The sequence below is a fragment of the Lactuca serriola genome, chromosome 1 (genome assembly GCF_051521515.1).
Source record: "Lactuca serriola cultivar US96UC23 chromosome 1, Lser_US96UC23_V15, whole genome shotgun sequence".
In the NCBI taxonomy this organism is placed as follows: domain Eukaryota; kingdom Viridiplantae; phylum Streptophyta; class Magnoliopsida; order Asterales; family Asteraceae; genus Lactuca; species Lactuca serriola.
Window position 1 is genome coordinate 248,149,590 of NC_136408.1, and position 64,135 is coordinate 248,213,724.

Here is a 64,135-nt window from a genome sequence, read left to right on the forward strand (position 1 = left end):
GTATAGATATATAAGTAATGTTTAAAGGGCTTAGGAAGGCCATCCGCCCTATTTCCTTTTTCTCGATTTGGATGTGGTCTGGTGGGATTTCGGGTAACCATCTGAAGGTCGTTTCAATATTAATTATATATCAATTATACATATATAGACATAAAAGTAATTCCATATTCATGCGTACTATACACATCATTAGTAAGTTACCATCGGGGTAACACAGGATCATACTACTACAACTTCTAGATCAATGAGTCAGTTCATTCATGAGTCTATACATTACATTACTATGAGAACATATACATTACATTACTATGAGAACATATACATTGCATTACTACGAGAACATATACAACTACACTAGGAGGAGAACATATACAACTATACTAGACGAGAAACATTACACTACATATACAAGAATACGTTAACAATTGTGATCCACTGTATCGGAGCATGCCTTAAATGTCATGGCCCGAGTTGTAGCCAGAATTCTCTTGGAGGGAGAGCGTGAGTTTGCGTATAGATCTATACTGGATTGACTATCCTACACCTTGCTGCTAGCTACAGCCGGACCTGCAGGTCTGCGGGTGCCAAACGTCATTCCGTTATTGCGACCATTTGTATGTCGTTGTTACCAGTCGATAGTATGGTGCAATTTATCACATTATACCTTAATATAAATCCGGTTTAAGGTAGTTAGTACAGTAGTAGTTTCTATAATACAAAACTACAGTACTACAATGATTTACCCATTACATATTTTTAGTGATTATTTCACTTAAACATTAATGTACAAACTATATTTGTTAAATGATAGTTACACTTGGGAAATTACACACTTTTATAACAAAAGAGCATACAAAACAGTTAAGCCTGGGTAGAAGGCTACTTTAATAGAAAATATAGGTTTTTCTTAGAGATTCAAACTTTTACAAACACTTACATACATTTTACAAACTTATACTTGAGACACGTTCAAACGTTTTGATAACAAACATCGACACTAAAATACTTATGAACTCACCAGCTTAATGCTGATAAACTCTTTCAAAATAAATTGTATTCTCAGGTCATCAGTAGACAGGTACCGATGCCAGCTTTTGAGAAGATGGAGCGCATTCAAGACTCATCATATTATTTTGATTTACATTATATTTTTGGTGTCTAAAACTGTACAGAACACGCTTGTATTAAAATTATATATTTAATGTAATGGATGATGTTGTTTGCTTATTTACATTTACTGTGTTGTGATACTGTACATGACGTCCTCCGCCCCAGAACGTTTCCGCCGTTCTTGGTTTTGGGGTGTGACACATTCCTCATCAAGTCCCCCCAGTCTGGTGTTATTGGTACGCGGCCAATGACATCAGACTGGAACTAGTCATATAAACCAACAGGAGAGTCCCCAGCAAGGCTGGCAAGGGAGTCCATAGCGAGGCTGGCATGAGAACGCCAGGCAAGGATGGCGGGAGCGCGCCAGGCTAGGCTGGCATGTTCGAGCAGTCTGGGACATGCTAATGGACCATTCCTCATCAAGTCCCCCCAGTCTGGTGTTATTGGTATGCGACCAGTGACATCGGACTGGACTTAGTCATATAAATTGTGCGTCGTCAAGTCCCCCTAGTCTGATGCGATTGAGTTGCTGACAATCGGATCGGACTAGTTAAAGCACCAAAGCATTTAAATAATAAAGAGAATGACAAAACCTCTCCCATGAACGCCGTGGGGTTATGCGATGAGCCAAACGCTGCTTGAGTTGACTTGATACTCCTTCATTGAGGAGTGCGAGCCGGTCAGTGAGATGCAATGTAACTGTTGCTGCGATCATGCGGACCGAGGCTGCTACAGAGTGTTACGCGACACTGATGTCGGTGGAATGTCGAACCGAGGTAAGTAAGAAGCGTAAGCTTGCCATTAAGCCCCTGAGACTGTTATCCGACGTGATTGTTGTGGTAGCCTTGTGAGATGGGATGTCACCAGTAACCATCTACGTAGTCTGCATTGCGGTGTACCAACCCTATTCCCCCCCCCCCCCCCCCCTTCTTAAAGGAGGCAAGGAATAGATTCCTAGAGCTGGGCAACTAGGTTGCTAGCGAGGGTCACGTAGTAAGACTATTGTCGATAGCCAGACAACAAAATTCTTAAGGAACAGGTAGTGAGGCTATAGGTAGGAAACATGCAGTGTGACTGTTGCCGAGAGCCAGGCAGCAGAGGTGATGTTGTGGGGTATGCGACGAGGCTACAAGTGAGGTTACAGAGCGGGACTGTTTCCGAGAGCCAGGAGACAGAGGTGACGTAGGGTCGTAGGTAGTAGGGTCGCTGTAGGGATGACCTTCTTGCTGGAGAGTATCCTCACTATAGCAGGTTGTAATGTGGGTAACACTTTAACGATCGTCCGAGCGCAGGATAATCATGACAGCTATGAGAGAGGAAGCACCAAGATCATGATGTGGGAGAAGCTTGTGATGCGTGACTTAGGAGAATAGCTTGGGCATAGCAGCCAATGATCATGGAGGTGTCGTGCGGGAAAGCCTCGCGTGGAATGGATCGGGATTGGCTGCTGATGATCGTAGATAAATCACACGGAAGAGCATCGTGTGGAATGGTCCGGGCGTGTTGCTATACTGGAGTCGGGCTGAGAAGCCAGGCAACTCGAGGCAAGGGTACTGAACCTCGCATGCGGAGCGTGCCGCTATAATGGAGTCGGGCTGAGAAGCCAGGCGACTCGAGGCGAGGGTACTGAACCTCGCATGCGGAGCTTGCCGCTATAATGGAGTCGGGCCGAGAAGCCAGGCGACTCGAGGCGAGGGTACTAAACCTCGCATGCGGAGCATGCCGCTATAATGGAGTCGGGCTGAGAAGCCAGGCGACTCGAAGCGGGGTACTGAACCTCGCATGCGGAGCGTGCCGCTATAATGGAGTCGGGCTGAGAAGCCAAGCGACTCGAGGCGAGGGTACTGAACCTCGCATGCGGAGCTTGCCGCTATAATGGAGTCGGGCTGAGAAGCCAAGCGACTCGAGGCAAGGGTACTGAACCTCGCATGCGGAGCTTGCCGCTATAATGGAGTCGGGCTGAGACGCCAAGCATCTCGATGCGAAGGTACTGAACCTCGCACGACTGGGTGTAGCACCCTACAATCTATGTGTCTAGCTCGTGTGACCAGTCTGGTTTAAAGCGGAATGGTACCTGATGCTTTGCTGCATCGCTAGTCGTACTAATAAATGAGGCCTCGCTGTCTTGGCTGTTTGCTGAGAGCTATGTGGCAGTGCTACTTTAATAGTGTAGCTACCGTCAAGTGGTGCGTAGCGAGGCCGCCTTCGAGAGCTGGATAGCTAGCTGCTAGTGATGGGTGAGCAACACGACCGCTGAAAGCTGGGCAGCGAGACTACCGGGGGTTGAGCTACGGGGCTGAGCTTCCGACTCGGAATATTAATCTCACCTCAGGAGTGCACTGTCATGCATAACATCAGCCCTTCATGTACTTTAACTCTGACCCTTCGGAGTCAAGAACACTTCTGCATAGTATTGTACTAACCCTACTCCCCCCCCCCCTTTTTCTTTCTTAGAGGAGGCGAGTAATGAAAGCGATGAATAAATAGTTGCAGGAAATTGGGCGACGTAGCTAATGAGAAAAGATAAGCGACCCAAGTACTAACAAAACTGGACAGCGTGACTAGCACGACTGATGCGAATCAAAAATCGTAACTGCTGATAACTAGGTTTTACAGCTGCTGAGCTGGGTCACATGGCCGGTGAGGGTCAGGCTACGCGACTGCTGAGAGCCAGGCAGTGCAACTGCTGAGGGCTAAGCAGCGAGACTAGCGAGGGCCGGTCAACATGAGTGTCACACCCCCGAACCAGACGGCAGAAACGTCTGAGGGCTATTGTGACTCAATTGAATACCATCACAATGAATATACATGAAACATAACATCATACATTACCAAGCATTGAAATGTTACAACTGGTAGCGTTTTCATTCAGTACAATGATCCATAATATTACATGCCCAAAAGTAAATTGTTCGATACTAATTAAAACAACAGCAAGACGTTATTGAGTACATTTTTCCTTTTCGATTTACCTATTACCTGAGAATACAAGTATTTTGAAAAACGTCAACATATGAAATGTTGGTGAGTTCATAAGTAATGTTTGAAATATAGTGGTTTGTATTGTTTTGAAAATCACCAGAAAATCCGATATTTTTTGAAAAGAGCATAGTATAAAAAGTGTAAAGATCCGTAAGTATGCTTGTTTGTTTCTATAAATGTAAAAGTACAATTTGTAAAACTCGTTATGTAACTCGTAGGTGTATTAATTGAAAACCCTAGGAAAACCCGATGTTTTCCTAATACTTTGCATCAAATGATTTATATTTTGTTATTTCGTTGCGACGGGTGTATTCGTTGAGTCCCGGTGACGTTGGATTAATTATGGATTGTGAATTGTTATAAACACACATTAATGAAAATGACTAGTTTACAACTATACAAACGATCCCTTAGGCGTCGCTCGCACTATTCACTTAATCCAATCACCCGGACTTCTCATAGCCCCACAACCGAGGAGGAAAAGAGGGTGCGAAGCCCCCGATATTTTCCATAAGTCGTTCAAGGCTATCGTGAATGCGAAGGGCCCTTAGCCCGACTCGCATTTGGTGAATTCTCGACTTTACTAGCAGCACCAGAGGGCCCTTGGGGTCCAACAGCACAAAGCCTGTAAAAGTCCTTTTATACGGAATTAGGTCATAGAAGACCCAACTACATGTAAGCGAGTTTCCTCCGGGCCTAAAGATCATGTCATTGGGCTAGCTAGGCCCAACAAACACGATTTGAAACTTTCGGGCCCAAAGACGGTGTATCGACGTCTGGTGTATTCCCACGTGTGTATTGACTTCCCGAAATTTCCGCGTGTGTATTGAATTCCCGAGATTTCCGCGTGTGTATTGAAGTATCGTCGTGTTAGTAATTTCGGATTCATTATTGATTCGAGACCGAATCAATTCGTTTGATAACGATTTTTGGTGTTGAAGGTGTATTATATTTCACCAATAGTCGAAGTACTAGTATTTCATCATGTCGGATTTATTGTTTAAACATTAGAATTTTACATTCTTGCAGCTCCTTTCTTTTGGATAAATTTACACTTTTGACCCTTTGTATACAAGAATTTCAATTTTAGTCCTTAAACCATTTTTCTTGACGCTTTTGTATCAAAACTTGTAGAAAAGGTATTTTTCAGCTCAAAGTTATTTGAAAAACAGTTTTAGTCCCTCAAATGAAATTTTTCTCGGCTGAAACCCTTATTTTCGCAATTTTTACACTTTTGGCCCAAAGTAGAAAATTTTTGCATCTTTGGTCCCTTTTAAATATGAAAAGCATTTTTAACCCTTGAAATGGACTTGGAGCACTAGTAGTCCCCTGTTTTACAGAAAAATACAGTTTCAGCCCCTCTAATTTGAAAATCTCGCAAATTGGGCTTTATTGGGCCGAAAAATTCATTTTTGGCCCATTATGCTTAAAAATTTCACATTTAATCCTTCAAAGAGAATATTTCCAGAAAAATACAATGTTGAAACTGTTTTGACTCATTTCATCCATCAGAATTTGTATTTTGTCATTTTGGGCCCTTTAACCTTATATTTTTAACATTTTGAGTCCAAAAATGGGATTTTTAGCCCAAGGAGTTCATATTAACCAACTTGGTTATTTTTCTAGAAATGATTTGTGTGTAATAATATGTTTAATACTTGTTTCATACATCCTAATGCAAATCTCGATTTTAAGGACTTTTTGACTAGTTCCAACACCATAATCACATAAGAACATGTAAATAAACATAGAAATCATACAAAGCATACATTTACTCATAGATCTACAAATTTGCTTGTATCCCCCCCCCCCACAAAACTTATAAAAACCGAAGAATAGGGGGTATGAAGCTCACCTTTGGGTGTGGTTTCGGTTTTGGAGAAGAGATGGATAGAAATGAGGTGATTTTCGGCCTTAGCAACCTTTCCTTGGAAGATCTCAAGTTTAGGAGCTTCTAAGGTGCAAGATTATAATTTCTTATGAGTTAAGAAGAGATGTTTGATAAATCAAGGAACCTAGATCATAGATTTAAGTATAAACTTACCTTAGGTGATGATTCTTGTGGAAAATCTCTTTGAAATGCCCTTAAGTCTCGAAAAATTTGGTGAAGAGGGGTAAGAGTGTTCCTTGAGAGTGTTTGATAAACAAAAAGTGGGTGAAGTTTGTGTGTGTGGGAGCTCTCGGCCGAGAACCAAGAAGAAGAAGAGAGAGAGAGAGTTGAGGTGACAATCCTAGATGTATGTTGGTCCATGCATGGAGGCATGTGATGTATAAGTGAGGTGGCAAGGCCTAAGTCAACTCTTCACTTCCTTGGGTTTGGGCTTGGGCCGAGATTTGGAAAAGGAGAAGAGATTTTTGGGCTTTATTGCCCCTAAGCCCATATAAGAGTTAAGTTGAATGATTGTTGGTCCTATAAAATATAAGTGTGATTTTTATGCTTTATTAGGCTAGATTAGGTTAATTATAGTCCATAATAGTTCATATAATTGATTTATTTCATTCTAGGCCCAATATGGCCCAAAAGATTGAAATAAATGAGAGTGAGTTCAATTAAAGCCTATTTAAAGGTTCTAAGCCCAAGATAGTCAAATTGGAAGCTTATTGGCCCATTGGGCCCAATAAGGAAGTCCTAGTCCAAATTGGACCTACACAAGAACTTCTAGGGTTTCCAATTACTTGTTGACTATTTGAAGTGCCTGTATGGTGTATTGGATTGAAATTTTTGTTGTCATAGAGTAAGCATCATACATGCTCTTAAGTTTTTGATTCTACATTTTACTTGAGTGTAGTGATTACAAGACACAAAATTTCTAGTTGTGACATCATCCCCCCGTTAGAGGGAATTTGGTCCCGAAATTCTGTTTGAAAGCTAGATTTGAGAATGCTAGAATAGGTGAGGGTACTTTTGCTTCATTTGGTCTTCGCGTTCCCACGCGAATTCTGGCTCACACTTCGCGTTCCACTGTACTTTCACGATCGGGATGCGACTTTGCTTAGTACGCTTCACCTCCCTGTCCATGATTTCAACCGGTTCTTCAACGAACAGGATATTCTCGTTGATTTCGATCTCGTCAAGGGGAATGACGAGTGTTTCATCCGATAGACACTTCTTTAGATTAGAGACATGGAACACTGGGTGTACACTGTTTAGCTCTGCGGGTAGTTGCTGTTTATACGCCAATGGACCTATTCGGGCGACTTTCAACAGTACTCGATCCCCGACCTGAAATTCTAAGGGCTTTCGCCGTTTATCGGCGTAGCTCTTTTGTTGGTCGCGCGATGCTTGTAATCGAGCCCTGATTTGAACGATCTTTTCTGTGGTTTCACGAATGATCTCCGGTCCCGTTAGCGCCTTGTCCGACGTATGTGCTTTTGCTAGTTGGGTATCACCCACCTCAGCCCAACATAACGGTGATCTACACTTACGCCCGTATAGTGCTTCGAAAGGAGCGACCTTGATGCTCGAATGGTAACTGTTGTTATACGAGAATTCGACTAAGGGTAAGTGGGTATCCCAAGACTTCCCAAAGTCTATCAAACATGCGCGGAGCATGTCTTCGAGCATTTGAATGGTTCGTTCACTTTGACCATCCGTTTGTGGATGATAAGCGGTACTCATGTCGAGATGAGTTCCCAGTGCTTTCTGGAGTGATTGCCAAAAACATGAAGTGAACCTACTGTCCCTATCCGAGATAATAGACACTGGCACTCCGTGGAGTCTCACGATTTCTCGAATGTATAAACGTGTCAATCTCTCCATCTTGTAGGATTCCTTTATTGGCAGGAAATGGGAAGATTTCGTCAGTCGGTCGACTATTACCCATATGGTGTCTAGTCCATCCGACGTCTTGGGTAGCTTGGTCACGAAATCCATAGAAATCCCCTCCTATTTCCACTCAGGGATTACCGGTTGCTGTAATAACCCTGAGGGCTTCTGGTACTCCACCTTTACCTTGGCACACGTAAGGCACTTACTAACATAGGTGGCAATTTCTGCCTTCATGTTAGGCCACCAATAGTGTTGTTTAATATCCAAATACATCTTGTCTGAGCCGGGATGAATGGAATATCGCGTCTTGTGGGCTTCCTTCATGACTGCCTCCCTAAATCCTCTGAGTTTAGGGATCCAAATACGGTTCATGAAATAGTATACTCCATTCTCCTTTGCCTCTAGGTTCTTCTCCATTCTGCGCAATGCTTCGCTTGCTCTATTTTCCATCTTCACGGCCTCTGACTGGGCTACTGCAATTCGAGTGGCTAGGTGAGATTGAATGGTTATTGAGAGAGTTTTCGTACGACGATTGGAGTACTCCTTCCGACTTAATGCGTCGGCTACCACGTTGGCCTTGCCTGGGTGGTACTTGATCTCACACTCGTAATCGTTCAATAATTCAACCCATCTTCGTTGCCTCATGTTCAACTCTTTCTAGTTCAAGATGTGCTGGAGACTCTTGTGGTCCGTGAAGATGGTGCACTTCGTACCGTAAAGGTAATGCCTCCAAATTTTTAAGGCAAAGACCACGGCTCCCAATTCTAGGTCATGGGTCGTATAATTCACTTCGTGCGTCTTTAGTTGGCGGGATGCGTAAGCTATCACCCTTCCACGCTGCATGAGAACGCAACCTAAGCCCTGATTTGACGCGTCACAGTAGACCACGAAATCTTCCGTTCCCTCCGGTAGTGATAGTACCAGGGCACTACAGAGAGCTTGTTTCAGGGTTCGGAATGCGACTTCTTGTTTGTCCGTCTATTTGAATGGTACGCCCTTTTGTGTAAGCGAGGTAAGTGGCTTGGCGATCTTAGAGAAGTTTTGAATGAATCTCCTATAGTAGCCTGCTAGACCCAAGAATTGACGGATTTCCGTGGGTGTTGTCGGGATTGCCCATCCTTCAACAGCTTTGACCTTAGAGGGATCCACATGAATTCCATCTTGGCTAACTACATGACCTAGGAAGTTCACACTCCGGAGCCAGAACTCACACTTGGAGAGTTTTGTGTATAGCTTTTCCGATCGCAGAGTTTCTAGGATTTGTCGGAGATGTTGGCCATGCTCTTATTTGCTTCGGGAGTAGACGAGAATGTCGTCGATGAAGACAATGACAAAGTTGTCGAGGAATGGTCGACAGATCCGGTTCATCAGATCCATAAATGCGGCAGGGGCATTTGTTAGACCGAAGGGCATTACGACAAATTCATAATGTCCGTAACGAGTTCGGAAAGCGGTTTTTGGAATATCCTCTTCCCGGACTTTGAGTTGGTGGTATCCGGACCGTAGATCTATCTTAGAAAAATAACTAGCTCCTTGGAGCTAGTCAAATAGATCGTCTATTCGTGGGAGTGGGTAGCGATTTTTAACAGTGAGTTTATTTAACTCTCTGTAATCGATGCACATTCTAAAAGATTCGTCCTTCTTTTTGACAAAGAGGACTGGAGCTCCCCATGGCGAGTAACTAGGGCGGATGAATCCTTTGCCCAAGAGTTCACTGAGTTGGCTGGACAATTCCTGCATTTCAGCAGGAGCTAGCCGATAGGGTGATTTAGCGAGAGGAATTGCTCCTGGAACGAGGTCAATTCGGAACTCCACTTGTCTCTCTGGGGGTACTCCTGGAAGATCTTCCGGAAACACGTCTGGGAACTCACATGCTATGGGAATGTCTTGAACGTTAACCTCTTCCTTGATTTTATCCACTATGTGAGCCAGGAACGCCAAATTGTTCTTTCGTAGATGTTTCCGTGCCTGGATGCACGAGATGAGGCGAAGGTTCATGCTAGGTTTGTCTCCGTAAATTATTAGGGTTTCGTGATTGGGAAGGTAAAGGCGAACGGCCTTCTCATGACACATAATTTCAGCATGGTGGAGGCTTAACCAGTCCATGCCAATAATCACGTCGAAACTCCTAATGGGCACAGGCATTAAGTCTATTCGAAAGACGTGTTGGTTTAGGGTTAGGGTACATCCTATGTAGATTTCCCCGGTGGATTCGGTTTTCCCATTGGCCATTTCTACCGTAAAGGTTTCATTGAGATTTTGGGGTTGTTGTTTTAATAAATGCTTAAACTTATTGCTTACGAAACTTCGCTCCGCTCCGGTGTCAAATAGGATGCATGCATAAGTGTGGTTTAGGGGAAACGTACCGGTAACAACAGCGGGGTCCTGAATCGCCTCTCCCTGACCCATGGTCAGCATCCTTCCTGTTCCTCCATTTCCGGGATTGTTGTTGTTAGGGCAATCTCAGTGGAAATGCCCAGTCCTCCCACACCCATAGCAGGTGTGGCTAGGCCCTGCATTGTTGCTGCTGGTGGTGACGTTGTTGTTGTTGCGATTGTTGTTGTTGTTGCTGTTTCCCTGTTGTTGGTTCTGGGGAGGGTAGGTCATGCAGTACCTCGCCGTGTGTCCCCTTCGATTACAACTGGTGCACTGCAACTCCTTTCATTCTCCATTGTGATGGAAACCGCACTTGTTGCACTTGGGGAGATTACCGGAATAAGGTCTGGGAGCATTTGAAGCAGCTGAGGCTGGAGCATGTGGTGTGGCTGGAACCGGTGCGGTGACATCATTAACTGCCACTGTCTGCTGCTTTTTAGAGGTCTCGGGACCCTGAAGCCCCTTCCTCTTGTTGTTCTTCCCTTTCTTGCCATCACTTTCCTTCTTGCCTTCAGTCTCCGCTGGCTTCTCACCCTTTTTGTTGTTATGGTCATACAGCTTCTTCGCCAATCTTTTTGCACTGTCAAATGTTTCGGGGTTTGCAGCTATCACATTTCCTTGGATTGGTGATGTTAATCCCCAGATGAATCACTCAATCTTCTTTCCTTCCGAGGTGATCGTACCCGGGCATAATAGAGATAGTTCACTAAATCTCGATATGTAGGCATCGATATTCGCATTCTGCACATTGAGGTTCCACAACTCTTGTTCCATTTTCTGAATCTCACCTTGTGGGCAGTATTCAGCCATCAACATTTCTTTCATTTCCGACCACGGCATGGAGTTGGCTACCGGGAGTGTCATGGCTTCCATGTGTCCATTCCACCAAGTGAGTGCTTGATCGACAAAAGTGCAGGCTGCGAACTTCACTTTCATCTCCTCAGGACAATCGCATATCTCGAATACCGATTCCACCTTCTCGATCCATCGCTTCAGAGTGATCACCCCTCCAGTGCCGTTAAAAGTTCGTGGTTTGGCGTTTGTGAAGTCCTTGTAGGTACATGTTTTGGTGGGTCCTTGATTCATCCCGTTGTTCGAACTCCCAGCCCCTTTCCCGTTGCCTCCTCCGTTGTTCCCTTGGTGAATTTGTGCCATAGATGCGGTGACCGCAGCAGACACGGCCGCCTGGAATGCAGTGGAGTCAACTTCGGGTGGGGTTGGTCCAGGGTTTCCGCGAGTAGGTCTGCGAGGCATCTTTCTGTCATGAAACGGAAAAATGTTGAGTGTTTGGGGTTTTTGGGAGGTTGTGACCCTACTGACTAGGTGCAAGGTACGAACATAAACACTCCTACCATTTAACATACAATCATAGATTCTCAACATATAGCAATTTGTAATATCATAACAAAGCACGTAAAAGTTTACTAATATTATCCGCATTTGTTACATCAAAAATTTGCTCGTAAGAGCATACATGAGTGACACTAGTTCGACAGCATAACGGCTCTATGAGTTGTGTAGTCACTTAAACATAGAGTCGGGGTACATAGCATAGTTCCTAATGACCTACTAAGATAAGTCTATCCCTAATCGCGATGAGCTGCGTCTGGAGGTGGTGCCGAGGATGTGGATGCTCCCTGAAGACGAGCCACCAGTCGTTCTGCGTCCTGGAGTCGAGACTCCCACCTTACCTGCCTCATGTGAAACTCCCGAAGGACGTCACGTGTCTCCTGTTCCGCATGCTCGACCCTAGTCCACAGCTGGCGTACCTGATCAGCAGTGCCCTGAGCAAGATCGCCAGTGTTCCGTAATCGTCTCACCATGACCGGTAGGGCTCAGTCGGCCGGTCCTCCGTCCCTCAGGTCAAAGAACTCGCGTGACATGCCGAACGAGGGTCGTTGTCCCTGCTGTCTGCTCCATCTCCAAAGATCAATACCCCAAAGAGGGGTAGGACCAATGGGGCCCACACGGTAAGCAGGCACCCTGATCGGGTAAGGGGGTTGATGACTTCGGACTCCACGTCCGAATCACCCCCTTCCCCGTCATCGGGTTCCTCCTCGAAGCCCCCTTCATCTTCTTCTGGTTCGGCAGGCTCACCCTCGACTCCTGCTTCCGGTTCTCCGTCAGATTCCTCTTCGGGGTCCTCCTCAGGCTCTTCCTCTAACCATCCGTTATTTCCCTGATTAGGGAAATAAGGATCTCCGGGGTGATGAAAACCAGCCATGTTGTCTGCGTGAGTATGTAAATACGCTAACATTATTCCTAGGATGCTACAACTATTGTACAGACTAAGCAGGCGTTCTCTTTTTGGTGATAAAGGGGTATAATTTTTAGGTTCCCTAGCTATCACGATCTCATCAGAACGTGTGTTAGTTATACTTTGGAGAGAATGTAGTTGATCTGGCTACATCCACTCCTTGGTACCGCTAAGAACAGTCCTGAATTAACCGAGATACTAGCATTATCTTGTTAGGTTCGGCGTTATGTTCCTTATTCCTAATGAAAGCAAAGGTGTTTTATTGTTGTATTTTACTTGTTTTGTTCAGAGTTATGTTAGTCCCTCTTTTGGTTTATAGTTGCATATCAATGTATGGTTAGATATGCTAGTTCACTATAAACAGAGCTCTGATACCAACCTGTCACACCCCCGAACCAGACGGCGGAAACGTCCGAGGGCTATTGTGACTCAATTGAATACCATCACAATGAATATACATGAAACATAACATCATACATTACCAAGCATTGAAATGTTACAACTGGTAGCGTTTTCATTCAGTACAATGATCCATAATATTACATGCCCAAAAGTAAATTGTTCGATACTAATTAAAACAACAGCAAGACGTTATTGAGTACATTTTTCCTTTTCGATTTACCTATTACCTGAGAATACAAGTATTTTGAAAAACGTCAACATATGAAATGTTGGTGAGTTCATAAGTAATGTTTGAAATATAGTGGTTTGTATTGTTTTGAAAATCACCAGAAAATCCGATATTTTTTGAAAAGAGCATAGTATAAAAAGTGTAAAGATCCGTAAGTATGCTTGTTTGTTTCTATAAATGTAAAAGTACAATTTGTAAAACTCGTTATGTAACTCGTAGGTGTATTAATTGAAAACCCTAGGAAAAACCCGATGTTTTCCTAATACTTTGCATCAAATGATTTATATTTTGTTATTTCGTTGCGACGGGTGTATTCGTTGAGTCCCGGTGACGTTGGATTAATTATGGATTGTGAATTGTTATAAACACACATTAATGAAAATGACTAGTTTACAACTATACAAACGATCCCTTAGGCGTCGCTCGCACTATTCACTTAATCCAATCACCCGGACTTCTCATAGCCCCACAACCGAGGAGGAAAAGAGGGTGCGAAGCCCCCGATATTTTCCATAAGTCGTTCAAGGCTATCGTGAATGCGAAGGGCCCTTAGCCCGACTCGCATTTGGTGAATTCTCGACTTTACTAGCAGCACCAGAGGGCCCTTGGGGTCCAACAGCACAAAGCCTGTAAAAGTCCTTTTACACGGAATTAGGTCATAGAAGACCCAACTACATGTAAGCGAGTTTCCTCCGGGCCTAAAGATCATGTCATTGGGCTAGCTAGGCCCAACAAACACGATTTGAAACTTTCGGGCCCAAAGACGGTGTATCGACGTCTGGTGTATTCCCACGTGTGTATTGACTTCCCGAAATTTCCGCGTGTGTATTGAATTCCCGAGATTTCCGCGTGTGTATTGAAGTATCGTCGTGTTAGTAATTTCGGATTCATTATTGATTCGAGACCGAATCAATTCGTTTGATAACGATTTTTGGTGTTGAAGGTGTATTATATTTCGCCGATAGTCGAAGTACTAGTATTTCATCATGTCGGATTTATTGTTTAAACATTAGAATTTTACATTCTTGCAACTCCTTTCTTTTGGATAAATTTACACTTTTGACCCTTTGTATACAAGAATTTCTATTTTAGTCCTTAAACCATTTTTCTTGACGCTTTTGTATCAAAACTTGTAGAAAAGGTATTTTTCAGCTCAAAGTTATTTGAAAAACAGTTTTAGTCCCTCAAATGAAATTTTTCTCGGCTGAAACCCTTATTTTCGCAATTTTTACACTTTTGGCCCAAAGTAGAAAATTTTTGCATCTTTGGTCCCTTTTAAATATGAAAAGCATTTTTAACCCTTGAAATGGACTTGGAGCACTAGTAGTCCCTTGTTTTACAGAAAAATACAGTTTCAGCCCCTCTAATTTGAAAATCTCGCAAATTGGGCTTTATTGGGCCGAAAAATTTAATTTTGGCCCATTATGCTTAAAATTTTCACATTTAATCCTTCAAAGAGAATATTTCCAGAAAAATACAATGTTGAAACTGTTTTGACTCATTTCATCCATCAGAATTTGTATTTTGTCATTTTGGGCCCTTTAACCTTATATTTTTAACATTTTGAGTCCAAAAATGGGATTTTTAGCCCAAGGAGTTCATATTAACCAACTTGGTTATTTTTCTAGAAATGATTTGTGTGTAATAATATGTTTAATACTTGTTTCATACTTCCTAATGCAAATCTCGATTTTAAGGACTTTTTGACTAGTTCCAACACCATAATCACATAAGAACATGTAAATAAACATAGAAATCATACAAAGCATACATTTACTCATAGATCTACAAATTTGCTTATATTCCCCCCCCCCCAAAACTTATAAAAACCGAAGAATAGGGGGTATGAAGCTCACCTTTGGGTGTGGTTTCGGTTTTGGAGAAGAGATGGATAGAAATGAGGTGATTTTCGGCCTTAGCAACCTTTCCTTGGAAGATCTCGAGTTTAGGAGCTTCTAAGGTGCAAGATTATAATTTATTATGAGTTAAGAAGAGATGTTTGATAAATCAAGGAACCTAGATCATAGATTTAAGTATAAACTTACCTTAGGTGATGATTCTTGTGGAAAATCTCTTTGAAATGCCCTTAAGTCTCGAAAAATTTGGTGAAGAGGGGTAAGAGTGTTCCTTGAGAGTGTTTGATAAACAAAAAGTGGGTGAAGTTTGTGTGTGTGGGAGCTCTCGGTCGAGAACCAAGAAGAAGAAGAGAGAGAGAGAGAGTTGAGGTGACAATCCTAGATGTATGTTGGTCCATGCATGGAGGCATGTGATGTATAAGTGAGGTGGCAAGGCCTAAGTCAACTCTTCACTTCCTTGGGTTTGGGCTTGGGCCGAGATTTGGAAAAGGAGAAGAGATTTTTGGGCTTTATTGCCCCTAAGCCCATATAAGAGTTAAGTTGAATGATTGTTGGTCCTATAAAATATAAGTGTGATTTTTATGCTTTATTAGGCTAGATTAGGTTAATTATAGTCCATAATAGTTCATATAATTGATTTATTTCATTCTAGGCCCAATATGGCCCAAAAGATTGAAATAAATGAGAGTGAGTTCAATTAAAGCCTATTTAAAGGTTCTAAGCCCAAGATAGTCAAATTGGAAGCTTATTGGCCCATTGGGCCCAATAAGGAAGTCCTAGTCCAAATTGGACCTATACAAGAACTTCTAGGGTTTCCAATTACTTGTTGACTATTTGAAGTGCTTGTATGGTGTATTGGATTGAAATTTTTGTTGTCATAGAGTAAGCATCATACATGCTCTTAAGTTTTTGATTCTACATTTTACTTGAGTGTAGTGATTACAAGACACAAAATTTCTAGTTGTGACAATGAGTGGTGAGAGCTAAGTAACAGGACTGCCTGAAGTTGGTCAACACAGCTGCTGATAGCCGAGCAACACAATTATTGATGGTTATTTCGAAGTGTTTTACGAGTAGTAGCGTACTACTCTTCTCCCACCCTCTTTTTTCATATGAAATTATCTAGTGATCTGGGCCACGACGCGTATTCTGGTTGAGTAGGGCTTGCGACGCGCAGTCTTTAAACAACTTATTTTGTCTCGCAAAGGTAGCCCGTTTTATTTATTGATGGAGTAGCCCAATAAAACGCAAATACTGATCTCGTGAAGCCCAAAATGGAATTGGAAGAAACCAACTTGAAGAATTAGGTCCATATGCGTTGTTAAGATTGTTTATAAAAAAGCCAAAGAGAAGCCAAAGCTAAGAAATACAACCCATATGACCGTCCCAAATTTATTCTCTCCAATTTTGTGTTGGGTTGTATTGGACTAGATAACTTGTAACATGTAGCCCATTTATAGGAATGATAGCCCAAAGAACTTACAACCCATATATAACTTCCTTTTTTTTTTCTTTTTCGTGTGTGAGTTTGTGAGAAATGAACCAGGACTAAGTCATTTTCTTTAATTCTTTTTTGCCTGTACACGTGTTTGTATACACGGTTTTGTACTAGCAAGGCAACATTTTTAATATGCGGGCCCACCTTTCTTTTATCAATTTGGACTAATGAGAAAGAAAAAAGCTATCTAGCCCATATTGTTCCATATCTCGATCAACATAAACAAAAGACGTTGGCAATTAGGGATGTTATCCCCTTCTCCCCCTGATAATGACGGCCATTGATGGAGCTAAAAATGATTGGTGATGGCGACTGTGAAGTGACGGTTGCTATCTAAACCGCCTCGTCGGAGTAGTGGCGCCGACTGACTGCAGGTGATGGTGAGATCGACGACGACTGTCGTTGGAGCTACTGCTGCAAATCGACGACTGGTCTGCAACTATGGCAGATCTACGGTTGTCGATTGGAGGTCGCCCGATGGGCGGTGTTGGGGCTGTGGAACGAAGACTGTTGGGAGCGAAAACTGTTGCTGGCTGTGGAGTAGAATCAAGACGCCGATTCTTCAATTCCGGAGGGTTGTTGGGTCGCTGTTGAGAACAATTGACGATTACAGGTGGCTTGGCAGGTGGTAGTTCTTGATGATCACTTCTCTAGGGTTCCATGGATGAAAATGGCGATTAGCTATGATCGACTGGGGGTTGCAGGTTCGGCGGCGTTGTGGCTGTAGGAGGATCTTGGAGCAGCAAGCTTAGTCGGCGATGTAGATTAGTTGTGTCAGGTGGCCCCGATTAGTGGCTGGAGGCGATTTGGTGGTGCCCTAACTCTGGCGAGCGGCGATTGATTGAACACATGGATGCGGCGGTGACGGGACAAACAGGTGGAGACCAGTGGCCGGATTGGAGCCGAAGTTGGAGTGACTATTGAAGGTTTTGCTGACGCCGCGTCGGTTGTCCAATGATACCACAGGTGCTCACTGTTTAAGCCAAAGTTGTACAGTTGCAGGAGGTCGGCGAGATGCTGGGGTATCCGGAGATCTTTGACTGCGATGTGTTGACCTTATGGGTCCTAGCTCTTTTTTTTCTGTACAAAAGGGATTGGACCAGGTGGGTCCATGTCTATACTGTGAACCATTAATATATTGTGAACCATTAATGGTTTTGTTCTAATGTATACTTTATACACTGTATATACTATCCATCCCCCTTTTTTTGTTTGTCAGCTTAAGATGACAGCAAATACGATTTGTTGTATGCATCGTCTTTTTCTTTTGTATCACTTTTCTTACAGAACTTCTTATAGAAGTCACTTCCATTTCCCCCTCTTTTTTTTGTGTTTAATAACCATTAATTAAAATGGTAAAACTATGGGGGTAAAGGTAATTTTACCAATGTTTTGAAATGCATAAGGATCCCAGCACAACATAAGTAAATTTATACAAAAACTTATGATTAAAATGAAAAATTTTCATGATATGTGAGCTGGAAGATTGTAAGATTTATAAAAGCTCAATTTCTCCTCAACTTTCTTAATAGGTCATCAAAAAGAATGACAAAACTGACTTGGGATAAAAATGATTTTACTGGAAGTTTGAGAAGGTAAAAAATTATAGAAACTTATTTCTTCTTTAAAGCTTCTAAATATCTTGAAAATCATACACCAAATGGGATTTTCAAAAAACCCATGAGAAGCTCGTCTGTTCTTCTTCTTTTTTCTTCAAACTTCTAAGGAGAAAACACCAAATGAATAACAAAATATTCTTTTCTTTTCAAACTTTGCTGAAAAACCTTAAGATATAAACAAAAACGGGTTTTGATGAGGATTTTTCCTCATAAACTTTTTTTTCTTTCAGCTTGCTCAACAAGCCTTTAAGGTATGAGCAGCAACAGATCTGAGAAATTTTCGTTTCATTTTCTAAGCATCTAAAGAAAATAGACAGCCTTAAAGAAAACCATAAATTGAATGTGATTTCTCCACAACATAAATGAATAATAAAGTAAATATTTACCAAAAAGTTCTTCAACTCTCAAGTTGGTTCCATAAACACCAAAATATGAACAAACATGGAGGAAAGCTTGTAAAAACCTCCTTTATCCCCGAAAATTCAGGTAAACACGCGTTTGAGCTGGTGTTTCCAAACTTGAGAGGTGATTAAGTGAACAAAAAATGTGTAGATCTGGAGATCTAAGCTAAAAACAAGAGCAAATCCAAAGTGTCTATGCAAACTTCGTGAATGCTCATATGAGCTAAAAGTTGAACAGATCATGAGATCTGAACATAAAAACAAAAGCAAATCTAAAGATCTTAACTGAAAATGAAGTAGTTCTTGAGATCTAAACGATGTTTAAACAGATATGAGAAGATCTTGTCAAGATCCAAACGGATCTGGACAGATCTTGGCCAAAGCCAAAAGGATCTGAACCAAGGTTCTAGAAATGAACAGATCTGAGAAGAACCTGAGGTGAAGAACAACAGATCTGATCAGATCTACACAAGAACGAGCTTCAGGACAACTGAGGCTTTTGCTACTTGCTCGAATCCGGGATGGCGCTAAATGATGGAACATGGACCTCCGGCGGCGCTTCTGGTCTTCTGCTGCGGCGGAGATCTGCGAGTCACCATCAGAGAGACGCGTTAGAGCCGTCCTAGGGACTGTGCCCCGGGAGCGGACTCCGACGGTCAAGTTAGATCAACTGATAGATCTGAGATGGTCCTCCATAGCTGGAGAGAACCATCTTTGTGCTAGTGGTGGTGTATGGCGGCGGCGGAGTATAATGGCGGCTGAGCCATGGGGGAAGAGTCTAGGGGAAGGTCCCGGGCCAGGGTCCTTCTCCATGGAGGAGGTACTATTCATTATATAGGGGACAATTAGGTCAGGCTTTGGGCCAGCCCAATTCAGGCCCAACTAACAAGGAGTTGGGCAAGGCCGCCCGGAGGCGCCGGGCGGGGCTGGCGGGCGCGCACTAGGAGAGGATGGCAAGGGAGTGCCAGGCAGGGGAGCGCTTGGCTGAGCCGGCAGGAGAGTCCCCAGCAAGGCTGGCAATGGAGTCCCCAGCAAGGGCTGGCAAGGGAGTCCCCAGCAAGGGCTGGCAAGGGAACGCCAGGCAAGGCTGGCAGGGGCACGCCAGACCAAGCTGGCGCGCTAGATCAGTCTAGGCCACGCTAGTGGACCATTCCTCATCAAGTCCCCCCAGTTTGGTGTTATTGGTACGCGGCCAATGACATCGGACTGGAACTAGTCATATAAACCAACAGGAGAGTCCCCAGTGAGGCTAGCAAGGGAGTCCCCAGCGAGGCTGGCAGGAGAACGCCAGGCAAGGATGGCGGGAGCGCGCCAGGCTAGGCTGGCACGTTAGAGTAGTCTGGGACGTGCTAATGGACCATTCCTCATCATTTACATACAACATATTAGACCTAATAAATTAAGTATAATATGTTAAAAGTTAAAAACAAACTTTATAAGTAGAAGAAAATATATTATTTTTAATATTGAAATTTAGTTTATATATAATTACACTTTAGGTTTGATATTTATTAACCTTATTAACCAACTTATAATAATTATTTGAAAGAAATTGAAAAGTCATGGGAGTTTCAAATGAATGTGGTGAAAGGAAAAAATACATGAGAGTTTCAAATGAATGTGGTTCAAGAAAAAATGTAAGCTTTATAAGTATATAATGATAATGATATATATATATATATATATATATATATATATATATATATAAGTTCAAATGAAAAAAAAGGTTAAGATTTATCAGTCAATCATTTATTTTGCTACAAAAAGTTCTATTGTACCAACATATAGGGGGATATGTAATATTTATATGTGAACATAAATGTAAGCGATCCATTATGGAAAAAGTCAATTGCAACTATATCTATTCATAGTGACAACGTTGTCACTTTGATTAAGACTTATAGTCAAGTGTATAATGGAAAGTGTAGACACTTTATTGTTAGACGCAACATGACTAGGAATTTAATCATGAATGGCGTGATTTTTGTGGATTTTATGAGGTCACAACAAAATTTAGCGTACCATCTGATTGCAAGATTATGAATTCAATACACAACATTGTTATACTTTTGTATGTCATTTTCACTTTAGCTATAAATATGATTATGTACTTGTGTTGTAATATCATGAACCACATTTAAATTTTAAGATGCTTTGCGTTAATTATCATAATCAATAAAATGTTTAAAAACGTATCTTTATATTTGCTAAGATTGGTGAAGACTTCTTCTTCCAACGAGTGATCCATGTATATTTCATGTTACTCTATGTATAATTAATTTATCCAATCATTTGGTTCATTTAACCCATAAAATATGTCATTGAATTTGTCATTGGATGAGACATAACTTAAACATGCAAAATTAGCAAAACATATTACATCTCTTCCAAAATTGAAGAAATCTAAACTTCATTACACCAAAATTCCATGAAATACACTTACTATATAAATCATTTTTCTTACAATGCTCTTTCTCTCTTCAAATAACCATTAATTTCAAATTCAAGATGATTAATTATGAAATGTTGAATGCCTCCCTTTCCTTGTTAAACTTTTTTTTTTCAATGAGCAAACTCCAATACCTAAGAGATTATGTGTGACCCATATAACAAAAGTTTGACGTTTCTTAATGGGTTTACCTACTCAAGGTGAAATAGTAAAGAAAACATTTAGATAACAGGGTTTTGGAGCGTTAAGGGCTACATTGGCATACATGTTGATATAAGGTTATATGTTGAGTGAGAGATAATAAACGCTTTTTCAAAACCCTTCAACTTTAGAGTTCTAACACTAAAAATTGATGCTAAGGTAAACTGACTAAAAGTATATAACTTTATATAACTTTATAGGCTTTTATGCCATTTTCCTTTTTTTTTTAATTACTTTTACATTCCATACACCCTAAGCCAAAATCTAGAGGGTGTAGGTGCTGTTTTCTCAAGTTAAACATAACATATATGAAAAATAAGCAAACTTTGAGGGTGATTTCTAAAACTTAGGCTAAGTAGTAGGGATCTCAGGATAAGTCGTGATTCCAACGTGGACCATCAACCATAGCATATACACTCCCCCAATGACACGTGATGCTTAGGTGGAATGGTTGTCGAAGGAGCCCTTAACGCCCAACCGGTTGGACCGTGACCCGGGGTAGAAGGCGGGTCAATTGAAACCGGTTTTTTGTAAAAATGCGAACCGGATCGAACCGGCCGGGTTTCCCAAAACCGCGGTTCGACCGCTTATGTTGAACCGGTTAAATCGAGTTGACCCGTTTCAATAGAGTTTGAATAGTGGATACAAGTAGCGAATGCCAAAACAACGAGCCGTTTGCGGTTTCTTCAATGTTTTTCAATGTTTAAACTTTGTGGACATCAAATTATTAGTTTTATATGTTTATGCATTGTGCATGAAAGTAAAAATATATATAAATAGAAAAAGACCATAAACCAGGTTGACCCGTGAACCGGTTATCACACCGGGTCAACTAAAAACCCGGGTTTTAAAACATTGCCAAAAACACATCTTATCCCTTTTTGTTAAAATAAACTTTATAATTACCACCTTTATACCACTTCAATTTTACAAAAAACCCATCTTTCCTCTCTTTAATCTCCCTTAAACCCTACTATTTTCTCACAAATGAAACCAAATTACAGCAGAGCACCCCACCATCAAAAATAAATCTTCTAACAAGTTCAATAAATCCAAGATTTTATATTACCAGTATGATTTAAATCTCACTCGTTTACCTAACATTAGTTTTAATAACTTATACAATTCACCAAAACAATTTCATCCCTAAATAACAACCTTTACAAACTCCACCAATTATGCATTATTTCTAACCTGAATCGGTCCCTGAAACACAACATGAACCATCACGACGAGGTAAGAGCTCTAAAAATACCAACAAATAATACCGGAGTCCAAAGGAGGAATATGAATTGTTTCGTGCTTGGGTCATCATTTCTTAGGATAGTGAAGCTAAGAACACAAAAAGTGGGTGCTTTTTGAGATGCATCACGACCCAATTCCACAACGTATTGGGTTAAGAATACCAAACTATTGATCAAGTATCTTCAAAGTCCCATGATTTGAAATAGAAGATCGACTAGTTCAACAATATTTACTTCAACTTAGTAGCACACAAAAGTAGTGCCAATAACATAGATGTTTTAGAAATAACTCTCGGGAAGTATCAGTTTGAAAATTGAAAGTGTCTGGAAGTCCTTTAAAAACAACAAAGGTTGGTATATACTATGTAATTGCGCAAAGTAGACACAAATGTCGGCCGAAATAGGAGGCGCTAAAAGGCCAAAGACATCTGAGTCCAACGATCACACACAAATATGGAACACACGTTACATTATCGAACTTAACAACAAAGACAATGACCTTAATTCGAACAACCTCAACGAATCATACATAACAATGTTATATCCCCTAGATCCATGGATGTAGTCTTCAAAATAATTGGTTTTACCATACAAAATGGCTTAGCAGCACAACTTGTTGCCCGCTTGCATTTTCTTTCGTTGTATGATAATAACTAATATCAATTATTTTGATAGATTTAAGACAAAATAAATTGTGAAATAAAAATAAAAACAAAAATAGCCGTATCGTCTTTTTTTTTTTTTCAATAACTCTTAGGGCATTCACAATCCATTAAACTCTCATATCATCCATTAAACATCACCCATAACCTTTTAAACACCTATTCGATCCTAATCACCATTTTATTTCTTCTATTGAACCATTCAACTCTATTCAATGTCATCATCTATACTCCATTCAACTCTTATTCAATCCTAGTCATCATCCTATTCAACTCTTATACTACTTGCATTATGGATGCGCTTAGGACAATAACTTTTAGCAACTACTTAAAAATTGGATGCACACTTACCATTACAAAAATAAAAGAATGTAGTGCAAAACAAAATACATATTTAAAAATCTTTGCAAGGAAGACAAATGACTTAGAAATTTTTTTGTTAGGATAAAGATAAACCACTAAAAATATATGAATTTAAGGAATTTTACGACATTTCCCTGTTTACATTCATTTTTCATACACCTAAGCCAAAACGGAGGGTGTAGGTGCTATTTTCTCAACTTAAACATAAAATATCCGAAAGATGAGTAAACTTTGAGGGTGGTTTCTGGAACTTGGCCAAAACAGGTGTATAATTGGCGTCCATATCTCTCGCCTTCTGTCGACAAATCACAAGATTCATCAATGGAGGAAGAGCAAGAGACGCTAGTGACGATCAGCAATCACAAGCCAAAGTCAAAGTCAAACTACCGGATCATTGATGCTCTTGAATCTAAAAGTTTTTCATGGATTTTCATCGATCAATCTAACCCTTGGAAAGCTGCTCTTTCATGGTTGATCTTCTTCATCTTCACCGTGGGTCTTCCGATGCTCTCACATATCGTGTATCAATGCTCCACATGTGACGACAGCCACCAAAGACCGTTCGATATGATCGTCCAGCTGTCGCTATCCATCTGCTCCACTCTTTCGTTCATTAACTTGTCGTCGTTTGCTCGGAAATACGGTCTCCGGCGATTCCTGTTCCTTGATAAGTTGTCTGATGTTAGTGCTAAAGTCCGTGATGGATACTCCGAGCAACTTCATGTGCGTTCCCTAATCCCTCTTTTTATAAACTCTAAACTAGATCGTTTTAGTTAATCATTACAATCATTATGCTAAATTCGATTATTTTGGAAGTAATCGAAAACGCCTTGTTGTTCATTGCAATCGTTCCAATGATAAAATTAGGTTGTAATTTGTGAGATTTGAATTTTGGTTCACAATTTCAATGGATTTTTTTTAATAGCTCGACGAACTTGAATTTATTTGGGAACAAATTTAGGTGTCCTTTACGCGATCGTGTTTTGATATTTAAATTACATGGAATTTGATCTACAATTAACTTATCTATTTCACTTAGGCTTTCTTCACATTTAAATTCGTAGGAAGTATTTTAATTTCTGGGCATAGGGAGAAAACACTATCATCAAATTAAATGTCTGGAATCGTATTCTCTAATGAAATTGGCAGGTTGATGAGATCTTTGGAACACAATTAGATAAAATTTCATTACCTTATAAACTTTTTGTCTTGTTTTAAATTGTTTCATGTCGTATCATATTTTGTGAAAATTTACTCCAAGATAGATTTGAAGTTCTAGAAAATATCATATTATCATACACAAAAGTTGCTTATATTGTGGATAGATTTGATTCTTTGTTACAAAAAGTCAAACGGGTAGGTAAAAATACTATTTTTTTTGGTGCAATTTGTCTTGGACACATCACACATCCTGTCCAAAAAATTTAAGTTTTATATGAAATATGTTAAAACGAAAATCTATTTTTTTTTTTTTAAATCAAAACTATGTGTCCGACGCGATAATTCATATCCCCAATTGATCAATTCATGAATAAATGAGTTAATATAGATAATTTTAGTATCAATAATTATAAAAGACAAAATTGCAAAAATGGTCCCTGTGGTATGCATTATTTTGGGGTTTTAGTCCAAACCCCGACTTTTTTGGCTTCGTGGTCCTTTTAGGCTAGTTTCATTGTAGAATTGGTCCCCGATAAACTTGAAAAGACTATTTTGCCCTTTTAATTTGTTTTTTCCATTTACTTAAATATTTTTTTCATTTATTTAATTATAAATGTTAAATCAAAGAGAAATTAAATATCCTTCTAAAAGGGCAAAATAGTCTTTTCAAGTTTATCGGGAACCAATTCTACAATGAAATTAGCCCAAAAGGACCACGAAGCCAAAAAAGTCGGAGTTTGGACTAAAACCCCAAAAAAATGCATACCATAGGGACCATTTTTGCAATTTTGTCATTATAAAATAATAATAAAAACCAAGCAGTCAGTTGATATCCATGTGATGTATAGAAATACAAAAAACCAACATAAAAAACAACAATTATTTGGCTTGTGTACTTATGACTTATGTGAATAGGACAAAAACTGTCATAAAAAAAGGTGGGACCAGGACTTGCTCTCAATCTTTTGTCTAATGCCTTCTCATTGTAGTTGTCGACACCCCTTTTGGTGTTGTACTTTGAACTTTGAAGAAGTCACCAAATTATAGTAATGTCATTAAAATACACAATAATTGGATAGAAAAGTTGAAATAATAAAATCATTGAAAGTACAATGCTATATAGTCTGGTAGATCTTTTTAAAGTACAATGCCTTTATAATAATAATAATAATAATAATAATAATAATAATAATAATAATAGAAAGAAACGAAAGTAGGATGACATAATAAACAAACATTTTTCCAATGAAAGTAACATGCGTTGATGTTTATACATGCAGAGATCAATAAAGCTCCTATGCACATTCATCATCCCATGTTTCCTAGCAGATAGTGCATACAAAATCTGGTGGTTTATTTCGGGTAGAAACCAAATCCCCTACATTTACAACATCTACTTAAGCCACACAATCGCTTGCATTCTTCTTTTATGTTCTTGGTTATACCGCACCTCCCTTTTCTTTCTTGTATGCGTTCTTTTCAAACTCACGTGCTCTTTACAAATCCTTCGGTTGGAAGATTTTGCAAAAGTGTTTGAGAAACAAGCGGATGTTGGATCGATTTTATTGGAGCATCTTGCTATTAGAAGAACTCTTAAGATCATAAGTCATAGATTTCGCGCTTTCATTTTGTCCACTTTGATTTTGGTGACTGTCAGTCAATTTGCTTCCTTGCTTGTTACTCTCGAGACCGGCTCACTTGTCAATCTTTCCACTGCTGGTGAACTTGCGGTAAATAATAATATTTTTTTTTCAGATTTTCTTCGAATTTATTATATCAATTAACTTGAAATTTACAAAATTGTTTTTTTTTTCAGCTGTGTTCTTTGACACTTGTGAGTGGTTTATTCATATGCCTACGCAGTGCTGCGAAGATCACACATAAAGCTCAATCTGTGACAAGTTTAGCAGCCAAATGGCACACGTGTGCCACCATTGACTCGTTTGATGATGTGGGTCTCACTGAAGAGACTCCCATGGCTAACAGTTCCAATAGGGCGAATTACCATTTTGCCCCTGTGGATTCAGATTTGGATGAAGGAGATGAAGATGAATTGGACAATACAAAATTGATTCCGGTTTATAAGGACACAATCACATACCAAAAGAGACAGGCCTTAGGTCAGACTTCTATTTCTATTGTGTGTTTTGGAACTTGTTTTTGCCATCACTTGAATAATCAGATAGGGGTATGTATGTAATTTTATACTAATCTCATTAATCGGTTTCTTATGGCAATAACTTATATGATTTTTCAAATCGTAATTGTATAATCACTTTATGCCAGAACACTCAAAACTGAATATTGTGCAAATAAATATTAGTTGCCAAATTGTAGGAATAGCAACATTCTTTTACCTGCGATAGTAATATGTAATGTGAAACTTGTAAATTTATTATATATTTTTTTTTACCATAACAGCAGAATAAGTTCATCTCTTTACACATAATAGCAACATATTTACTTTTGAAGATTGATTTTTTTTTTTTTCAGTAACGTATTTTGAGAACAACAGAGCTGGGATCACAGTGTTTGGATTCATGCTGGACAGATCATCACTGCACACAATCTTTGCTATCGAAATGTCACTAACACTTTGGTTGGTCAACAAAACAATCAGTTTCTCATGAATGTCTATGCTCTTTTCTACACACCATACATCATACATCACATACATCATACATATTGGCAAAGGTGGTTCCATATTGATATCATGTGTGTTTGATAGAGACTGATGTGCTGGCATCCTATCATTGGTTATCAAGATCCCATCCCATGAAATAATGTCATTTGGCATGCTACGTGGTGTTATTGCCAATTGCCCTATCCAGGGATTTGATTCTGCATTGTTTGATCGAGATTTCTTTGTTTGTTTGTGAGGCTTTTTTGTATACTTCTTGTATTTGCTTATTATATACTTGCTTATGTCAATGTAAATTTCATTTCATATACAGGTAATGCTACGGCTGGTTGTATGTAAATTTACGACTCATTTCACTTGTATTTCATCTTATTCGTTGTAAACAAAACATATATTATTCAATTCACTACCAAAAAAATAAAGTAAAACAAGAGTGAACATAAAAAAAAAAAAAATCAAATCCAAATACTTCACAATGTGTCGCAGTTGACAGAAGGATCGATTGGGATACTGAGGTTGAGGTGGCACAAGGAGGTGATTCGGGCGGCATTAGAAAAGTCAACCGGGAACGATTGGACCGCAGTCTTAAGGCACCGACAAGTAGCTCTAAGAACATCTCTTGAAGCATTTGCAGCTCGAACCAAATCTTGTGCACTAGAACAACATTGTGGGCTAGGTTCATAAGAGTATCCAAAAATGAAAGGCTCACAAGTCATCAACTTTGTGATTACATCTTGACAGTTTGTTTGGGCATTGACGCCTTGTTTTGATAACAAAACTGTTGATGCTAAAATCATCAATGATAATGCAAACCAAATCATGTGTTTAGCCATTTGTGTTTAGAAGTGGGAGTTTGTTTTTTTGTGGATGTTTTGAATTTTGATGGATTGTAAGGAATTTATAGGGGGGTTAAGTTTATATATGGTATGGAATCAAAATAAAGGTTGTAATGTTTACAAGATATAGAAAGGATTTGTAACGGTTAACTTTTGAATATCGTATTTATGATTATTAATATTTTTTTACTTATTGCTATCACTGTAATCTTTGAAGTAAATAACAATTTTGAATAGTTGCTTTTTTTTTTTTTTTTAAAAAAAAGGGATTATCTTTGAAGATTTTTTTTTTTTCGCTCATACGAAAATAAAAACGTTTGATCTAAAATAAGATTTAGTAAAAATGTAGTTATAATTTTTAAATGCTTGGCACTCAAATAGAAAAGTTATATAGAATTAGTTGAACTTATATGAGAGTGATTAACCATCCATTTTCGGATAATCCTTCATTTATCCAATTTTTAAAAATTTTCATTTTAAAATATAAATTTAACGCCAAATAATTTGTCATTTCGTTCTTTGATGCCAAAGTTCATTTTCGTTTAGTAGGTTTAACCAACATTTAAATTCACAACAAAAACTAAAATTGAGGTTCCACACCGCAACATTTAAGATGAGATTAAAGCGTCAATACAAGTAAAAGCCAAAGTATCTGAAAAGATTTTAAAATTTTGAGTAAATTACACGAATGGTCCCTATGGTTTGAGGTAATTTGCACGTTTGGTCCATAATTTATTTTTTTAACTAGGAAGGTCCCTATTGTTTGTTTTTACTATGCGCTTGGTCCCAATTGTTTGTTTTAGTTACACGTTTGGTCCCTATCTTACATAAAAGGACTATTATTTAAATAGGAAAAAATGGTGGGGTAGGTAAGGTAAGGTGAGGGGTTGGAGTTGGGGGTGTGTTTATTTATATAAATTAAAAAATCAAGAGAAAAATAGTCTTTTTAGGTAATACAGGGACCAAGCGCATAACAAAAATAAACAGTAGAGACCTTCCGAGTTAAAAAAATAAGTTAAGGACCAAATACGCAAATTACCCTAAACCATAGGGACCATTCGTATAATTTACTCTAAATTTTTAGTTTCATAACCGCAAAAACATCAAAGCACCTAGTATTATTTGACATCTCCTATTTAGATTTTTGGCATTAAAAAATTTTTGATTTAAAACTAAGAAACTTGTTGGATAGTACCATGCACACGATAGTAATTTAGTTGCTTCTTTAATAACTTGTAAGAAATTGTATAATTTTTGGACTAAATCTCAATTTGAATCGAGAACCGCAATGACTCCTTTAAAATACATCATATCTTTTAAATACTTGATATTCTTTTTCCACTCCCAAATTATGATTTGTTTTTGTTTAAACTTTAATTTTATTAACGAAAAAGTGATTATTTATTTTTTGCAATTTAACCCTTAAAACCGGGTTATAATGGTCGATAGAGCCAAAATATAAAGATTTTTTTTTTAAATTTCCCAGTCAATTAACAATTGATAATATTTTAGAAAATTTCCTTTTAATCAATTATGATCGATTTTTAATACACATATTAGCACATTATTAATACAAACAATAACAACAAATACGTCACCATGCTTAAGAGATCTTGATTTCAAGATAACAAAGTATTAGATTTTATTATTTTTAATGAAAAGAAATCAGACGAACATAAAAACCAAAATACCGAAATCGAAAAAACCAAACAAAATCGATTTTTTTTCAATTCAATTTCAGTTTAGGAAAAAACCTAGCGAAACCAAACCCTACTCACCCTATTAAAAAGAAGCATAAAATCATGCTTCACAAGTCACTAATCCCTATCCCCCAAAATCCAATCCAAATACTCTACAACATGTCACAGCTGACTGATGGATAGAGGGGAACATTGGCTTTGAGATTGCAAAACTTCGAGATTTGTTCCGCATAGGAAAAGTCAACCTGGAACGACTGAAAGGCTGTCTTAAGGCACCAACAAGTAGCTCTAAGAGTATCTCTGGAGGCATAGGCTGCTAGAACCAAATCATGTGCACTAGCACAACATTGTGGGGCAGGTTTGGACAAGTACCCAAGCATGAATGGCTCGCAATTGATCAACTTTGTGTTTACATCTTGACAGTTTGTTTGTGCATTCACACATTGTTTTGATATCAGAAGTGTCAATACTACAATCACTACCAACGCCAATGAAATAATGTTTCTAACCATTTTTCTTAAAATGTGAGTTCTTCTTATTGTATGTTTTGATGGATTCTAACTTTCTAAGGAATTTATAGAGGGGGAGAGGTGGTGATGTTTCTATATGGTAAGGATTTTAATTGAACGTTATAATAGTTACAAGATTAAAAAAAACATGTAACGGTTCACTTTTGAATATCATATTTATGGTTATTAAATTTTCGCTTATTGGAATTATACTTGAAGTCATTCATACAAAAATAAATTGTTAGATCTAAAATATAAGTTAATAGAAATATAGTTATAATTCTTAAGTATATTTTTATAAAAAATCGATTTAGACATAGTATTATTTGTTTCTTACAATTAAAACACTAACATTTTTATTACATCTGGACATTTGTGCATTGACGACGTGTTGTGTCGATGCCAAAATTGTTAGTACTTAGATAAATGCCAGTGTAAACCCCATGGAAGTCATGTTTCTAACCATTTTAATGAAATATTATTTCTAACCTTTTTGTTTATATGTGAGATTTCATTTGATGGGAGACACATTCTTGTAAAGTTGGTGCTGGGAAGTCTCTCTTTTTTTTATTTTGTACTTTTATAAATTACCCAAAGAAAATTATTGAGGCATTCGAAGATATCTACTGTTATGTTTAGAGATTTCAACGTTCTTGATTTTATGATGATTATAACTTCAATTTGATTATGGTTTGAAACAAAGGGTTGTTGACTTATTTATGTCACACCCCCGAACCAGACGGCGGAAACGTCCGAGGGCTGTCGTGACTTAATTGAATACCATAACATTGAATATATATGAAACATAACAACATTCGTCATCATGCATTAATATAGTACAACCGATAAAGTTTACATGAAGTACATTGTTTAAACATTACATTCCCAAAAATAAATTGTTCGACTCGTTAATAAGTAAACTGCAAGCCATCACTGAGTACATTTTCCTTTGATTCACTGGTTACCTGAGAATACAAGTATTTTGAAAAACGTCAACATGTGAAATGTTGGTGAGTTCATGAGCGGTATTTGAAAAACAATGTTTTGTATCATTTTGAAAACCACCAGAAAATCCGATATTTTCTGAAAAGAGCTTTTGAAAACATTTGTGAAGATCCATAGGTATGCTTGTTTGTTTCTATAGTTGTAAGAAAAATGTTCATCAAAATTGTGTACATTTTGAAAAACGTGTGTATTGAAAAACCCTAGGAAAACCCGATGTTTTCCTAATTCTTTGAATTCCATGAAGTTAAAAATAAAACCATTGCAGCGCGTGAAGTCATTAATTCCAGGCGACGTCGGATTATTTTTGCGCATGATTAATTGCTATAAACACGCGTTACACAAACGACCCGTTTATAACTATACTGTAACAGCCCAAAATCTCAAGTATTGTTAAATTGCATTTTTGGGGTGTTTTAAAGGGGAGACTCGGCGAGTTGGAGCCAGACTCGCCGAGTAGGGTCGCAGATTTGGTCGCGGGTTCGCGACTGGACTCGACGAGTCCAGGTATGGACTCGGCGAGTCGACGCTGTTCAGCAGAAACCCTAGCCGTTTCGTATTGGGTCGTATTTAAGGGTTGTTATGTCGTCATTTCACGTCTTTTGGCCGATTGTGGAGAACCCTAGACGACTGTGGCATCTGGAGCAAAGCTTGAAGGCCATTATTGACTTTGAAGGAATTGTGGTGCAAGAAGAGGAAGGATTTTGGCCAAAGGAAGAGCAAGGGGGTCGAGTTCTGAGGTTTGGGGACGCAGAGAGTATGTTTTCAGGTAAGGTTTCGGATCATTCCTGTTATTTTGATGTGTACTCGAATTTAGGGTTTATGAAACCCATTTGGAGATTTGATGGATTATTATGTGGTTATACAAAGGTTTCTACCCTAGTAATAGGATGATTAGAGGTCCAGAAGTCCCATGAGTGTGTATCCCGGGAAAAACGTATCTCAGGAAGCAGTTGGATCGACTGCATGGCGTGGACTCGCCGAGTCGGATGATCAGACTCGGCGAGTAGCTTGAAGATTCACTGGGACTCGCCGAGTTGTTCTTCAGACTCGGCGAGTGGAGTCGGGGTGGCCCCGCGATTCTTCCAGGAGTGACTCGTCGAGTCAAAGAGGATACTCGACGAGTAGAAGGGGAATCTCAGAGGATTGAAGGACGACCAGACTCGCCGAGTCGCCAGGGAACTCGCCGAGTCCAGTCGAGCTGACATTGGACTGTTGACCAGAGTTGACCTGTGTGTAACGTTGTAGGGTCAGTTAGCGTGGGAGATAGAAGTATTTAAAAAGAGATATATGATGAGACAGGGAGCTTGTAGCTCGGAGGATCAAGTGCAAGAGTTCAGGAGTTGCTATCTTCCAGTGTCCGCGAGGTGAGTCTTCTCACTATACCTCACCCGGAAGGGTTTGATTGTGTGACCGGAAGGTCAAGTATGTTGTGTGTTATGTTTATATGCTATGAATGGAAAGTTAGTTGCTACGCGTGATATACATGCTTATATATGGGCCGGAAGGCAAGGTATTATGTGACAGAAAGGTCAGGTATGATATGTGATATATGTGCTTTATGTGTTAGAGTATTTGTATTATGCGTTATATGTGTGTATGGGCCGGAAGGCGATTATCTTGTGGACCGAAAGATCCGGGCCGGAAGGCGATTATCTTGTGGACCGAAAGGTCCGGGCCGGAAGGCAATGTTATGTGGATCGGAAGATCCGGGCCGGAAGGCAATGTTATGTGGATCGGAAGATCCGGGCCGGAAGGCAATGTTATGTGGATCGAAAGATCCGGGCCGGAAGGCAAAGTTATGTGGATCGAAAGATCCGGGCCGGAAGGCGATATTATGTGGATCGAAAGATCCGGGCCGGATGGCGTATGTGCGTAAGGTATATTGGGGAACTCACTAAGCTTCGTGCTTACGTTGTTTATGTTATGTTGTTTCAGGTTCTTACAGTAACGCGGGATGGCAACGGTTCGATTGTACACACCGAAGAAAGAGTTGTGTTTTGGAGGATCCTGGTCTTCTATTATAATGAAAATGAAACCATGTTTTGTAATTCGAATGTGAATAAGATTTTAAACAAGTGTTTTTAATATTAAATTGATTATTTAAAAGAAAATTTTGTTTTTGGAAATCTGGGTATTACAAATTGGTATCAGAGCCTTGGTTTGAGGGATTCGGACGCGCCTACGGGTAAATCTGGACTCAAACTGAGGAAATAAGAAAAGTTTTACAAATAAATGGTTTTCTAAAAGTGAATAAGAGTTCAAAGAGAAAGAAAGAAAGAGCAGTGTGTACAATCAGCCAGGGCCAAACGGTGATTTCCCAAAATACCCTTACTTTTGTATTATGAAATATCTATTATGCACTTTATGAGACATTATTGCATGCTAGAGACAGGCTAGGTATTTCACATCTTAGGACTAGAGTGGCCTGATTTTGTGATGCCTTAGTCTAGGGTTTGTTGTTATATGTGCGTTATGCTGTTGTGTGTATGTGATGAGTGAGAGTATCCAGTTGGAACGCACAAGGGGTAAAGCTACGGGGTACAGAGGTACTTCCGAGGATGAGCCGAGAAGGTGGAGCTACCACAGATGGGGAGTCCTATGTATGCTTCAATGCTCGAATGTTGCTTGCTTTGTGCTTTGTGGAGTTATCGATGATGGGAGTCAGCTACTAAGTGAGTATGACGATACTCAGGAGGTAGAGGGCTGGCATCATTAGGAACTCTTCAGCAGCTGATAGCAAAGAAGTGGGAGGACCGCGGAAGGGACTAGGGAGTAAACCTAGCCAGGTGAGTGCGCGGGTAGAGTAGAAGATTTCGCTGGAAAGCGAGCACGCGCGATGAGATGGGTGAAAGAGCAGGTTTATCAGCTACCTAGGAACTCTGGGATGGTCCGTGTGGAAAGTATGGGTAGATGTGGCAGGTAGTATGGGCCCGTACTACTGAAAGCAGAGGACCCATACTTGATACAGGGGGCATTCTGAAGGTCCTAAGGAACAGATTGAGGATTGATGTTATGGTTCGAATACCATACATCGGAGTGGATACAGAGTGATGTTATGGTCAGGGCACCATACATCGGAACAGATTGAGATGGATGTTGTGGTCCGAGTGCTATACAATGGAGCAGATTGAGGAGTGGTGCTATGGTTCAGGTACCATACACTGAAGCATGTTGAGGAAGGATGTCATGGGATGAATACCATGGTTCGTAGTGGATGATGTTTGTGACTATCTTGTTATCCGGTTATCGATCGGACGAGCACGAGCGAGCGGGATGCGAGGATTCGCGAGATCCTGCGTGATGAGATTGCTGCATTGTTGCGGGCTGAGTCGCCAGAATTGTTTGGGTCGATCAGGACCACTATGTTTGAAGTAGTTTGATGAGCGATATGCGGCTTTCGCAAGAGACGGCTGCCGCGGCGGTTACAGCGGCTGTAGCAACGGCAGAGAAAGGGGCTAGTCGGGGTTTTCAGTATCGGGACTTCTATCGTGCGAAGCCTCCCACATTCGATGGAGTTCAGGACTCGATTGTTGCTATGAGATGGTTATCAGACGTGGAGGGGCATTTCTCCATGGGTTTATGCCCTGCTGATCAGAGGGTGAAGTGTGCTCTGAACCTTTTGAGGCTCGGGGCGAAGGATTGGTGGAGATTGACCACGAGGTCATTTTCCGATGCGCAGAGGGCTGCGGTATCATAAGATCAATTCAGAGGGATGTTCAGTACTCGCTATGTTCCGCGGGATGAAAAGGAGAAATTGGCTCGGAAGTTCTTTAAGCTGAAGCAGGATTTGGAGTCGGTGACTGAGAGCACCGGGATGTTTATTGAGAAGGCGATGTTTTGCCCTGAGTTCGCTTCGGAGCAGGCTCAGATGTCCCGATATCCGAGTATGCTCAAGGGGGGGTATCAGACAGTTCGTGTCTGCGCAGAGGCGCGAGATCGTGTTGGTATCGCAGGAGGCCGCCATGTGGCGTGAGTTAGAGGTTGAGTTGCAGTTGCGTGAGATGAGGCAGGCCCCGATGCAGTCGCAGTCGGCGCCGAAACGGTCCACGACCGTAGATGTTAGAATGGGGGATCGGAGCGGTCACACTTGTGGGAAGTGTGAGGGAGATGGCACCGGAGCTTGTTGGCCCAGTGGTGCATGCCGCAAGTGCGGAAAGGAGGGGCATGGTGCACGGGATTGTCGGCAGTCAGTGCCAATTCGGGATTTCAGGATTTGTTATCAGTGTCGGCAGGTTGGACATTTGAGGGTCAACTGTCCACAACTTTCTGCAGGACCGGTGCAGGCTCTAGCACCGGCCACCTCGAGGAGTTCAGGAGGAGGACAAGATGGAGCGGAGCCCCAAGGGCTCAGGGTTGTGCTTATTGGCTTGCGACAGAGGGAGACGGAGCAGTGCCGGAGGCAGCTGCGGGTATGATGCTCTCTTGATGTCTTGAGTAGCTTGCGTTGATTGTGGCGTATTGTTTGTGCTGGTGTCTGGTGTGGATTTCGATGCGGTATTCGTTGTTTCGCAGGTTTGGCATGGTTATGGATTGGTGCTTCAGGTTTTCGCTTGGCATTTGTTGTTCCCTGATGGTTTAGTATGATTATAGTTTGGTGTTTTGGTGCCGGTAGCCTTGTGTGGTTTTCGATGCGATATCCATCCTTTGGCAGGTCGTGGGGTTGGTTATGGGATATTGCTTGGGAATTCCGTTGGTCATCGTTCGTGAGGGTTGATAGTGGAGATGCGGCATTGGGTTGATTGTCGGGTAGCATCTACAGTCGGGGAGTGGATGATTGAAAGATCGGATTCTTTTGAGCGGATTGGTCAGGGAGGAGATGTGTTTTGCTGAGGGTTGCTTACGCTTGTGGGAAGCAGTCAGTGGGTAAATGTTCTCCTTGTGCAGGATGGTTCTGAAAGGTCGTTGGTGACGATCGGTGGCAGTTAGTCAGTGCTTTAGTGGGGGGAGAATTGTAAAATTCTCCGGGAGATCGATGAGTATGTAAGGGTGCTTAGCTGTTGGGATTCAGCAGTGTTGTCAGCGCAAAGTATAGGCCGACGAGAGCGAGTGTTGAGTATGCGGGGCGAGATACAGACCTAGGGCATTTGATTGTGGAGGCCTGAGAGGAGGTCGGGATCGAGCTTGAGTAAGTAATCGGAATTTTGCGATCAGAGTATTGGCACGTTTGAGGTACGTGATGGGTTGTACTGCATTAATCCCACGGGATTATGTTGTGCATATTTCTAGAGCTGGAACCGGAAGGTTCCCAGAGTTAGAACCTGAGGGTTCGCAGAGTTGGGTGTACGGACCCATAGAGATATAGCCTCGAGTGGCTAGTATGTGTTATGAGAGTCGGTCCAGTCATGCTGGAGACTCTGTTGGTATTGATGGATCAGTTTGAGATTGCGGACCGTGTATGTTGCAGTGTGATTGCATTGGAAGGTCTGGCCCCGGGTTATTGATCTTGTTTAGCGGAGGCAGTGATTTCGACGAGTGGAGAGAGTGCATGGGATTGAGAGCCCTGCAATGAGAACCAGAGTATGTGAATAGCGGTTACGCAAAAAGGGTGGTGTCGCTTGGGACAAGCCCCGTGGCACCGGTTGGAGTGGCATTATGTTCAAGAGAGTTCCGTGGAAAAGGAAAAGAGGAGGGTATGTAACTCCGAAGGGGGTGCAAGTTCACGAAAGTGAAAGCTGCAGAGCAGAGTTATAGTTAGAGTATTTCGAGTATGGTTTTGAGCATCGTGTTCGCGGCAGTGGAGTAGGAACCCATCCGGTTGGGATGTCTGACGAGACTCAGAAAGGATGCAAGGGAGTAGAGAATCTTGAATTCTCAGTGTGATTCTGATCAGGGTATAGGACGGATATTAGTGGTTCGTCTGGGGAGATGTTCAAGGATATCATCAGTGTATCGGGTTTTTCAACCTGCGAGTGTTGGAACTAGTTCAGTATGTGTATGTGATGGCAAGAGGGAACTTGTGAGAGTTGATCTGAGGGGGAGAATGGATCTCTCAGTCGGTTCGGAATGGGCAAAGTGGGCTTTGAATCGGGGAACCGGTGGTTCAGGGTTTCCTAACCCTTATGGGTCGAGTGATCGTCGAGATTTAGAGCAGAGTTGCATCTTGGGTAATTGTCGGTTACAGAGAGTGATGTGCAGTTCGGAGATCGGGCTTTAGTTGACAAAGCAGACTCAGCAGGTTAAAGAGAGTTAGTGATCGTCTAGAGTTAACAGGAAAGTTATGCAGGCAGACGCCGTTACGAGCATGTGATTCAGGTCAGCGACTTCGTATTTCTGACGGGGTGCTTCGATTTAGGAAGAGGGGTAAATGGGGGGCCCCGGTATGTTGGGTCTTTTCGTGAAGGTGCGAAGGTAGGAAGGGTGGCCTATCGTTTGGAGCTGTCAACGGAATTGGGACGGATCCGTGACACTGGTATGTGTCGCAGTTGAAGAGGTGTATAGCGGATGGGTCAGCAGTGGTTCTGCTAGAGGACGATTAGGTGGATGCGAGTCTGTGTTACGTCGAGAAGCCAGTGGCCGTCGGAGATCGAAAGATCAAGGTTCTGAGGAACAGGGAGGTACCTCTGGTATTGGTTCAGTAGCGACCTCGGAATATATCGGAAGTGTTTAGGGAAGCCGAAACATGTGATACGGGAGCGGCATCCAGAACTATTTTCAGAGTGAGACTTCGAGGGCGAAGTCTAATTCTAGTGGGGGAGAGTTGTAACAGCCCAAAATCTCAAGTATTGTTAAATTGCATTTTTGGGGTGTTTTAAAGGGGAGACTCGGCGAGTTGGAGCCAGACTCGCCGAGTAGGGTCGCAGATTTGGTCGCGGGTTCGCGACTGGACTCGACGAGTCCAGGTATGGACTCGGCGAGTCGACGCTGTTCAGCAGAAACCCTAGCCGTTTCGTATTGGGTCGTATTTAAGGGTTGTTATGTCGTCATTTCACGTCTTTTGGCCGATTGTGGAGAACCCTAGACGACTGTGGCATCTGGAGCAAAGCTTGAAGGCCATTATTGACTTTGAAGGAATTGTGGTGCAAGAAGAGGAAGGATTTTGGCCAAAGGAAGAGCAAGGGGGTCGAGTTCTGAGGTTTGGGGACGCAGAGAGTATGTTTTCAGGTAAGGTTTCGGATCATTCCTGTTATTTTGATGTGTACTCGAATTTAGGGTTTATGAAACCCATTTGGAGATTTGATGGATTATTATGTGGTTATACAAAGGTTTCTACCCTAGTAATAGGATGATTAGAGGTCCAGAAGTCCCATGAGTGTGTATCCCGGGAAAAACGTATCTCAGGAAGCAGTTGGATCGACTGCATGGCGTGGACTCGCCGAGTCGGATGATCAGACTCGGCGAGTAGCTTGAAGATTCACTGGGACTCGCCGAGTTGTTCTTCAGACTCGGCGAGTGGAGTCGGGGTGGCCCCGCGATTCTTCCAGGAGTGACTCGTCGAGTCAAAGAGGATACTCGACGAGTAGAAGGGGAATCTCAGAGGATTGAAGGACGACCAGACTCGCCGAGTCGCCAGGGAACTCGCCGAGTCCAGTCGAGCTGACATTGGACTGTTGACCAGAGTTGACCTGTGTGTAACGTTGTAGGGTCAGTTAGCGTGGGAGATAGAAGTATTTAAAAAGAGATATATGATGAGACAGGGGGCTTGTAGCTCGGAGGATCAAGTGCAAGAGTTCAGGAGTTGCTATCTTCCAGTGTCCGCGAGGTGAGTCTTCTCACTATACCTCACCCGGAAGGGTTTGATTGTGTGACCGGAAGGTCAAGTATGTTGTGTGTTATGTTTATATGCTATGAATGGAAAGTTAGTTGCTACGCGTGATATACATGCTTATATATGGGCCGGAAGGCAAGGTATTATGTGACAGAAAGGTCAGGTATGATATGTGATATATGTGCTTTATGTGTTAGAGTATTTGTATTATGCGTTATATGTGTGTATGGGCCGGAAGGCGATTATCTTGTGGACCGAAAGATCCGGGCCGGAAGGCGATTATCTTGTGGACCGAAAGGTCCGGGCCGGAAGGCAATGTTATGTGGATCGGAAGATCCGGGCCGGAAGGCAATGTTATGTGGATCGGAAGATCCGGGCCGGAAGGCAATGTTATGTGGATCGAAAGATCCGGGCCGGAAGGCAAAGTTATGTGGATCGAAAGATCCGGGCCGGAAGGCGATATTATGTGGATCGAAAGATCCGGGCCGGATGGCGTATGTGCGTAAGGTATATTGGGGAACTCACTAAGCTTCGTGCTTACGTTGTTTATGTTATGTTGTTTCAGGTTCTTACAGTAACGCGGGATGGCAACGGTTCGATTGTACACACCGAAGAAAGAGTTGTGTTTTGGAGGATCCTGGTCTTCTATTATAATGAAAATGAAACCATGTTTTGTAATTCGAATGTGAATAAGATTTTAAACAAGTGTTTTTAATATTAAATTGATTATTTAAAAGAAAATTTTGTTTTTGGAAATCTGGGTATTACATATACTAACAATCCCGTAGGCGTCGTCCGTACTAATCACGTTATCCGACCGCCCTGACTTCGAGTAATCCCACATCCGAAGAGAAAGAGGACACGAAGACCCCGATGACTCCATTAACCGGTTGGGGATAAAAAAAAAGGTACGAGGGGCCCTTGACCCGCCTCGCATAAAATACCGACTTTACTAGCAATACCATAGGACCCTTGGGGACCAATAGTATAAATGCCATTGAAAGTCCTTTTACGCTGTGTTAGATCATGTAAGACCCAACAACTCGTAAGGTAGAAGTCTTCGGGCCTTAAGATCAGGTCATTGGGCTAGCTACGCCCAACAAACAAGATTTTACACTTTGGGGGCCAAAGATGGTGCGTAGATGTCTGTGCACTCTCATGTGTGTATTAAATTCCCAAATATTACTCGTGTGAATCGAGGTATCGTCGCGTTAGTAGTTTCGGATTTTTATTGGTTCGAGACCGAACCAATTCGTTTAACGACTTTTGGTATTATTGTGTATTGTATTACATCGGTAGTCGCGGTGCCAATATTTGATCAAGTTGCGTGTATTGAATTAGCCTTGAAAGTTTTCTGCTTTCAGCCCCTCATTGTTTGTAAAATTTACTTTCTCAACCCTCTAATTAAATAACTTTCCGGTTTGGTCCTTAAATCATTTTTCTTGACATTTTAACACCAAAAATTATTGAAATTAATATTTTTCAGCATATTTTTCATTGAAAACAGTTTAAGTCCCTGAAATTGCAGTTTTCTCGGTTATAACCCCTCTTTTTCGCAGTTTTTACAATTTTGGCCCAAATTGGAAATTTTTTGCAACTTTGGTCCTTTTTAAATTTGAAAAGCATTTTAAACCTTTGAAAAGTACTTGGAACACTAGTAGTCCACTGTTTTACAGAAAAACACAGTTTTGGCCCTCCAAAACAGAAAATTTCGCATAATGGGCCCTATTGGGCCGAAATTGTCATTTTTAGCCCATTAAGCTTGAAATTTATATTTTTAATCCTCCAAATGAGTATATTTCCAGAAAATATTTTATTGAAACTGTTTTGACACTCCTCATCCATCAGAATTCGTGATATGTCATTTTGGGCCCTTTAACTTTATATTTTTTAACATTTTATGTCCAAAAATTGAGTTTTTAGCCCAAAGAAGATGTTATTAAGCCATTTAGCTATTTTTCTTGGAACACTTTGTATGTAGAAATATATTTGATGCTAGTATCATTTAACATATAGTATATCTCGATTTTTAGGGGTTTATGGCTAGGTCCAACATCATAAACACACAAAATCACACATATAAGCATAGAAATCATACAAGGCATACAAAACACATATAGATCTACACTTTCACTTGTATTCCCCCCCCCCCCCCCACAAAACTCATAAAAACAGAAAATAGGGGTATGAAGCTCACCTTAGGGTGTGATTTCGGTTTTTGAAGAAAAGATGGGAGAAAACTTGGTGATTTTTTTTTTGGCCTTAGCACCCTTTTCTTGAAGATCTCGAGTTTGATGTGCTTCTAGGATGTAAGATCACGGGTTTTGCATGGATTAGGAAAAGATTTTGATAACAAAAGAATCTAAGTCATAGATCTAAGCATAATCTTACCTTAGATGAAGAATTTGTGGAAATATCCTCTTGAAAGCTTCCTAAATTTCGAGATTTTGGAGTGGAGAGGGAGGAAGTGTTCTTGAGAGAGTTTGAGAGATATTTGTGTATGTGTGTATGTGTTTCGGCCGAGAGTGGGGGAGGGAAAAGAAGAGAAGTGATCCTTGATAAGATAGGTGCTTGGAAGTATGAGTTCCATGCATGGATATCCAATGAATAAAAATGAGGTGGCAATCCAAAGTCAACTCCTCCTTTATCCTTGGGCTTGGGCCGAAAATAGAGAGGGAAGGAAAGATTTTTGGGCTTTTTGCCTATAGGCCCAATATTAGAGTTAGTTTGGGTGATCATTGGCCCCTTTAAAATAAAATTGTGATTTTTATTCTTCATTAAGCTAGATTAGGTTAATTACGGATCAAGGCTTTTAATTCATTTCATTCTAGGCCCACAATGGCCCAAAATGTTAAAATAAATGATTGTGGGTCCAATTAGAGCCCAATTAGGGTTTTAAGCCCATGATAGTCAAATTGGAAGCTTATTGGTCCATTTGGGCCCAATAAGGAAGTCCTAGTCCAAAGTGGACCTAAACAAGAACTTCTAGGGTTTCCAATTGTTTGATGACTATTTGTAGTACTTGTATGATATATTTGATTAAAGTTTTTGATGTCATAATAATAGGTATCACACATGCTTTTAAGTTTTTGATTCACATTAACTTGAGTGTATAGATTACATGACACAAAATTTCCAGTGGTGACAATTTATGAATGAAATTCATATGATTTTTCCTTAAATTAAAAATATAAAATCTTAATTGAAATTTTAGACGTTACTTCATAATGTCTTTTCAGAAAATTCTGGACATTACTCTGGAATACGTTGTTTCGGACATTATTATGGTCAATTTTGTATGAGAAATTAAATATTCTCCTACTTTTTGTTCCTACATATCCTCCTACCCAATGAAATAATGACATGTGTAACATTTAATGAGATTTAAATATATTTTAGGATACAAAAATAACACATATCATCACCTTAAAACCCATTATTAGTCGATAAAGGTTGGCCTACAATTCATTTAGTCCAATAGTCCATCAATTGAGAGTCCATTAGTAATTTAGTCCGACAGAGCCAATCGGCAATTAGGCATCGACATTGAATCCTTATTTCTAGGGCTGTAAACGAACTGAACATTCGGCGAACCGTTCGTGAACTGTTCGTCAGGAAGTTCGTTTATGTTCGTTTATTTAGTAAATGAATGAACATGAACAAAAATTATCATCCGTTAAGTTAAATGAAAGAACATGAACAATGATCTCGTTTGTTCATTTATGGTCGTGAACGTTCGTTTATGGTGTTCATTTATGTTCATTTGTTTAAGTTTATTTATATTCATTTATATTTGATTTTTTTATTATATTGCTATATTATATGTTCGTTTATGTTCATATATGTTCAGTTGTGTTTTTTTTTTTTTTTTTCTATTTTTTTTTATCTTTATTCGTTTATGTTCGTTTAACATGTTCACAAACATAAACGAACGAACATGAACAAGGTAATTTAATAAACGAACGAACATGAACAAAAAACTCTCGTTCGTTTATCCATTTATGTTCGTTTGTTGTTCGGCTAACTTAAATGAACGAACATGAAAAAAACCTTGTTCGTGTTCGTTTGGTTCGTTTACAACCCTACTTATTTCCATGTTTCATAATCGGCAATTAGACATCAACGTCAGCTACTACAAACTGTTTGTTGGTTCTTCTTTGTTTAACCCTTTATTTGTATGTTAGTTTCAGACTTTTAATTCATTATTTGTTAAACATTTTAATACCTTATTGAATCATAGTGATTCATATATTATTTTAAAAAATTATGTCTCATACGCATCTATCTGTGAAAAACATAAAAATAGAAAACTAAAGTCACACAATTATGTCTCAGAGCCTTGATAAATATGGCATTACATTATAATAAAACACTTACATTTGTGTTTTAACAAAGAAGGGAATAAATATAAAAATTGTGAAAAGATGACTCTTGTATCAATAAATGTGTAATTGTGATGTGGTGAGTGTTATACTTACATGGATAGAAACTATTCAAGCCAGCCTGTGTCGTTCATTGGTCTGTGTGGTTGCTTTCCCTGTTGGCATGGTGCCTGTGGTACTGTTAATCATCGTCGACCTGACACTCTGTCACTTACAAGTTTCATCACTCTAAATTGTATGAACACTCAAAAATAACAAAACAAAGATTTATTGATAACAGAGTTCCCAAAATGGGAAGACTCTTACAATATTTTACATTTTTCCCCTTCTAAGGGAGGAATTACTCACTAGACATTGAACTGAGAATTTACTAGATAGAGAGTGTTTTTTTTTCTTGCACTCGTTATTGCGATGTCCCTAAAACAAAACATAACTCTCAATTTATAGATACATTGAGAGGGTCTGATCCTTGCCTAATATGTCAGGTATGACGTTTTTATCCACTAAAGATTACATTATTGTGGACAGCTAGAAAGCTTCTAATAATGAAGAAAGGCATTATTAATTTGAGTGGCTGGGGCCATTTGACACGTGAAGCATCTTTCTTTAAGATGATGATGATTTGTCATCTTCAGAGGGGGGTCCCTCCATTGTCTCCGAATCTTTGCTTTCGCAAAAGTGACAAAGATGTTCTTCAAAAAGTTGTTCTGCATGTCGGCAGAAGTGTTGGCGTGTAGCATTGGATACTTCCATGCTATTGTTCATGAATTTTTCGCCAAACTTGGAGGCTTGACGAAGATCTTCTTGGCTGGTGTTGTTGTAACTCCAGCTTGTAATTATACAATGCGAGTCGGTATAATTAATCTTCTTTTTTGAACCAGAGATAATCTCGATGATTTTTTCTGATATTCTTCTTAAACCATTGATGCGATTGGGATGAAGAATCTCTGTAAAAGGTAGATCTTTGTCTTCCATTGGTTGAGATTGTTCAATATCTCTATTGGCTTTAGAAAGACCAATTTCCAGAAAGTGGTATGGAGAAAGAGTTGATTCTTGAATCCATTCTGGGAGTGAAGAGATGCATCTGATGTAGATCGGATTATCTTTTGCTTTAAGTACTTTCTTTCGAAAGTTTTTAATGGATTCTACCATGTTGCTTGGGAAGAAAATGAGTTCTTGAAGGTTGCAACTTGGGTAGATATTGTCAATTAGTCCAGCTTGAAAGGCTTGGTAGACTAATTTTGCATCTGATCCTTCGAGGAAGTTGAACAGACTTTTTGTTTTCTTGTCCGTAGTGAAAAACTTTTCATGAACAAGGTCTTCTGGGCATGCAGCTCTTGCTTTCTTCCAGATTGTTCTGAAGTCTTCGAAAGAGATTTCAGGATGGTTAACCATTTGTTGAACGTTATTTGGAACGTCAAACCTTTGGTCTCTGTGAGCTTCTTTGACTTTATGAATTTTTGGTCGAAGAAGTGGTTGGTTAGTCTTGCTTGTATCGTCTTGATAAGTGGCAAGGCTTAATCTTGCAGATGCTTCATTTCTGAATTTTTTGCAAGTAACTTTATCAACTTTACAGAATGTTTCTGTAATTCCCCAGTCAGTATGAACACCGGCATGAGGTCCTTTGTAGATTACATAAAATCTTTCAGCTTCTTTGTTAAGAGCTTTTTTTGTAATCTGGTGTAAACTCCTGCACAGATTTGTTAATGGGTGACAAAGTTGTCATTTTACTGATTCCTTCAGTACAAGGATTGGTATCAACCAACAAGCTAGTTTTTCCATCAGGAAGAGGAGTAGCTGTCTCCTTTATTATGCTTTTTAGCAAAGCATCAGCTTTCAACGGATTTGTTGATTCTTTACCAGGTGCCGTTTGCACTGGAATAGCCTTTGTTTTTGAGCTTTCGCTTTCCGGTACATTGGTGACCGTTGTTACTTGTTCATACAAGTTGATTTTCTGCTCAATTGCAGATAGCTCTATGAGGAGCATTTGTTTCTTCATCCTCAAAGTGTTGAGGTCTTCCATTTTTGTAAACTCAAATTTTGTTTACTTTTTTCTCTAATCTCCCCCTCTCTTTTTGTAGGTGAAGTATTTGTGAGGAAATATGTCTTGAGGATCATATCCTTTTATAGGGCTCGAGAGGAGCGAGTGAGATCATGGATGATGTAAGGTATACCTGAAGTCACGGGTGAGGCAGTCTGCCAGTACGTTTTTGTTTCCTGCGAGATGTTCAACAGTGAAAGTATATCGTGAAAACCACTCTTGCCAACGTATTAGCCGGCCTAATTTGTTATCTCCTGCAATCTTAGTTCGGAGGAAATAAGTAAAATTTTTATTATCTGTACGAACCAGGAAATTTACTGGTGTTAAATATACAGAGAATTTTGTAATAACTCTTTTTACAGCGAGTAATTCTTTTTCGTTACTATGGTAGTTTTTCTCAGCTGCTTTGAAACTTCCGGAGGTGTACCTGCAAATTTGTTCTTCGTTTTTGGGGTTTTTAGCTTTTAAAACACCTCCCCAAAATTCATCAGAAGCATCAGTTTCAATAATTAAACTGTCTTCAATGTTTGGAAGATAAAGTTTTGGAAAATTGATTAAAACTTTCTTTATCTTTTTGATGTAGTCTGTATCAGCATTTGACCAATTCCAAATGACATCTTTTTTTAATTTTGCCTGTAAAGGTTTTCTCATGGCTGCAAGTTTTTCAATATATGTTTCAGCATAAGTTAAAACACCAAGAAATCTTTGTAGTTGCTTTTTGTCTTCTAAAACATTTGGAAAGTCATGTAAATGTTCAAGAATATGCTTTTGAGGACAATGGGTACCTTCATTTATTTCTAAACCTAAAAAATTGATTTTTGTTTTGAAAAGATGAGCTTTCTTTTTTGAAAGTATTATACCATATTTTAAAATAGTTCTGAGAACCTGTGTGACATGAACATAGTGTTCTTGTTCATTTTTGCTGAAGATCATGATGTCATCAACGTATACAGTGCAGAAACCTTCAAGGCCTCGAAGAGCATTCTGCATGTGTCTTTGAAAAATACTAGGAGCTTGTTTAAGCCCAAAGGGTAGTACTTTCCATTGAAAGAGTCCATCAGGACATGTGAAGGCAGTGAGAAGCTGCGATTCTTCATCAAGTAGAACTTGCCAGAAACCTGACTTGCAGTCGAAACTTGAATAAATGTTTTTTCCTCGTAGAAGAGTCAAGAGTTCGTGCATATTGGGGAGATTATGTGAGTCTCCAATAGTTGCATCATTGATTGCTTTGTAGTTAACAACCATTCGCTTCTTTCCTCTTCTTTTCTCTGCTTCTTTATTGACAAGAAAGGCAGGGGACATATGAGGGGATTTTGATTCTATAATTAGTCTCATATCAAGTAATTCTTTGATTTGTTTGGAAAATTCTTCTCTATCTTGTAGAGAGTAAACCATAGGTTTTTCTCTAATAACCGTTTTGGGATCAATAAGCTTGATTGAAGCTTTCATCCATCCTTTGGTTTTATTTGGATCAATAGGATTTTCAGAACAAACTTTTTCAAGAAGATCTTCAATCTGTTTGAACCTGGTAGTTTGAATAGAAATAATCCTTTCTTTATTAATCTCTTCATGAGTTATATTAGTACCTGGAATTTGTTTTTCTTTAGATCCTTTTTCTTGAGTTTCAAGAAAACCTGGTTTTCCTTTGCTATAGGCCTCTGTAACCTTTTTTATAATTACCATATCATTATTAAGATGAAAGGCAATTCTATCTATCCATTGTATGAATGGTCCATAGACTTGACAGAAGTTGTTACCAATTATGATATCAATTCCTGAATTTTGTTGGTAAATAGTGGGAACATTGAAATGTTCTCCTGAAAGTTCGAGATTAATATTTCTACAAACTTTATTAATTTTTATGGTTTCACCATTTGCAATAGTGGCACTAATTTCTTTGGGAGCGTTTTCCCAGAGTTCATCCGGAATGATGAATTTGCTTGCAAGACATAAAGATGCACCTGTGTCTACAAAACAATGTACTCTAAATTTTTTATATCCTTTAAAGTTAAGGAAGGCAGAAACATAAATAGAGTTTGGATTAGTAAGATTCATGATAAGGGAATCATCAATCCTCTGGAGGTTTACGCAAAAATGGTTAATCTCCTCCTCCCTGAAAAGCGAGGTATGTATGGGACTAGTCTGAGTCATCCGTTGTTGATTCGTATTCTTCAGTGTCTGATGAAGATTCTGTTTCAACATGATATATAAAAACATGTTGCGTACCATCATACTCTTCTTCAAGAGCTTCATAGCCTCCATTGTTAGCGGTTTGTAAAACCTTGACTTTGTCAGGGTATTTTTTTCTATTTGGACATTCGTTTGCGTAGTGTCCTTCTTCATTGCAGATCCAACACCTACATTTTTTCTTTCCTTGCGGACAAGAAGTAGTTTTCTTAGGTGTTTCTTTTGATGGTTTCTTGAAGTATTTTCCTGGTGAAAATTTTCTTCTTTTCTTTTTCCAAAAAGATTTGTATTTCTTTTTGTTTTTATACTTTTTCTTAGTATAATTTTTCTTTCCAATATCAAAGTTTTTGAAATCAGAGAGAATGCTACAACAATCTTTGCTTATAGTTTTAAGCTTTTGTTGTTTATATCTGTCTTGACAGATTCTATCAATTTCTTCTTTTGCAAATTTTGTTGCGTAAGAAAGACTGGTTTGCTGGATTTCTCCAGTAGCTTCTTTTTTCCATCTGTCTGTACAGGTTTCTCCAATAATTGGAATTTTCATGAGATAAGCAGATATCCATTGCGCATATTCACTTCTCTGTGGAATATCATACAAATATGATTCATACATACATGTGTATTTGTCGAGAAGACTAATATCATGTAACTGGAGTTTAGTCATTGAAACTCTTGCTATGTCAACCTTCTTATTTATGGTGAAGTCTTTATTAGAAATATAATCAAGACCTAAGAAAGTAGTGTATATGACATTTATGAGATTATCAAAAAGATCTGAGCCATGTAGTTCTTCATTCCAATTATTGTTTCTTAGGAATTTCTGCACGATTCCATCAGTTTTGTGTTCTAAAAGTAGTAGAACATTTTTTGCTTTTTCAAATTCATCTGGATTTGTTTGTAAGATTAGTGAAATCTCAGTAACCCATTTTTCTACAACTCTTTCTCTGAGTTTTAAATCTTGGATACAATCAATATTGAGTACATTGATCGTATTGGGTCCTTGGCCACTATTTGGAATTCCATTGTGGACAGGCATTTTGAACTCGTATTTCTTTTTATTGCCTCTTCTTGTGGCTGTATAAGAAGATTCTGCTTCATCATCTTCCATATCTGAATATTCGAACTTAACAGTTTTTGTATTTGTTTTAAAATTATCTTCTTGTTCTGATTCAGTATCGGGTTCATTTATTTTAGTCATTCTAAAATATTGATCAAAAAGTTTGGGTTCTTTTTGATACAATTCTTCACATTCTTCAGTTTCTAAAGATAAAAGCTGAATAAGCTTTTGGTCAGTTTTATCATAATCTTCATATTGAAGGTTAAAGAAATATTTCTCGAGACGTTCAGAGATTGTTTCTTTCATTTTTATTCTTTCTTGAAAATGTTAATTTTCTGGGAATCTTTTGAGCTTCCTAAGTCAGGGTTTCCAATACTAGGATTGGGGGGTGAGTATTTCTTAAGACCTGAATATTTTCCAGGCTTGGTTTTTTGTTCTATGATGGAGATATTCTTAATGTGCTCAAGTATGTCTTTATTACATGGGCAAGAGTCAATCTTTTCAGATAACTCTTTGGTAATGTCTGCAATAATTTTTGCAGATGCTACTTCCAACTGGGTAATGGTTACATATTTATTAAATGTTAAGTCCATGTTTATAATCAGCCCATCAATTTTTTCATTAAGGAGATTGATTGATCTATTGAGCTCGGGTATCGAGGTGGTTGATCTATTGAGCTCGGGTATCGAGGTCATCCTATTAGTTGTTTTAATTGATCATGTATATTAGTGATCTTAATGTTGGTTTCCTTAAGAGTGCCCTCAATATTTGCCTTCTTGGCGACTTCTTCAACAAATTGGTTGTTTTTTAAAGAGCTTTCTAAAAGAATTGAATGTTTGTCAATAGACTGGGTTAACTTGATAGTTAATTTATTTTGTTTTTCAATAACTTCGAAGAATTTTTCAAAATCTTTTTTATCAAGATTGTTTTTAACCATAAAGGCTAAATCGTTTTTAAATTGGTTAAAAGGTATTTTATTTTTTGAAATATCTGTAGAAATATCTTTTGAAATACCAAGATAATGGCTTATTTTTGAAGTTTTTAAAAGACATCTTGCAATGATTTGGTTGAGATTATTGCAATGATTTACGATTGTTTGAACACCAGCTTTACCAGAAGTAGAGAAAACGTATTCTTTCTTTTCAGTATTATCGTCAAGAGTTTTAATTTTGACTGTTTTACCTTTTTTATAGAAATGAGGAAAATCAATTTTATTATTCATTTATAATGTCAGTGATTTGTTTGATATTCTGGCGTAGACTATCAATTTTTAAAGACATGTTTCTTATTAGGTTATTATCTTTTCTCTCCGAGCTTTCTCCTATGTGGAGTGAATCCATAGAAATTCTTGGTCTAAGAGTTTCTCCTAGAGCTTTTTTATTTCTAGCTATATTTAAAACCCAAGAGTTTTCTTGAGGATTTATGTCGCAGAATTGTTTATCTTTGACATGACCTATTTCTGAAAAGACATCATCAAGTTCGATGTACTCGTCTTTCTTATAGTCTATGCTATGGTGACTGTTGGTCAGGGCATATCCTATGAGATATGTTATGGTGAAAGGTTTATCACCTGGACTCATTAGGTCACTTCTTTCAAAGTGATGTATAAAAGATAAGGTTTTATCTATATTTGCAGATTTTAAATCCAGAGCAAACTTTGGATAGACTGAAAACATAAACTTTTGGTAAGCAAGGTTTCCCTTTGCAGCACCTAAGATGCAGTCCTGTCTGTCAGTAATTCTGTTGTCAATTAAGGCCATTTTTATGGGAGAATTTATTCCTGCTTGGAATTGGGATTTTAACAAAATTTTTACAGCTCCGATATGGACCATTCTAATTTTTGATCTAATCTCAACTGGAATACTTTTTAAGTTATTATGTATTTGTTCCTTAGTTAAAAGGGGTAGAAAGACAGCTCCTATTGTATCTTTTATGTCTACGGACATTTCTTTAGTACTAACAAAGTAGAAGATTTCATTTTTCCTTTTAAGGGGATTTAGAATACTAAGTTTAGAAGGAACATTTTTGAAAATGTTTTCTTTCTTTATTTTTAAATCAATTTTCTTAACTCTAGAGAGAAGGTCTTGTTTTATTAAAAGATTTGCATGGAAGCCGTCTTCATCTTCAACATAAGTTAAGATTTGTTTTTCTTCTGAATTATTTTCTTCAGTGTTGTTGAAAATTTCATTATTCATTTTAAGAAAAGCTAACAAGTTAAAATAAACTTTCTGAGTTTTGAAACTAATTTTTTATTTCTATCAAGATGTTCTTGATGTACTTTTTGCTTATGCAGGAGATACATACGTATATTAACCAAGTTTGGTATATATTCGTGAGTATGTTTATTTTGTGCTTGTAGAATTCTGAAATCTATATGCACCAAGTCTTTTTTATTATTGAAAAGTATTTCTTTATGGTGATTTATTTCAATCTCTTTATTATGAATATGTTCAAACTTTACTCTGTAAAGTGTTTTATTATAATGTAATGCCATATTTATCAAGGCTCTGATACCAGTTTGAATAGTTTGGGTGTGTGGATGTGCACGGAATTTGTGTTTTAACAAAGAAGGGAATAAATATAAAAATTGTGAAAAGATGACTCTTGTATCAATAAATGTGTAATTGTGATGTGGTGAGTGTTATACTTACATGGATAGAAACTATTCAAGCCAGCCTGTGTCGTTCATTGGTCTGTGTGGTTGCTTTCCCTGTTGGCATGGTGCCTGTGGTACTGTTAATCATCGTCGACCTGACACTCTGTCACTTACAAGTTTCATCACTCTAAATTGTATGAACACTCAAAAATAACAAAACAAAGATTTATTGATAACAGAGTTCCCAAAATGGGAAGACTCTTACAATATTTTACATTTTTCCCCTTCTAAGGGAGGAATTACTCACTAGACATTGAACTGAGAATTTACTAGATAGAGAGTGTTTTTTTTTTTCTTGCACTCGTTATTGCGATGTCCCTAAAACAAAACATAACTCTCAATTTATAGATACATTGAGAGGGTCTGATCCTTGCCTAATATGTCAGGTATGACGTTTTTATCCACTAAAGATTACATTATTGTGGACAGCTAGAAAGCTTCTAATAATGAAGAAAGGCATTATTAATTTGAGTGGCTGGGGCCATTTGACACGTGAAGCATCTTTCTTTAAGATGATGATGATTTGTCATCTTCAGAGGGGGGTCCCTCCATTGTCTCCGAATCTTTGCTTTCGCAAAAGTGACAAAGATGTTCTTCAAAAAGTTGTTCTGCATGTCGGCAGAAGTGTTGGCGTGTAGCATTGGATACTTCCATGCTATTGTTCATGAATTTTTCGCCAAACTTGGAGGCTTGACGAAGATCTTCTTGGCTGGTGTTGTTGTAACTCCAGCTTGTAATTATACAATGCGAGTCGGTATAATTAATCTTCTTTTTTGAACCAGAGATAATCTCGATGATTTTTTCTGATATTCTTCTTAAACCATTGATGCGATTGGGATGAAGAATCTCTGTAAAAGGTAGATCTTTGTCTTCCATTGGTTGAGATTGTTCAATATCTCTATTGGCTTTAGAAAGACCAATTTCCAGAAAGTGGTATGGAGAAAGAGTTGATTCTTGAATCCATTCTGGGAGTGAAGAGATGCATCTGATGTAGATCGGATTATCTTTTGCTTTAAGTACTTTCTTTCGAAAGTTTTTAATGGATTCTACCATGTTGCTTGGGAAGAAAATGAGTTCTTGAAGGTTGCAACTTGGGTAGATATTGTCAATTAGTCCAGCTTGAAAGGCTTGGTAGACTAATTTTGCATCTGATCCTTCGAGGAAGTTGAACAGACTTTTTGTTTTCTTGTCCGTAGTGAAAAACTTTTCATGAACAAGGTCTTCTGGGCATGCAGCTCTTGCTTTCTTCCAGATTGTTCTGAAGTCTTCGAAAGAGATTTCAGGATGGTTAACCATTTGTTGAACGTTATTTGGAACGTCAAACCTTTGGTCTCTGTGAGCTTCTTTGACTTTATGAATTTTTGGTCGAAGAAGTGGTTGGTTAGTCTTGCTTGTATCGTCTTGATAAGTGGCAAGGCTTAATCTTGCAGATGCTTCATTTCTGAATTTTTTGCAAGTAACTTTATCAACTTTACAGAATGTTTCTGTAATTCCCCAGTCAGTATGAACACCGGCATGAGGTCCTTTGTAGATTACATAAAATCTTTCAGCTTCTTTGTTAAGAGCTTTTTTGTAATCTGGTGTAAACTCCTGCACAGATTTGTTAATGGGTGACAAAGTTGTCATTTTACTGATTCCTTCAGTACAAGGATTGGTATCAACCAACAAGCTAGTTTTTCCATCAGGAAGAGGAGTAGCTGTCTCCTTTATTATGCTTTTTAGCAAAGCATCAGCTTTCAACGGATTTGTTGATTCTTTACCAGGTGCCGTTTGCACTGGAATAGCCTTTGTTTTTGAGCTTTCGCTTTCCGGTACATTGGTGACCGTTGTTACTTGTTCATACAAGTTGATTTTCTGCTCAATTGCAGATAGCTCTATGAGGAGCATTTGTTTCTTCATCCTCAAAGTGTTGAGGTCTTCCATTTTTGTAAACTCAAATTTTGTTTACTTTTTTCTCTAATCTCCCCCTCTCTTTTTGTAGGTGAAGTATTTGTGAGGAAATATGTCTTGAGGATCATATCCTTTTATAGGGCTCGAGAGGAGCGAGTGAGATCATGGATGATGTAAGGTATACCTGAAGTCACGGGTGAGGCAGTCTGCCAGTACGTTTTTGTTTCCTGCGAGATGTTCAACAGTGAAAGTATATCGTGAAAACCACTCTTGCCAACGTATTAGCCGGCCTAATTTGTTATCTCCTGCAATCTTAGTTCGGAGGAAATAAGTAAAATTTTTATTATCTGTACGAACCAGGAAATTTACTGGTGTTAAATATACAGAGAATTTTGTAATAACTCTTTTTACAGCGAGTAATTCTTTTTCGTTACTATGGTAGTTTTTCTCAGCTGCTTTGAAACTTCCGGAGGTGTACCTGCAAATTTGTTCTTCGTTTTTGGGGTTTTTAGCTTTTAAAACACCTCCCCAAAATTCATCAGAAGCATCAGTTTCAATAATTAAACTGTCTTCAATGTTTGGAAGATAAAGTTTTGGAAAATTGATTAAAACTTTCTTTATCTTTTTGATGTAGTCTGTATCAGCATTTGACCAATTCCAAATGACATCTTTTTTTAATTTTGCCTGTAAAGGTTTTCTCATGGCTGCAAGTTTTTCAATATATGTTTCAGCATAAGTTAAAACACCAAGAAATCTTTGTAGTTGCTTTTTGTCTTCTAAAACATTTGGAAAGTCATGTAAATGTTCAAGAATATGCTTTTGAGGACAATGGGTACCTTCATTTATTTCTAAACCTAAAAAATTGATTTTTGTTTTGAAAAGATGAGCTTTCTTTTTTGAAAGTATTATACCATATTTTAAAATAGTTCTGAGAACCTGTGTGACATGAACATAGTGTTCTTGTTCATTTTTGCTGAAGATCATGATGTCATCAACGTATACAGTGCAGAAACCTTCAAGGCCTCGAAGAGCATTCTGCATGTGTCTTTGAAAAATACTAGGAGCTTGTTTAAGCCCAAAGGGTAGTACTTTCCATTGAAAGAGTCCATCAGGACATGTGAAGGCAGTGAGAAGCTGCGATTCTTCATCAAGTAGAACTTGCCAGAAACCTGACTTGCAGTCGAAACTTGAATAAATGTTTTTTCCTCGTAGAAGAGTCAAGAGTTCGTGCATATTGGGGAGATTATGTGAGTCTCCAATAGTTGCATCATTGATTGCTTTGTAGTTAACAACCATTCGCTTCTTTCCTCTTCTTTTCTCTGCTTCTTTATTGACAAGAAAGGCAGGGGACATATGAGGGGATTTTGATTCTATAATTAGTCTCATATCAAGTAATTCTTTGATTTGTTTGGAAAATTCTTCTCTATCTTGTAGAGAGTAAACCATAGGTTTTTCTCTAATAACCGTTTTGGGATCAATAAGCTTGATTGAAGCTTTCATCCATCCTTTGGTTTTATTTGGATCAATAGGATTTTCAGAACAAACTTTTTCAAGAAGATCTTCAATCTGTTTGAACCTGGTAGTTTGAATAGAAATAATCCTTTCTTTATTAATCTCTTCATGAGTTATATTAGTACCTGGAATTTGTTTTTCTTTAGATCCTTTTTCTTGAGTTTCAAGAAAACCTGGTTTTCCTTTGCTATAGGCCTCTGTAACCTTTTTTATAATTACCATATCATTATTAAGATGAAAGGCAATTCTATCTATCCATTGTATGAATGGTCCATAGACTTGACAGAAGTTGTTACCAATTATGATATCAATTCCTGAATTTTGTTGGTAAATAGTGGGAACATTGAAATGTTCTCCTGAAAGTTCGAGATTAATATTTCTACAAACTTTATTAATTTTTATGGTTTCACCATTTGCAATAGTGGCACTAATTTCTTTGGGAGCGTTTTCCCAGAGTTCATCCGGAATGATGAATTTGCTTGCAAGACATAAAGATGCACCTGTGTCTACAAAACAATGTACTCTAAATTTTTTATATCCTTTAAAGTTAAGGAAGGCAGAAACATAAATAGAGTTTGGATTAGTAAGATTCATGATAAGGGAATCATCAATCCTCTGGAGGTTTACGCAAAAATGGTTAATCTCCTCCTCCCTGAAAAGCGAGGTATGTATGGGACTAGTCTGAGTCATCCGTTGTTGATTCGTATTCTTCAGTGTCTGATGAAGATTCTGTTTCAACATGATATATAAAAACATGTTGCGTACCATCATACTCTTCTTCAAGAGCTTCATAGCCTCCATTGTTAGCGGTTTGTAAAACCTTGACTTTGTCAGGGTATTTTTTTCTATTTGGACATTCGTTTGCGTAGTGTCCTTCTTCATTGCAGATCCAACACCTACATTTTTTCTTTCCTTGCGGACAAGAAGTAGTTTTCTTAGGTGTTTCTTTTGATGGTTTCTTGAAGTATTTTCCTGGTGAAAATTTTCTTCTTTTCTTTTTCCAAAAAGATTTGTATTTCTTTTTGTTTTTATACTTTTTCTTAGTATAATTTTTCTTTCCAATATCAAAGTTTTTGAAATCAGAGAGAATGCTACAACAATCTTTGCTTATAGTTTTAAGCTTTTGTTGTTTATATCTGTCTTGACAGATTCTATCAATTTCTTCTTTTGCAATTTTTGTTGCGTAAGAAAGACTGGTTTGCTGGATTTCTCCAGTAGCTTCTTTTTTCCATCTGTCTGTACAGGTTTCTCCAATAATTGGAATTTTCATGAGATAAGCAGATATCCATTGCGCATATTCACTTCTCTGTGGAATATCATACAAATATGATTCATACATACATGTGTATTTGTCGAGAAGACTAATATCATGTAACTGGAGTTTAGTCATTGAAACTCTTGCTATGTCAACCTTCTTATTTATGGTGAAGTCTTTATTAGAAATATAATCAAGACCTAAGAAAGTAGTGTATATGACATTTATGAGATTATCAAAAAGATCTGAGCCATGTAGTTCTTCATTCCAATTATTGTTTCTTAGGAATTTCTGCACGATTCCATCAGTTTTGTGTTCTAAAAGTAGTAGAACATTTTTTGCTTTTTCAAATTCATCTGGATTTGTTTGTAAGATTAGTGAAATCTCAGTAACCCATTTTTCTACAACTCTTTCTCTGAGTTTTAAATCTTGGATACAATCAATATTGAGTACATTGATCGTATTGGGTCCTTGGCCACTATTTGGAATTCCATTGTGGACAGGCATTTTGAACTCGTATTTCTTTTTATTGCCTCTTCTTGTGGCTGTATAAGAAGATTCTGCTTCATCATCTTCCATATCTGAATATTCGAACTTAACAGTTTTTGTATTTGTTTTAAAATTATCTTCTTGTTCTGATTCAGTATCGGGTTCATTTATTTTAGTCATTCTAAAATATTGATCAAAAAGTTTGGGTTCTTTTTGATACAATTCTTCACATTCTTCAGTTTCTAAAGATAAAAGCTGAATAAGCTTTTGGTCAGTTTTATCATAATCTTCATATTGAAGGTTAAAGAAATATTTCTCGAGACGTTCAGAGATTGTTTCTTTCATTTTTATTCTTTCTTGAAAATGTTAATTTTCTGGGAATCTTTTGAGCTTCCTAAGTCAGGGTTTCCAATACTAGGATTGGGGGGTGAGTATTTCTTAAGACCTGAATATTTTCCAGGCTTGGTTTTTTGTTCTATGATGGAGATATTCTTAATGTGCTCAAGTATGTCTTTATTACATGGGCAAGAGTCAATCTTTTCAGATAACTCTTTGGTAATGTCTGCAATAATTTTTGCAGATGCTACTTCCAACTGGGTAATGGTTACATATTTATTAAATGTTAAGTCCATGTTTATAATCAGCCCATCAATTTTTTCATTAAGGAGATTGATTGATCTATTGAGCTCGGGTATCGAGGTGGTTGATCTATTGAGCTCGGGTATCGAGGTCATCCTATTAGTTGTTTTAATTGATCATGTATATTAGTGATCTTAATGTTGGTTTCCTTAAGAGTGCCCTCAATATTTGCCTTCTTGGCGACTTCTTCAACAAATTGGTTGTTTTTTAAAGAGCTTTCTAAAAGAATTGAATGTTTGTCAATAGACTGGGTTAACTTGATAGTTAATTTATTTTGTTTTTCAATAACTTCGAAGAATTTTTCAAAATCTTTTTTATCAAGATTGTTTTTAACCATAAAGGCTAAATCGTTTTTAAATTGGTTAAAAGGTATTTTATTTTTTGAAATATCTGTAGAAATATCTTTTGAAATACCAAGATAATGGCTTATTTTTGAAGTTTTTAAAAGACATCTTGCAATGATTTGGTTGAGATTATTGCAATGATTTACGATTGTTTGAACACCAGCTTTACCAGAAGTAGAGAAAACGTATTCTTTCTTTTCAGTATTATCGTCAAGAGTTTTAATTTTGACTGTTTTACCTTTTTTATAGAAATGAGGAAAATCAATTTTATTATTCATTTATAATGTCAGTGATTTGTTTGATATTCTGGCGTAGACTATCAATTTTTAAAGACATGTTTCTTATTAGGTTATTATCTTTTCTCTCCGAGCTTTCTCCTATGTGGAGTGAATCCATAGAAATTCTTGGTCTAAGAGTTTCTCCTAGAGCTTTTTTATTTCTAGCTATATTTAAAACCCAAGAGTTTTCTTGAGGATTTATGTCGCAGAATTGTTTATCTTTGACATGACCTATTTCTGAAAAGACATCATCAAGTTCGATGTACTCGTCTTTCTTATAGTCTATGCTATGGTGACTGTTGGTCAGGGCATATCCTATGAGATATGTTATGGTGAAAGGTTTATCACCTGGACTCATTAGGTCACTTCTTTCAAAGTGATGTATAAAAGATAAGGTTTTATCTATATTTGCAGATTTTAAATCCAGAGCAAACTTTGGATAGACTGAAAACATAAACTTTTGGTAAGCAAGGTTTCCCTTTGCAGCACCTAAGATGCAGTCCTGTCTGTCAGTAATTCTGTTGTCAATTAAGGCCATTTTTATGGGAGAATTTATTCCTGCTTGGAATTGGGATTTTAACAAAATTTTTACAGCTCCGATATGGACCATTCTAATTTTTGATCTAATCTCAACTGGAATACTTTTTAAGTTATTATGTATTTGTTCCTTAGTTAAAAGGGGTAGAAAGACAGCTCCTATTGTATCTTTTATGTCTACGGACATTTCTTTAGTACTAACAAAGTAGAAGATTTCATTTTTCCTTTTAAGGGGATTTAGAATACTAAGTTTAGAAGGAACATTTTTGAAAATGTTTTCTTTCTTTATTTTTAAATCAATTTTCTTAACTCTAGAGAGAAGGTCTTGTTTTATTAAAAGATTTGCATGGAAGCCGTCTTCATCTTCAACATAAGTTAAGATTTGTTTTTCTTCTGAATTATTTTCTTCAGTGTTGTTGAAAATTTCATTATTCATTTTAAGAAAAGCTAACAAGTTAAAATAAACTTTCTGAGTTTTGAAACTAATTTTTTATTTCTATCAAGATGTTCTTGATGTACTTTTTGCTTATGCAGGAGATACATACGTATATTAACCAAGTTTGGTATATATTCGTGAGTATGTTTATTTTGTGCTTGTAGAATTCTGAAATCTATATGCACCAAGTCTTTTTTATTATTGAAAAGTATTTCTTTATGGTGATTTATTTCAATCTCTTTATTATGAATATGTTCAAACTTTACTCTGTAAAGTGTTTTATTATAATGTAATGCCATATTTATCAAGGCTCTGATACAAGATGATGAAGCAGAATCTTCTTATACAGCCACAAGAAGAGGCAATAAAAAGAAATACGAGTTCAAAATGCCTGTCCACAATGGAATTCCAAATAGTGGCCAAGGACCCAATACAATCAATATTGAGTACATTGATCGTATTGGGTCCTTGGCCACTATTTGGAATTCCATTGTGGACAGGCATTTTGTAATGCCATATTTATAATATGGTATCAGAGCCTTGATAAATATGGCATACAATCAATATCAGAGCCTATTCAAACTGTAATCAATAATGAAATTTTCAACAACACTGAAGAAAATAATTCAGAAGAAAAACAAATCTTAACTTATGTTGAAGATGAAGACGGCTTCCATGCAAATCTTTTAATAAAACAAGACCTTCTCTCTAGAGTTAAGAAAATTGATTTAAAAATAAAGAAAGAAAACATTTTCAAAAATGTTCCTTCTAAACTTAGTATTCTAAATCCCCTTAAAAGGAAAAATGAAATCTTCTACTTTGTTAGTACTAAAGAAATGTCCGTAGACATAAAAGATACAATAGGAGCTGTCTTTCTACCCCTTTTAACTAAGGAACAAATACATAATAACTTAAAAAGTATTCCAGTTGAGATTAGATCAAAAATTAGAATGGTCCATATCGGAGCTGTAAAAATTTTGTTAAAATCCCAATTCCAAGCAGGAATAAATTCTCCCATAAAAATGGCCTTAATTGACAACAGAATTACTGACAGACAGGACTGCATCTTAGGTGCTGCAAAGGGAAACCTTGCTTACCAAAAGTTTATGTTTTCAGTCTATCCAAAGTTTGCTCTGGATTTAAAATCTGCAAATATAGATAAAACCTTATCTTTTATACATCACTTTGAAAGAAGTGACCTAATGAGTCCAGGTGATAAACCTTTCACCATAACATATCTCATAGGATATGCCCTGACCAACAGTCACCATAGCATAGACTATAAGAAAGACGAGTACATCGAACTTGATGATGTCTTTTCAGAAATAGGTCATGTCAAAGATAAACAATTCTGCGACATAAATCCTCAAGAAAACTCTTGGGTTTTAAATATAGCTAGAAATAAAAAAGCTCTAGGAGAAACTCTTAGACCAAGAATTTCTATGGATTCACTCCACATAGGAGAAAGCTCGGAGAGAAAAGATAATAACCTAATAAGAAACATGTCTTTAAAAATTGATAGTCTACGCCAGAATATCAAACAAATCACTGACATTATAAATGAATAATAAAATTGATTTTCCTCATTTCTATAAAAAAGGTAAAACAGTCAAAATTAAAACTCTTGACGATAATACTGAAAAGAAAGAATACGTTTTCTCTACTTCTGGTAAAGCTGGTGTTCAAACAATCGTAAATCATTGCAATAATCTCAACCAAATCATTGCAAGATGTCTTTTAAAAACTTCAAAAATAAGCCATTATCTTGGTATTTCAAAAGATATTTCTACAGATATTTCAAAAAATAAAATACCTTTTAACCAATTTAAAAACGATTTAGCCTTTATGGTTAAAAACAATCTTGATAAAAAAGATTTTGAAAAATTCTTCGAAGTTATTGAAAAACAAAATAAATTAACTATCAAGTTAACCCAGTCTATTGACAAACATTCAATTCTTTTAGAAAGCTCTTTAAAAAACAACCAATTTGTTGAAGAAGTCGCCAAGAAGGCAAATATTGAGGGCACTCTTAAGGAAACCAACATTAAGATCACTAATATACATGATCAATTAAAACAACTAATAGGATGACCTCGATACCCGAGCTCAATAGATCAACCACCTCGATACCCGAGCTCAATAGATCAATCAATCTCCTTAATGAAAAAATTGATGGGCTGATTATAAACATGGACTTAACATTTAATAAATATGTAACCATTACCCAGTTGGAAGTAGCATCTGCAAAAATTATTGCAGACATTACCAAAGAGTTATCTGAAAAGATTGACTCTTGCCCATGTAATAAAGACATACTTGAGCACATTAAGAATATCTCCATCATAGAACAAAAAACCAAGCCTGGAAAATATTCAGGTCTTAAGAAATACTCACCCCCCAATCCTAGTATTGGAAACCCTGACTTAGGAAGCTCAAAAGATTCCCAGAAAATTAACATTTTCAAGAAAGAATAAAAATGAAAGAAACAATCTCTGAACGTCTCGAGAAATATTTCTTTAACCTTCAATATGAAGATTATGATAAAACTGACCAAAAGCTTATTCAGCTTTTATCTTTAGAAACTGAAGAATGTGAAGAATTGTATCAAAAAGAACCCAAACTTTTTGATCAATATTTTAGAATGACTAAAATAAATGAACCCGATACTGAATCAGAACAAGAAGATAATTTTAAAACAAATACAAAAACTGTTAAGTTCGAATATTCAGATATGGAAGATGATGAAGCAGAATCTTCTTATACAGCCACAAGAAGAGGCAATAAAAAGAAATACGAGTTCAAAATGCCTGTCCACAATGGAATTCCAAATAGTGGCCAAGGACCCAATACGATCAATGTACTCAATATTGATTGTATCCAAGATTTAAAACTCAGAGAAAGAGTTGTAGAAAAATGGGTTACTGAGATTTCACTAATCTTACAAACAAATCCAGATGAATTTGAAAAAGCAAAAAATGTTCTACTACTTTTAGAACACAAAACTGATGGAATCGTGCAGAAATTCCTAAGAAACAATAATTGGAATGAAGAACTACATGGCTCAGATCTTTTTGATAATCTCATAAATGTCATATACACTACTTTCTTAGGTCTTGATTATATTTCTAATAAAGACTTCACCATAAATAAGAAGGTTGACATAGCAAGAGTTTCAATGACTAAACTCCAGTTACATGATATTAGTCTTCTCGACAAATACACATGTATGTATGAATCATATTTGTATGATATTCCACAGAGAAGTGAATATGCGCAATGGATATCTGCTTATCTCATGAAAATTCCAATTATTGGAGAAACCTGTACAGACAGATGGAAAAAAGAAGCTACTGGAGAAATCCAGCAAACCAGTCTTTCTTACGCAACAAAAATTGCAAAAGAAGAAATTGATAGAATCTGTCAAGACAGATATAAACAACAAAAGCTTAAAACTATAAGCAAAGATTGTTGTAGCATTCTCTCTGATTTCAAAAACTTTGATATTGGAAAGAAAAATTATACTAAGAAAAAGTATAAAAACAAAAAGAAATACAAATCTTTTTGGAAAAAGAAAAGAAGAAAATTTTCACCAGGAAAATACTTCAAGAAACCATCAAAAGAAACACCTAAGAAAATTTTCACCAGGACAATGGGTACCTTCATTTATTTCTAAACCTAAAAAATTGATTTTTGTTTTGAAAAGATGAGCTTTCTTTTTTGAAAGTATTATACCATATTTTAAAATAGTTCTGAGAACCTGTGTGACATGAACATAGTGTTCTTGTTCATTTTTGCTGAAGATCATGATGTCATCAACGTATACAGTGCAGAAACCTTCAAGGCCTCGAAGAGCATTCTGCATGTGTCTTTGAAAAATACTAGGAGCTTGTTTAAGCCCAAAGGGTAGTACTTTCCATTGAAAGAGTCCATCAGGACATGTGAAGGCAGTGAGAAGCTGCGATTCTTCATCAAGTAGAACTTGCCAGAAACCTGACTTGCAGTCGAAACTTGAATAAATGTTTTTTCCTCGTAGAAGAGTCAAGAGTTCGTGCATATTGGGGAGATTATGTGAGTCTCCAATAGTTGCATCATTGATTGCTTTGTAGTTAACAACCATTCGCTTCTTTCCTCTTCTTTTCTCTGCTTCTTTATTGACAAGAAAGGCAGGGGACATATGAGGGGATTTTGATTCTATAATTAGTCTCATATCAAGTAATTCTTTGATTTGTTTGGAAAATTCTTCTCTATCTTGTAGAGAGTAAACCATAGGTTTTTCTCTAATAACCGTTTTGGGATCAATAAGCTTGATTGAAGCTTTCATCCATCCTTTGGTTTTATTTGGATCAATAGGATTTTCAGAACAAACTTTTTCAAGAAGATCTTCAATCTGTTTGAACCTGGTAGTTTGAATAGAAATAATCCTTTCTTTATTAATCTCTTCATGAGTTATATTAGTACCTGGAATTTGTTTTTCTTTAGATCCTTTTTCTTGAGTTTCAAGAAAACCTGGTTTTCCTTTGCTATAGGCCTCTGTAACCTTTTTTATAATTACCATATCATTATTAAGATGAAAGGCAATTCTATCTATCCATTGTATGAATGGTCCATAGACTTGACAGAAGTTGTTACCAATTATGATATCAATTCCTGAATTTTGTTGGTAAATAGTGGGAACATTGAAATGTTCTCCTGAAAGTTCGAGATTAATATTTCTACAAACTTTATTAATTTTTATGGTTTCACCATTTGCAATAGTGGCACTAATTTCTTTGGGAGCGTTTTCCCAGAGTTCATCCGGAATGATGAATTTGCTTGCAAGACATAAAGATGCACCTGTGTCTACAAAACAATGTACTCTAAATTTTTTATATCCTTTAAAGTTAAGGAAGGCAGAAACATAAATAGAGTTTGGATTAGTAAGATTCATGATAAGGGAATCATCAATCCTCTGGAGGTTTACGCAAAAATGGTTAATCTCCTCCTCCCTGAAAAGCGAGGTATGTATGGGACTAGTCTGAGTCATCCGTTGTTGATTCGTATTCTTCAGTGTCTGATGAAGATTCTGTTTCAACATGATATATAAAAACATGTTGCGTACCATCATACTCTTCTTCAAGAGCTTCATAGCCTCCATTGTTAGCGGTTTGTAAAACCTTGACTTTGTCAGGGTATTTTTTTCTATTTGGACATTCGTTTGCGTAGTGTCCTTCTTCATTGCAGATCCAACACCTACATTTTTTCTTTCCTTGCGGACAAGAAGTAGTTTTCTTAGGTGTTTCTTTTGATGGTTTCTTGAAGTATTTTCCTGGTGAAAATTTTCTTCTTTTCTTTTTCCAAAAAGATTTGTATTTCTTTTTGTTTTTATACTTTTTCTTAGTATAATTTTTCTTTCCAATATCAAAGTTTTTGAAATCAGAGAGAATGCTACAACAATCTTTGCTTATAGTTTTAAGCTTT

The 64,135-nt window shown here is 38.1% G+C and overlaps 1 protein-coding gene across 1 annotated transcript; it reads left to right on the plus strand.

Annotated features, from left to right (window-relative positions):
- Positions 1–23,689: 23,689 nt before the first annotated feature.
- Positions 23,690–27,582, plus strand: LOC145050462 (uncharacterized). Its single transcript, XM_078998708.1, has 4 exons — positions 23,690–24,141; positions 25,860–26,309; positions 26,396–26,699; positions 27,073–27,582. The coding sequence occupies exons 1-4, from the start codon at positions 23,740–23,742 to the stop codon at positions 27,207–27,209; spliced, it is 1,293 nt and encodes a 430-aa protein (XP_078854834.1). The 5' UTR covers positions 23,690–23,739; the 3' UTR covers positions 27,210–27,582.
- The last annotated feature ends 36,553 nt before the right edge of the window (positions 27,583–64,135 follow it).

Excerpts from the sequence above, each read along its gene's own strand:
- LOC145050462 (XM_078998708.1), top strand. The coding sequence starts at position 23,740 with ATGGAGGAAGAGCAAGAGACGCTAGTGACGATCAGCAATCACAAGCCA. Across the intron at positions 26,310-26,395 it reads CCACTGCTGGTGAACTTGCG|CTGTGTTCTTTGACACTTGT; the intron begins GTAAATAATAAT and ends TTTTTTTTTCAG. Across the intron at positions 26,700-27,072 it reads CCAAAAGAGACAGGCCTTAG|TAACGTATTTTGAGAACAAC; the intron begins GTCAGACTTCTA and ends TTTTTTTTTCAG.